Source organism: Nicotiana tomentosiformis, chromosome 2, assembly GCF_000390325.3.
Source record: "Nicotiana tomentosiformis chromosome 2, ASM39032v3, whole genome shotgun sequence".
NCBI classification, from domain to species: Eukaryota; Viridiplantae; Streptophyta; class Magnoliopsida; order Solanales; family Solanaceae; genus Nicotiana; species Nicotiana tomentosiformis.
In genome coordinates, this window is record NC_090813.1 from 97,551,550 (window position 1) to 97,623,229 (window position 71,680).

Consider the following 71,680-nt stretch of genomic DNA (forward strand, 5'->3'; position numbering starts at 1 on the left):
TAGTTTCTCGAACCTACAATAATCTGAGAAAGAGGTTTGGTGTGGGAGCTGGACGACCGTAGACAGAAGATTGAGGCCGTACAGCAGCTACATTGCCCTGAACCATTGGGTTCTTTTTGTACCCTAGAATGTCTGCCTTTTCCTGTTATTCCATAATTTAGGCCATTTGCTCATGTACCCGGGTCGACCAGATATATAGATTAATTGACATTTTTACGGAGGTAATGGTATTTATTTGCAACCTGCTAGTCATACTTTTTCTTGACTACGTAATGCTTAGAGAATGTATAAACACCAAGCTGTGGGATGTGGGACGTGGTCTGTGTAGTGCCAATGTCTTAGGAATTAGTTTCTTTTATTATACGTCTAATTTCACATAAGATTCGTAAATAAGTACTACAAGAGTATTTATATTAAGAGGATAAATGGTTTTTGTTCTTAATTGATTTGCAGAACTGTTAATCTCATTGACATCTATCAAAAGTTACTTCTTAAAATGATTACATTAAATTCAATTAACTTTTCTCCAAGTCCTTAAAGGTTCATGTTGCAACATAAAATCTATTTCTATGTACGTTCCCAATAAAAGGATAAATTAAAGAGAAGTTTCAAATGTTCGAGTTCCTGTACAGAAGTCTGAGTTGCAAAGTCTAAATCTGCAAAAATTACTATGCTTGGATTTAAGCGGTATTCTTCACTGTTTTTCCCCTTTTGTTTCTAACTATCCCGAAACTTCATTCTTGTGCTCACTAAATAGAGATTTGTTAATGTGACATTTTCTTTTCCCTTTAAAAGAGAATACACGACTCTTAAATTCAAATACCAAATATCGTGTTTCTTTTGTCAATTTAGTTGCTTGTTAGTATATTACTAAGGGAAGCGTATAATCGAGCTTATATGTTGATCGGGAGATTTTTACAGGATTATCCGGGTAGGATAAAAAAATTATACGCCTCTACCCATTTACAAATTCGTCTATTAAAAAATTACACAACATAGTTTTGTACGTTATATATAATAATGTGAATTGTTTACTCCGAAAGACGAATATATAATAGTTGAATAGTTGATTCTTACTGTTAAATATTGGTGATGCATACAACATATGAATGGGAAAGTATACAACGTACATACCTAAATATATATGAATTGTTGTAACCTTTTCAAATAAGTATTTTTGGGTAATTATCTTTTGCCACATGAGTATTCCCATTACTTTTCCTTTTGAGAAGTTAGAAGAAAAATAGGAAGAATTAACCCAAATAGTCGCTCACCCAATCACTTAAATTAAATATAGCCGATGAAAATATAATATATGCATAATTTATCTATTATATATGTATAATTATGTATATTCAATATATAATCTATGTTTATAGTTAGAAAAAGTAAACAATTAATATAACCGGCTATTTGTGTAAAGATCCCAAGAAATAGGGATTTAATATTGGGCCTCTTACACTTAAGTTTTGTTCCTGATTTAAAACTCACAAGCCCAAATTACTGCTAGTCTTTCAGGTGAAATATAAGGGATTGGCCCATGATATTCCAGAAACTTCTCATCCCGCCAGTCTTGAGTGTCATCCCAGAAGTTGCGCCTCCTTCATCTTCCTCTCCGGCGGCGAAAGTTGCTCTTCTTCATCGGCGGAATCTTCTTGTACGTTCCCGTCGTCTTAATCTTTCTATCTTTCCTGATTTTAATGCTTTTTGTGTAAAAAAAGCACAGCTCACTACAAGCTTCTTCACCACAGCTCTTTTGCTGTACAGTTTCGGTTTTTCCATCTAGGTCTTTTCCAATATACCTTTTCGCTGTAAGCAGGCTTTAATTATTGGTTGCGAGTTCAATCAGTTAGTCTGCTCTTTTTTTTTTTTTTTTTTCAATTTGCGTGTTCTCTATTATTTCTGAAATTAAGATTGAAATCCCAAGATGTCTCGATTTTCGGTTGAACTAAATATAGCTTCTCGACATAGACCTATTGTAGAATAGCTTCAGTTCGGGATCGGCATAATTCGGTGAAAACAGAGAACTCAATCGAACTCAAATTTTCGTTTTTTTTTTTGTTCTCGTGTTGATATTTTAATTTTTTTAAACGATCAGTTCGTTTTCAGTTTGGGGAATCAGAAATTTTGGGTTAACCGACAACTGAAATTAAGAATTTACACAATGAACCTTAGCTTTAGCACATTCATAACCCAATTAAATGTTAATCCAATTATCCTTAGCCCGTTGGTCATAGTCACTACTCAGCCTACAGAATCAAAAGTACCAAAATCCATAATAACAAGGCTAGGCTGTCTTCCACCATTTGCTGCTGAGTTGCTGACGGTCTGGATTTCGATTTTGGGCTTTTCAAATTGTGTTGCCGAGTGGAGTCTTCAGGAAAACCATAGATATTTCACTACCATGAAAATTAAAAGAACCCTTACTTGCTTTCTCTTTGATTTCTATCTATCACATTTATAAGTTACAAATCCTGAACTATATCATCCATTCACCCAATCACATTGCAGCCACAGAAGAGGTAATAATTGCTGGTCTAACAATATACATGTTTCTGTAAAAGTCTCATCTGACTCATTTTTAAAAAAAAATCTTATCTGGCTTTAGTTTCTTTTACTAGAAAGATCACAAGGGCCGTTTCTTTGTTTGGGTCATTTTACTTGTCTCCATTTTGGAACTTCATTGTCCAGCTCATTTGGGTGCTCTTAGACTTTGTTTATGTTTGCAAAATTAGCTAAAGCTTAATATCTGACTCATTTTTCTCTCTATGCATCGATGATGGTAGCCAATTTTTTGGTCAGAAAAAATGCCAAATCAAGAAGTTCAAACCCGAGAAACCGCACCAAAGTAAACTGAACCGAATTTCATAGAACCAAACTGAAATGAGTTAATTTCAGTTTGGTTTCGTTTTTAATTTTTACCAAACCGAAAAACCGGCTCAGTTCTGAACATTTCAAAACTGAGCCAAACTGACCGAATGCTCGCCCCTAGCATCAATAGATAACCTAAAAATACTTACGATGGATATTGTCTTTTTTTTAGGTACATAAATAGTTAGATATTAGTGGAGTAACATTCCTATTATTTTTTAAATCTGTTTATTTTGTTCTTCTGAGCTACAGAGTATTTGCTGAATTCTAATATTACTAGATGAATGTGGTTGTCAATCTCTTGTAGCTGTCCTTAAGGTGGTGGTGGTGGTGGTGGGGTAATCTACTAACCTGCTGGTATGCCTCTTAAATACATTGAAAATTATACTTGTAGCTTTGTCGACTAATTCCAAAATGTAGCAGAATTTTATCTGTTATTCAAACACTATTTTCCCCCTACAGTGGTGTAATTTGTCAGTAAATGGGCGAAGAAGAATTGGAGGTTGAAAAAACAAGTCCAGCATGTGAAGACGATCAGAGGGAAGATGAAGCTAAAACAGAAGTACGAAAAGTTAAAAAGAAGAAAAAGTCACTTAAAGAAGCTGTGAAGGGTGAAAAGCGTGGAGTTTGTCACGTGCGTAGAGTACCGCCTCGTATGGACCACGTGAAACTTCGTCAGGTTCTTTCTCAGTTTGGAGAAATTCAGAGGATTTATCTTGTACCTGAAGGTTGGTTGAGTTCCTTGTTTATGCTCTAATATCTTCATTATTGGTTAAATGCTTCATTATGCAGCAGTTTCCCCCTTCCCTCTGCTTAGTTGTCCGTATTAATTTACCTTGCTTCCAGCTGCTGCTTCTCAAATGAATCGGAAACGGGCAGGTGGATTCCGAGGGCAAGCATTTTCAGAAGGGTATGCTTCATATTGAGGTTTCTTTGATGAAGATATCAGCTTATCTCTTATTTTTATCCTTCATTAAAATGATGAATACTGCATCTTGCATCTGCAAGATTATGACATTTGTTACCGAAAGTCATTAAACTATCATCTATATATGTAGGTGGGTTGAATTTATGAAAAAGAGTGTTGCCAAGAGGGTTGCAAATATGTTAAATGGTCAACAAATAGGTACGATAACGCGATATCTTGATTCTTTTCTTTTGGTCCATAGGGTAACATCATGAATGTTGGAGGAAGTTTGGCATTATTTCTTTCCGAGTAGTGACTTGTTACGTGTGCTTGTTTTTTACACATTTCTGAGTGGAAACACCAATTAATCATACGTTGGGCAAAAGATTGCCTTCTATTACAATTAAGCTAATGTGGATTTGCTGCTTTTTCCATTTGTGTCTTAACAATATCCTTGTTTATGTTCTTCAGATCAGCTTTTAACTTCTGCTTTTCTTGTATTTTCAGTGGCCATAAAATGTTATTTTCTTTACCGCCAAATTTTCTGCTCCTATAGGTGGAAGGAAGAGATCAGCATTCTATTATGACATTTGGAATATCAAGTACTTGTCTAAAATCAAATGGGATGATATTACTGATGAAATTGGTATGATGTTCTTTTTAATTTATTTGGTAATGCTGCATCCTTTAATCTCTTTTCACAACTTAGCTGATGTGTTTCAAATTTTTTTGCAGCAAAAAGGCATGCAGTTCACGAGCAGAAACTAGCTTTGGAGCTTTCTGCTGCTACAAGGGAGCGTGATTTCTACCTTACACAAGTTGATAAATCCCGTGCTTTAAGTTCTATTGAAGAACGAATAAAGAAGGTCAGTGAGTCATTTTAATGAATTCATTTGGAGTGGGTTTTTGAACTCCCTTGATTGAATTTCGTATTTATCATCTCAGTCTGCCTTCCTCTTGAGTTTCATTCTTAATGTTTTCATTGTATGTTTAACTTTAAATCTATGTTGCTCGAACTCTCCGAAAATGTTGGCGGGTGTGTGTCGGATCTTCCAAAAATAGTGTTATTTTGGAGGATCCGACACCGGTGCGGCATCATTTTGGAGAGTCCGTGCAACATAGCTTTAAATAGTTGCTAGAACTTGAGGCAATCACGCTGTAGGTCCATTTTTCTAAACCTTTTTCGGTCCTTTTGTTCTGTAAGTTTTTCATCAACAGCTTATAGTGTAGATTGCTAAGATATCAATAGGTCTTTAGAAGTTTCTTTTGTCAAAACAAAAGATAATAAGGATATGTATTAGTGGGCGAAAAAGAGAGGGAATGGAGAAGCAACTGTTACCATCTTCTCCACGCTCCGAATAGTATTCAGTAATTTACTTATAGGCTTGTGCTCTGTTTTAGCATAGGGTTTTATGTACCTTATGCTATCTGTCTTTCATGGTTGAGTAATATGATCCTATACTTTCAACTGTGCATCTTTTCAGAGGCAAAAGGTCCAACAAGAATCTGGGGAAATTTCTAATCTCCCAAGTGAACAGTTTGAGCCAAAGGTGATACGGCAATTTCCACAGAAAAAACCTGTGGCAGATGAAGCTGGGAAAATCAAGCGAAGGCTGTCTAAGGACATTTTGGCCGGAGTAAGTCCCCTTCCCACCTTTCTACCCACCCCGATCACCTCTTGGTACCTTAAGCCCCCCCAAAAAACCCGAATCACCTCTTGCTGAAAACTTGCTTATCTTTTGATGGAATTTGCTCTTCACCTTTTACAGGTATTTGGTGGTCAATGATTAGAGCGTTTGCGTGCAAATAGATTCAGAAAGTTTCGCTCGTTAATTTTTTCGGGGGCACATTAATCTTCCAGGTTTTCTAAGAATGTCACCTAGGCTGTTATTAGATGTTGGAAGCATAGTTGAACCTTGAACAAGATTTTGTCTTTATGTGCGGTTAATATTTGTTGTTTATATATGTAGAACCACTCATCTAATTAAAATCAATTATTGTATTTCTCATGGATCATTTGGTGTATGAATTATTGCAGTTAGCTCTAAATAGTAACAACTGATTCGATGTGTTGTCTGAGAGAGAAGTATTTGGTTCATCTATGCTTTTCTTTTACCTGGTCAACAACTATTGTTCTTATTCATGGTATTATATAGCAGCCGTTTGGAATCTTTCAGTAGTGGTGCATGCTCATAATCAAGACGTAGTAGATTATTCACTTGGCTGAGAAATGAACAATGCTGTCAAAATTTACAAAAGTATTAGAAGATTTAACCCAAATAATCGTCCATCCAAATACTTAAACTAAAAATAGCCGGTGGAGGTATAATATATGCATAATTTATGTATTATATGTGTATAATCAATGTATAATCTATATATATGGCTAAAAAAAATAAACAATGATTATGGCTGGCTATTTGTGTAAAGATCAGCCATCATATTCTTCGTAATTCTATAGCAAAATGTTGCCCCTGGGACTTTGACTTTACCTAATTTGATGCCTTGTGTCATTCTCTTTTTTGATTGCGAAGAATGCTAAAATTTCTTTTTCTACTTATAAATCTCCTAATTTTCTCTGCATTATTGGTCCACTCATACAGTTTTATATTTTGACGTTATTCTAATTGTAAGTAATAGCAGAGTGATACATTTTTGTTTCACTTGTATATATACAATCAACTAATATTCTTGTGTTAAAGGACTCATAAGTTGGAATTACATGCAACTATAATTTATACATAAAAATTGATTTTTTTTTATGTTAGTAACTATTAAGTATCTTGTAACTACTACTTTTTTGTAGGCATATACTATGAAATCGATGATGATCTATTAGCCATCCTAATGAAGACATGTTGATATTCCTCATATTCAAATTGAAACTATATGTTTTTAAATATCAAACTGTTAAGTTGAATATTTGATTTTCCTATGTAATTTTGTATAACTCATCGCATACTTATTTTAAGATTATTATTATATAATTTTAAGAAAGTTATAGTTATAGTTATAGTTATAGCATGGAATACATGTGTGACACATGTAAAAAAACTAATATCTCATAATTAATGTGGACAATGTTAAACATAGAGTAAATTAAAAATTAACGAAAAATATAGGGAAAAGATTATTTTTTCATTATACCCCATGAATAATCAAAAATTAGTTTGGTACAACATTTTTCTAAAAGTAAACTATCGAATAGAACCTCGCCCCTAATGTTAAGTCATTTTTTAAAGCAAATATATTTCATCCAAACAATGAAATTAAAAAATAAACTACTTTACTAACCTTATTAAAATTCTCTATGCCCACGTGGAAGCCACCCATTATGACCAAAAGTGTCTAAGTTCTAGAACATCTCAATTCTCAGCAGCCAGTCTTCTCTTCTACCTATAGTTTATTTAATTTAATTAAGATCAACCGAATAGAAGCTGCCTTGTAATTCCTTCCGTAAAAGTCAAACTTTCTTTTCCTTTCAAATAATACAACTGACTTTTTTCCATCTCTCTGTTTCAATTTATATATAAACCCAAAATAATTAACTCCCTTTGGTTCATTACATCGCCTTCTCCACCCGACTAAAAAACAGAGGGAACGAAATTCTACATTGAATTGCATTATATGAGCCATGTTTAGCTTTAAAAGTCAAGATGGGCTCGTCTCTCTTCCCAATATTAGTCACCTGATCCTCCTGTTCGTATTATCATGTCCAATGATTCCAAATGCGGCGGCGCAGCCATCAGATTCTTCTTCTGGACCGGACAATCGGTTCCGGTACCCAACTGTCAGCCCAGCAATGGCCGTTATTATAGTGGTTCTCATAGCTGCCCTGTTTTTCATTGCATTTATTTCAATTTACATCCGCAATCGCAGCGCCGCTAACGGTAACACCATCCGTCAAACACTTTCCATGCGCCGCCGTAGTGCTGCTGCTGCCGCACTTGGACTCGATAATTTGGTCATAGAGACTTTCCCCACTTTTACCTACGCCGAAGTAAAGGATCATCATATTGGGAAGGGAGCTTTGGAATGTGCTGTATGTTTGAACGAGTTTGAAGATAACGAAACGCTGCGTTTGATCCCTAAGTGTGATCACGTTTTCCACCCTGAATGTATCGATGCTTGGCTCAAGTCTCATGTCACTTGCCCGGTTTGTCGAGCTGACCTTAGTACTCCTCAACCTGATGAACTGCCGGTTCAAGCCCCTGAGGTACTAAACTCTGATCAAGTCCAAGAACAACAAGGGACAGAGAATTTGCAGCAAAATAACGAGGTTTCAATACAAGTAGAGAGTGGTGAAAATTGTATGCTACAGCAAGAGGAGACCTCTACTGTAAAACCGAAAGCTAATCGAACTTTAAGTTTCAACGTGCCGAACCGGCCGCTGAGGTCTTTTTCTATAAAGAGGCCAAGGATGTTTAACGAGTTCAGGTCACATTCGACCGGCCACTCGTTAGTAGTACCGGGGGAGAATTTGGACCGGTACACTCTCAGATTACCGGAGAATGTTAGAAAAGAGGTAATGAGCCGGGCACTACTGAACCGGACAAAAAGTTGTGCAGTCACTATACCAAGATATGGTAGCAGTAGAACAGGGTACAGAGCCGGAACCGGAGAGGGAAGCAATATTGGTGCGAGGTCATTCAGGAGAATTGACCGGTTCGACCAAGAAGCAAAGTCGGACCGGTGGGTTTTCAAGATTGCACCACCGTTCTTTACTAGAGGTCCATCGATTAAGTCACCAAAAGTAAGGCTTGATATTGAAGAGGGCTCCACATCACGCAGTGTGAAAATGGCAATCAAAATGCCGTCGTTCAAATGCTTAGAGCCAAAAGGTGATGAACCCGGTTTGCTGACAGATGACTTGGCTCGGCCTCCGGCCCGGTGATGAACCCGGTTTAAATTAGATCCTAAAATCGGCACCTGTTTAATGCTTGACTTCAATAGCGAGGCGGAAAGGGCAATCTTCTTGTGCGCTGGTAAATGAGGAGAAAGAGTGGTCAATGCTAGTTTGGCACCCCAACTTGGAAACTTCTGGCATAGACTTTATTGCACAGTATAATGCCAAAAGTTGAAATTCAAGAATATTGCTTTCTAGAAATTCATTGAAATATTGATTAACTTATTATTTTATAAGCAAATAATGTTCAACTTAAGGGGTTTTTCAGGGTTAGAGGCGGCTCAAGTGTGTTTATATAGTAGGTGTTTTTAGTTATTAAGACACCTTCTTGATGTAATTATGTTTTGATTTCATTCTCCGATGCAGTTTTGAGAATAGAAAATCTGAAAGGAAATAGACTTGTTGATACTTATTTTATTTCCTTGGTCAAGATGGTGCTGATTTTGATTTTCTCATTGTCTGCAAATGGTAAGGTCAGACTAGATAGGGTGATAGTACAAGGTTAGGCAACTGGTTCCTAAAATATTTGGCAACTGGGTTCGCTATCCTTTATCTTCTAAACAGTAGCGTCACCTATCCCAAAGGTCATGTACATGTGCTTTTTAAAAATACAAAGTTTAGACATGGAAGAAGAATTCTGCAGCCTTGAAATAACACAAGGATGAAGTTAAATCCATTGCTCTTAGTTTGTACTCCCAAACCACTTTGTAGTTTCAAAAATACCCTTTTGATTTACAATAAAGAAATAAAAGAACGAAGAATGCAGCAAAAGATGCTAAGGGCATGAGTCATGACGGCAACTCAAAAGTGTTTCTTATTAGTTATTTTGAGTTTATGACTCTATTACCTTTAATTTCTTAGTTATTTACACAGTACGTTGATAATTATTACCGGACGAAAGGGGTGACGGTCCTGCCACTTTAATACCTATTTTTTAAAGGCTTGTTAGCACGAAAAAATCATTAAATAATAAATAAAATTAAATAAGTACCACTCATAATAATATCAAGTCATTAGGTCCTAATAATGTAAGTACACGCGACTTCTATCTAAAGGTACCTTGAGAAGTAAACCATTTGGTCCTGCATTTAAGCTTGTATAAAACCACATTACAACAATGACAACCCAGTATAATTCTACTAGTGGGGTATTGGGAAAGTAGTATATGCGCAGACCTTACCTCCGATAGGCCCTCGACTCCCTCCCTCCAGAACTCTCCACCTTGCTCTTGCGGTGACTCGAACTCACAACCTCTTGGTTGGAAGTAGGAGTGGCAAACGGGCGGGTCGGGTTGGATATGGTTCGGGTCGAAAACGGGTAATGAAAAACGGATAAATTATCCGACCCGACACATATATAATACGGATAAAAAACGGGTTAACCGACGGATAATATGGATAACCATACTATCCATGACTTCTTGAATATGAACACTTTTAGGAGAATTCCTAATCTCCCAAACTTGAAGAACCCCCAATTCGAGGCTTTACAAATGTAAAAGTTAAACCCATTAGTTATCCATTGGTTATCCATTTTCTAAATGGATAATATGGTTCTTATCCATATTTGACCTGTTTTTAAAAAGTTCATTATCCAACCCATTTTTTAGTGGATAATATGGGTGATTAACTGTGTTCTTTTAACTATTTTGGCACCCCTAATTGAAAGTGGAGGGTGCTCACCACTAGAGCAACCCACTCTTGTCTATAAAAACACATTGAGAATTAAAATTAAATAAGTACCGAAGCATTCATAATTCTACAGTAAAATCTGCACTAGAGTTTGTATAGTTATATTATCTTCTCTTTTCTTTTTCTCTCAACTTGATTTTGTGATTGGAAATCAACCCTTCTCAAGTTAACCAAGCTCTGCAAGACTGTAACCACCAGTTTTAAAGGCTCGGAGGAAGAGTATGTCTCCTCTCACAACTGATAAACAGCAAGATTGTTAGATCCTGTATTTGAGCTCCTGGTGTTTGGTAACATTAATTTAAGCACTACAAATAATAAATTCGTAGATGAGAACTTATTCTTAAGGAAAAGCAAATGTGAAATGGAGATTGGATCCTGGTTGGAGGGGATGACGAGATGCTCTACTCAAAACCAAAGGAGCTGAACTCAATCCATTTACTAGATAAACTTTGTATGTAACAGTATAACACAAACACCACATGTCCTGGAATTCAACACGCTCCTCAAGAACCTATTTACTCTGAATAATACGAGTAAATTGAGTCATACAGATGAGGAACTGAATTTGAGCTGTACAAGTCTTGTGATCACTTAGTTGAGTGAGGACAAAAGCAAGTTTATCAGTATCATTACAACTTAGACCTATCTTACACTAGCCGCAGCATCCACCTCTTTGAGCAACTGCTCCATCCCGTGGACCAGCTGGACCTTGGGTACGTCCATACCCAACCTTGATTCCAGATGACTGCAAGAGTACGAAGTGAGATATGTTAGACAATGCACCAATGATAAAGTTCATGCCTACCAAATCAACTCAACGACAATTTTACCCAATTTTAGCTGGCAATATCCAAGCTTGCAAAGTGCAAACAAAAGATTTTATCCTATTTTAATAGTCTTATCCTATTTTAATACTCGCACAGATTCTAAAAGAGATGCCCATGAAAGCAGTACAATCAGTAACGATGAAAATGCGTTGTCATACATTTCTGCGGGAAATTAATTACCTCGTTGGAGACATCAAAAACACCTTCTTGGATCTTTTGAAGAATCTTAGCAGCAGTCTGTATAAAGGCCTGGCAATTCATTGCATTAGTTTATAAACAAGCTTCAATGGAATTTGAGCTTGTAGATAAGAGATGACATAGGCTCTGGCTAAGATGCATTACCTCCTCAACATTCTGAGCTGTTCTAGCGGATGCCTCAAGAAACAAAAGCCCATTTTCTTTTGCAAATTGTTCTCCCTCCTCTTTACTGACAGCTCTACGGTGTGACAGATCACTCTTATTACCTACTAGCATTATGGTCATATTTGGATTTGCGTGCTGCCTAGCATCTTCAAGCCAGCTGGCTAGATGATTAAAAGTCTCTCTCCTAGACAACAGAACGACTGCTAGCTTTAACAAAATGCTAATGAAAAATCATACTAGAAATGAATATCAGAAGGAAATACTAGAACCATTGGAGACAATCATTCGGCAAGATGCGTAAATGTGATCATAAAGGAACTGATAAATTGAGTGCTCTTAATCATCACATTGACTTAACCATATTATCAATAAACCTCATTATTTGATTAGAATACATCATTTTTAATTTGATGGAAAATCTCCCTGTCCAGTTATTATAGTCCAATTTATCCAACTTGTTAATTGTACTCCAACAATCCAATATTGAGTATGAGAAATCTCAAACATACTTCTCTTATTACAATCTGCCAAATGTGCACATAATACACCAATAACACACACTTCGTGGAATTGATACACTTTTGCTATCATGGTTTTCATGTCCAAAGATAATGACTAGATTTTTCAAAGAATGTGTCGCTTACCTGGTGATGTCATAAACCAGAAGTGCGCCAGCAGCTCCTCTGTAATATGACCTGGTGATGGATCTGAAAGATTCCTGCCCAGCCTAGAGAAAGAAAGACGCATGGAGGGAAAGAGAGTTTCAGATCACTGTAACTGAAGTACCAGATTATATCCCTAAATATAATGCTCAATGATGAAGAAATGAATTTTAAATGAAAAAGACACACAGTTTTCCACAATTATCGATGTATTAATACGCAGTGCTATCAAAGGCGAAAAGCGCAAAAAAGCTCCAAGATCCGTTGGGGCTTCAAGCGCAAATAAAGCGTGGGCTTTAATGAAAAAAGGCGCAACTAGAGAAAGAGTAAAAATATGTATATGTAGTCTAAGACCAATAATTTTTTTTTTGATTTGCACCGGGTGTCCGAGTCTCTTTGAGCCAGACTAATCCCGGGGGTGCACAGGCCCTCGGCAAGGAGTTTCCCGCAAGTGCACCACGGTTAATTCAGGTTTTACCCAGTCCGATAGCCCTCAGAAATTGTTTGCACCCAGTGGGTTTCGAACTTGAGACCTTGAAAGGGAGCAAACCCCAAGGCTCAAGTCAATTGCCACCAGGCCAACCACCAATAATTATAAGCATGAATAACAAATATATGGACAAATAAATTGAAAAAAATTACGATAAAGTGAAATATCAATTATTTAGTGTCGCCTTTTCAGGATTACACTCGTTGGCAAGGAAAAGTATGCCTTAGAGCCTTGATGCAACACTGAAGCGCCCACAAAGCGAAGCGAAGCGCTCAATATGTTTTGAGCCACCGCTTCAGGGCTTAAGTGCGCCTTTATCAACACTGTTAATACGTCAAGTATAACATGTCATATGTACCTTCTGTGCATAACTTTTCTCCGTATCTTTCGTTATTCAAGAGTCAGAAGAAACAATAGGTGACCAAAAGTTTAATGTAAATATGACGGGGTTTAATTACCAAAAAAAAAAAATATGACAGCGTTTTAGAGCAGGAACACCTTATAATACTAGTTTCTTTAAATCCAAATTTTATTTCAAAAAGCAGATTAACTTATGTCCATTTAAGTCCAAAAGTTGGTCCAACTGACCATCAAAAAGTGAAATGGGACAAAAGTTAAAGTATCAATAAGGTTGTCCTTAACATAGAGATAACAAGTTAGTTTGACATCAGCCTATATCAATCAATTGTTTGAACAATGAACCCCGTAGGTTAGACACGAAAAGTGTAGCATCATACTTAAATTTGATCGTCTCTGTCACAAACACATGCAAATGCACACATATTTGACATGGTAAAACTAAATTCCCCCCCCCCAAGAAAATACTTCCAACCCAGGAGTACCAGTGTCTCTTTTCTACCTTGTCCCTGGGTAACTCAAACCTCAACCCTATATTCGCAGATGGAGTGTCCCTCCTTGATCTGATTGTGTAACATACTTAAGATCATGAATTAGTGTATGTCTTCTAAGTTGTTATCGCCTATAGAGTGTGTGGAACACTATCCACATGTCCTTATCAAAATACACTATAGACATGTCCTTATAAAAAAACACTATGGACATGTGAAATAAAAACTAAGTCACTAACAAATGAGCATCTCAAAACATGTCTTCCTACTCATAATGAAAAAGGACTAAACGACCTGAGAACTTTACCTAGCCCTTCCCCCTAAAGTTATGCAGTACGAGGATTAGATACTAAAGTTTAGACTAAATGAATGAAAAATAATTAACTCTGAGTAGGATGATCTATAACTACGTTTCATTGATGAACATAAATAAAACTTAGGAAGCTACAAACTCAACTCTAATTTTTTTAAAATGACATGCTCAACTCCAGATTAGCCATTCAGCCTTAAACTGTTCGGACCAGCATCATCTCCAGGCTAAATGATGAAGAGAGTGTCACTAGAAACGTTGTGTGCAGAGATTGCCAGTCGTGCGGCACTTATTGGACGCGAATCATGCACCATCACCTAGCACTCAGCATTCCATTTCTTCCATATCTATGATAGTTCAAACTCTTGTCTTTAATATTGTGGCATTAAAGTGTCATTGATGGTGCTGTTTTTAACAAGTTTGACTGGGAGTGAAAACGGAGTGAATTGATGTCAAAATTTTAATCAGAGTAGGGGCCAAGAGACATGGGCAGTAAGTTTGTTGACCATTCTTACTATTGTCAGTGGACTCAAAACGACTGTCACCTAGTTCAGTTTGCACAACTATATAATTTTTCCTATACACTGTTTATATACTTTGAGGCAACGGTAGAAAACTGGGAGCAATCCGCTCTGTGGTGATTGCAGAGGAGAACTATATGGAATGGAAAGATACATAATAGTTCTTTGTTGGTTGAGCGAGGGTGCACTAGGGAACTTGCCAACTTGGTTGGGTGGGTATTGGATGGTATAGTTTCGGACCATACATCCAAATGGGAAATCATTGTAATAAGTTTCTCTCATAGTGAAAGAAAGATAGCCTAAAAATTGAATATTAACTGAATTCGAACAACATCAAAAGGTTGTTTACTCAGATATTTCTTATCGGAGCAACGAGTTTGTAGAACCATGTTTTATTCTTGTGTTCGTTCGTTATGATATTCTTTCTTATTGTTTACGTATTTCATCATTTGTTTTAGTCATATGAAAACCGTAAAATTGGATTGACCTTGTTAACATTTTTCTGTAGCAGTTACAGTTTTATTTTGTTTTTGACAAATAAAGAAGCAGTTATAAGTTTCTTGTTTCATTCCTATGAATGCACTCAACTAAACACCAAGTAAATAATTTTGAGCTTAATATAATTTAAAAGGCATGGAAGGGGGTCTTTATTTAATTCCAATAGAATATTAATATAAATTAAAATCATTAACCCACTAAGACAATTAGAATCTATTTTGATCATGCATGGAAGTGAAGAAGAAGAAGAAGAAGGATCCACTTCCTTTTTATTTTTATTTTTATGATGGTGGTATCCGCGTCACCTTGCACGACCTTAACTATTCCACCACATGTACCGGGTAACTCCGTTCACCAAGACTAGGCAAATGAAAAGAAATCACATAGTGTTTTTTGCCTCTGATAGGATTTGAACCCGAGGATCCACTTTTTGTCCTCGAAACATGTAATGGAATTATAAGTTAGATATGGGACAAAGATTTCTTTTCTCTTCTTTTTTTTATAGGTAAGATATATTATTAATCAGAGCAGCACTAAGTTAGAGACTTTTGTTCTGTGTAATTGATATTCTGAGGCCACTTTGCTTAAGAGTTAATTTATTTAATGACGTATGAAATTGATGGAAAGAAGACCGTTAATTCTAAATTTCCACTATGTGATACCCGAGACCGCTTACCATATACTTATACAGAGACCAAATATTCAGAACAATTAAGGGGAAAAGTATATTACAGTGTCCCAAATTTGGAGTTTAATTGGCCGGCTGTCAATGGTGACCATACGAGCCCCAAACTCGACTCCAATAGTGAGATCATGTACTGGTTGAAACCTCTTGTCCGTGAATTGCAGCAGCAAACACGATTTCCCCACTCCTGTAAAAAAATATAGTAATCCGTACGGTAAATTAGGGTTTTAAAATTAGACCAAAAATCAGAGTAAACTAGAGAGAAAATTGAAGTGATCAAATAGACTTTAAACCTGTATCTCCGATGATTATGTACTTGAAAAGATAGTCGTAAGACATTTTCCGATGAAGATGATTATCTCCGGAACTGAGTTATCTCGCCGGAGAAATTATACAGTAGAAATATAGAGAAAGGGGAAATAGATAACACTAAAGTAATTTAAGGGGTGACGTCCAGATTTTGTTTTGAGATTTCTGGAGGAGACGTATTTAAGCAAGGCATCTGTTTTCAGAAACACCCCCCCCCCCCCCAAAACCCCACCCCACCCGCAAAAAAAAAATAAATAAAAACCAACACACACACGCATGCCGCTCTACACTTTTTTGTCCATAAGGTAAAAGGCTCGAAATTACAGTTACCTCTCTATTATACGAAACTGGTGAATATTGTGAAAAGTGCCTCTGAATTGATAACTTATCTTTTTATAAATTTAATCAAAATAAAAGAAACAAATATTTTTATTAGAGTTGAAGGTTAGATGTACAAGATTTTCCATAATCTAATTTTCGTAAGATATGAAAAGAAAAGGAATTCATATGAAAAGTAAAGGAATTCATATGAAAAGTTTTCACTTCCACGTGTGTCCGTGTAAGCGCACTTTATTAGTCTCATACATGAGGTGGACATTCGGTACTTCGGTTCAGTATTTTGTTATTCGATTTATCAATTGTGTATACTAAATACCGTACCAAAGTAATTCGGTACAGTTTGATATTTCTTATTTTAGTTTGGCACGGTTCGATTTGATACATTAACGGAATCGTGTCTTTTAAAAGAAAATCTTTTACAAACGTAAATAGATGATGTAAATGGAGAGTGGACAGTGGATACGCTGTGCTAAGCTAGCAGGCTGTATAAAGCATTTCACATATGAGTATTGTGTGTGAAATATGTGGAACCAAGCAATTGAAGAAGAAGCGACACTTTCTCCACCATAAGGCACTGCTGCATTTTCTTTTATGTAAATAAAGTTCCTTTCTCAATTCTCATCATCCATAACTTAAAAAATTCTGTCCATAATGATAATGTTATTTTGTCGCTTGAATTATTTCCTTGTATTTTTAGGAAATTCATAATCCCTATAGGTTTAGGAAAACTCATTGTCCTAATAGATTTGGGAAATGAAAACCTATAGTCCTTGTCAAATTGGGAAACCTTTCTCTTATAGGTTTGGGCCTATTTGGGATCTATATATAAGGGTTGTAGTTGGGGATTCTACAGATTGTATTGTGCTTTTCTTCTCATTCATAGTGAAAAACTCTCTCTGCTTCTGTCCCGAGATTAGGCTTAGCCGAACCTCGTTAAATCCTTATGTTGATTTTTCTTCTCTATTTACTTTGTGTGTGATTGTGTGCTAGTTAACCCATGATCTTCCGCAACAATTGGTATCAGAGCAAGGTTCGAGTTTCTAAATACGGAAAAGGGTCAAAATTATCCTCGAACTATCGAAAATAACTCAAATATACCCTCCGTTTGTTTTTGGTACCAAATTTATCCTCGCCGTCTAAAAATTGGACCATTATTGCCCTAAAAACTAACGGCTGCCACATCAGCTCTTGGACATACTTAAATATTACGGAAAAAGGGTCAAAATTGCCCTCGAACTATCGAAAATAGCTCAATTATATCCTCCGTTTGTGTTTGGTACCAAATATATCCTTGCCCTAAAATCTAACGGCTGCTACATCAGCTTTTGGACCTATTTAAATATTATAATCATGTTGACATGGCAGTACAACATGACCAAAAAAAAAACCTTCTCCACCCGCAAGAACCCATTTTTTGCGAGGGTTTGCTGCATTTCCCGTGAAGGCGCAGTAAAGCACTTCAGGTGGCCTGCTAGCTAGGCCAGTGAGGAGGGGAAAGATTAGGTGGTGTCTAAAAAGTGTATCTTTTTATGAGGTTTTGGGTCTAGGTCTTATTTGCAGTCGGTCTTCTTTTCTTTTCTGTTGATGAAGGCTGGAAGTGGAAGGGTATAGTATTTTAGAGGATGGTCTCATTTGAATGGTTTTCGAGTTTTTTATGAGAGTTATTTTTAAAAGGATATATCTCTGCAACTAATTTGTGACCTTTTTAAGCTATGAGCTTGGATAGCTAGCCATGAGAGTACTGCAATATGCAGCTTTTGTTGTTCCTTATTATTTTTGTGATAAGATTTCTGATTTTAAGTGATAAAAGTTGGTATTTTATTTCTTGTATAGTATATTGAAACTTTTTACAGATTTGTGAATCTTAAGAATAGCCCAACTAAATTTCTCATAATAAGATTGGTGTAGCTTTAATTATTTGGAAGGAGCAACACTTAGATGAGTCAACGAATGAAAATGGAGAAAGAAATTTTATTTGTTGGGGCTTTTGTCAAGATGGAGGACCGTCTGTTAGAGATAGACTTTTGTTGTTCACATGAGCTCATGTGACGACCGTTAGTTTTTAGGGCAGTAATGGTCCAATTTTTAGACGTCAAGGACATATTTGGTACCAAACACAAACAGAGGATATAGTTGAGCTATTTTCGATAATTCGAGGGCAATCTTGACCCTTTTTTCGTAATATATAAATATGTCCAAAAGCTGATGTGGCAGCCGTTAGTTTTTAAGACAATAATGGTCCAATTTTTAGACGGCGAGGACAAATTTGGTACCAAAAACAAACAGAGGGTATATTTGAGCTATTTTCGATAGCTCGAGGACAATTTTGACCCTTTTTCCATTCTAAATATAATTTAGGGTTAAGATGCCTTCATCATCTTCAACAAAGTACGCAGTAGAGAAATTTGACGGGGGTTCTAGTTTCAGTCTATGGAAGAATAGGATGAAATCGTCCCTGGTGTTACAAGGGTTATGGAAGGCAATTGATAAGGATTTTCCTGAAGAGATGACAAAGACAAAGAAGGAAGACCTGAAGGAGAGGGCTTTGAGTGCGATCTTCATGAGCGTTACAGACAGCATTCTTCGGAAAATTGCTGAAGAAACTTCTGCAGCAACATCATGGAAGAAGCTGGAAGATCTGTATTCTAAGAAATCGCTAACAAATCGCCTCTACTTGAAAAAGAGGTTATACAATCTCCGTATGAACAAAGGTACACCTATTAAAACTCACCTTGATGAGTTTAATTTAATTATAATGGACCTGAAGAACGTAGATATCAAAATTGAGAGTGAGGATCAGGCCTTGATTGTGTTATGTTCTTTACTACCGTCTTATGATACTTTTGCTGATACGCTGCTATATGAAAAAGACAACATTTTACTAAAAGATGTTAGTAATGCACTAAAATCTAAAGAGATGAAAAGAACTTTCCAGGCAGCAAAATTAAGGGCGAGGGTCTTGTGATTAGAGGAAGAACATAACAAAAGGACTTTAACAGGAAAAAGTCAACCGCCAAATTAAAGTCTAGAGCAAGGAATCAAAACTGTTATGAGTGCGGGGAGCAAGGTCACTACAAGAGAGATTGTCCTAAGCTGAAGGAGAAAAGAGGGAAGCAGAAAATAGATAATTCGGCAAATATTGTTGACACTGGCAATAATTTTTATGATAGTGACTATGTAGGGGAGGTCTGTGCTGTGAGTTCTAGTCATGGGCAGAATTCTTGGGTTCCTGATTCTGGTGCTACTTTCCACACGTGTCCACACAAGAATTGGTTTGTAACTTACAAGCAAATGAGTGGAACTGTTTACACGGGAGATGATAATCCACTACCAGTAGAGGGGATTGGTAACATCAAATTGAGAATGTTCGTTATCAATTGATAATCCACTACCAGTGGAAAAGGTGATCTGAATCAGTCTCAATTATGACACTTGCGACTTGGTCATATGAGTGATAAGGAATTTTCTTTGTTAAGTAAGCAGAATTTGTTGAATAGGTACAAAAATCAAGTTTTGAATTTTTGTGAGCATTGTGTATTTGGTAAACAGACAAGGGTAAAGTTCAGCAAGAAGGCCGAGCACAAGACCAGAAACAAGTTAGATTATATACATTCAGACTTGTGGGGTCCAAACAGAGTTCCCTCCAAGAGTGGTGCTAGGTATTTTATGACTTTGATTGATGATTACTCAAGGATGGTGTGGGTGTATTTTCTGAAAACAAAAGATGAGGCATTTCTAAAATTTGTTAAATGGAAAATGATGGTTGAGAGGAAGACGGAAAGAAAATTTAAGCGTTTTCGAACTGACAATGGGTTGGAATTTTGCAATTCTGAGTTCGATAATTTCTGCAGCAGAGAGGGCATAGTAAGACACCGCACTTGTGTCGGAACACCACAATAAAATGGTATTGCAGAACGTATGAACAGAACGCTTTGTGATAGGACACAGAGCATGCTTTCACACTCATGTGTTAGTAAGGATTTTTGGGCTGGAGCAATTAATACAACTTGTTATTTGGTCAACAAATCTCCATCCACAACTATTGAGTTCAAAACACCTTTTGAGGTATAGTCCGGTTTGCCTGCTGATTATTCAAATTTAAGAATATTTGGTTGCACAATCCACCGCATCTATCATACCATCATATGGAATGTAAGAGGATATCATAATCAACTCTGAGTCACCAGCAGAACACATACCCGATCAGACAGAAACCTTCTGTTTGATCCCATCTTGGAGAAAATCATAATACGCAACCTACTCCTCACGACGGTAGGAAATATACACCTCGAACCATGGTATAAACCATTAAGAACTCTTTGGAATCCATTGACACATAACCAAGATATCAGAACCGAATCCCTCTAACTCAACTAAGTCACGCAGGTCGTCAAAACCCAAGAGAATTTCCACGAAACACCTATAGAGACTCACCACATCGTAAGAACCTAAAGAAGGAAACCTGAGCCGAAGGCAAAGAAGTACATATTTCTAGGGTATGCAACTGGAGTGAAAGGTTATACGTTATGGTGCACAGATCAAAAGGCTCAAGGGCTAATTATTTGTAGGGATGTAACATTCAATGAATCTGCCTCACTGGACAGCCAGAGGAAGAAGGCAATAGGAGAAACAAATCGTGATGTCAGTGACCGCATAGAGCTAGAAATTGATTCTCCACTAGGCACTAGCTCAGCGCAGTAGTTCTAAAGGAGATGAAGTAGAGGAGGTGCAAAATATTGATCAAGATGATAATATTAATGCACCTACGCAATAACCATATAGCAGTGCAACAGGCAGAGAGAAGATAGTGATCAATCGACCGCAAAGGTTTGCAAACGTAGTTGATGGGAATCTTCTTGGATATACGAATCCTGTGCGATTTGCTTTGGCAGTTGCAGAGACCGTTGATGCGTTTGAATGTTATAACTATTCAGAAGCTATTTCGGGTACAGAACCAAATCGATGGAGGCCAAAATTTTTGATAAGGAAACATGAGCAATCAGTACAATTGCAATTGCAAGTTTGCAACAACAGGCCAACAACAGAATTCATTAAAAGGAAATCATTTTAAATTTCTAACGAGCAGCAGGCCAGCATCTAACGAGCAGCAGAATTCAAGTTTACACGGGGAATTAGGGGGCTTGGGATATTGGGCTTAGATTTATTGGGCTGGAAAATAGAAATAGAGATGAGCTTGGACTTAAAATATTTCGGTATTTCAGTATTTCGGTATACCAAAATATCAAAAACTCAATACCGAATACCGTACCGAAATATCGAAAAAACCAATACCGAAATACCAAATATTCGGTTCAATTCGGAATTCATTTTTTCGGATTTTATCCCCACCCCTACTCATACATGCCTATCGTATCTGATTTTCTTTGATTTTTTTCCATTAGACAGTAAAATTTAGATTTTCTTAAATTTCTTCATTTCAAATCAAAAGAACATGATTAAGATGAGAGGAAATTAAAAATAAATAGCAAAAAAAAAAAAAAAAAACAACAAAAGAAGAATAAGTGGCATTGCAAATCGTGGTATTAGCCAATTGAAATGTATTTTAGATATCTATTTATTTTCCTAGTCCTTTTCCTTTTTTAACTTTCTCCTTTTAAAAATTTATTTTATTATCCTTCTTTTTTCTCCTGCTCTTTTATTCATAGCCTTCTGCAATGATATAAAATCACTTTTAGTTATAATTTCCAAGTAGTTATATCTAAATACACTTATCACTTATCAGTACTATAATTTGTCTAACTTTATAAAAATCTAAATGTTTTTGATATGTTAATCTTGATCTTAGAGATCAGTAATATTTACCAGAGAAAGTTTGCTCTTATTTCTTTTTTTATTTTTTAACAGAAGAATATTGCGAACTTATCATGAAGCGGAAAAATCTTTCCTCGATTTGTCTTCAGGAGGAGCAGTTTGAATTTGTTTCTATATATCCTTGTGTTTTTTTGAAGTAGCTAATAAAAAATGAATGCTGTGCAATACAAAGTCGGCAAAAACTTGGAGAAAAAATGATTCTAATATTTCCTATATTCAAAATGTTGTAGCTCAACTTGGTAATCATCAACATCTGTTTTCATTTGAAACTTGACAAACAATCATCTAATAATCTTATTCAATCTCTTTGTCCTTGTTATTCGTCACCTTAAAGAAATATTATCCTTAAAATTCACTTGTTTCTGCTTCCAAAGTCATTGGCAATCCTCTCGGGAATTCCATATATGGATACAACATTGGATGATCATCTTCTTTCGCTGTCCACCTACATAATTGATGAATAATTTGTCAGATAAAATAGGATTAGAACATAAGAACATATTAAATTTACTATGACTATATTTTGTATATTGTGCACTTACAAAACATATAGTAATCCTAGAGGACTAGTAGTAGCAGATGTGGCAACATTAATTTATTTTTAGTAATTCGTTCAAGTTTAAACTAATTTTTTTTTTACTGTTTTGATCTAACCGATCGAACTCGAATGACCTATCAAAATATTTGGCTAAACAAGTCAAAATAGTGCGACCGTACGGGCCAATACGCAAACCAAACCCAAACATACAAAATCAAATTTAGAGATTGGGAACTACGTAAATTTAGAAAAAGCTTAAACTAATAATTCGAGAGAAATACATTAAATTCCACATTATTTATCCAAAATGAAGCAAAAAAAAGAGAGGATGTAGCGTTATAACTACTTATTCTGGAGTCTGGACAAGTTGATTATGTTGCGGAAGCCAAATGTATATAGTGTGAATGAGTCACAACTACTATACCAAAAATTATGACAACCACTAAATAATAAACAAGACAATAAGACAACAATAAAAGAACACCAGAATTTACGAGGTTCGACCAATTTTGCCTACTTCCTCGGACACAATCAATATTTTATTCCACTCCAAAATTACAAGTAAAATAATACTAAAGAGAGAAGATACAAATGCCTTAAGAAGATAAAAGGCAAATGAGAGGTGTGTTTAAATCCTAAACATTAGGCCTCCTTTTATAGGGTGAAATTCCCATTCAAAATTGTCATCCACCGATGTGGTACTTTTGCCAATTTCAACAAATCTCCACCTTGGCAAAATTCCACATCTTCAATTTTCTCTCAATAACAAATTTTGGTTGTGTCTTCATCTTCAATCTTTAGTGTTCAACAATGTTGATCAAATCCAAACAATGTTGAAACTTGACCGCAGTCACCACTTTTGTCAGCATATCAGCAGGGTTCTCCGTAGTATGAATTTTCTTCACCGTGACTCCACCTTCTTCTATGATTTCTCGTACGAAATGATACCGAACATCAATGTGCTTCGTCCTTGCATGATAAACTTGGTTCTTCGCTAATTGAATAGCACTTTGACTATCACAAAAAATTGTAATATTTTTTTGTTCAATACCAAGCTCCTTTAGCAACCCCTGAAGCCAAATTGCCTCCTTCACAGCCTCCGTAATAGCCATGTACTCTGCCTCTGTTGTAGACAAAGCAACTGTTGACTGCAAAGTAGACTTCCAACTAACTGGTGCCTTTGCAAAAGTAAACACATAACCAGTAGTTGACCTTCGTTTGTCCAGATCACCCGCAAAATCTGAGTCACAATATCCAACTACAGACCAATTGCCTTCCTGCTCAAAAACTAACCCAACATCTACAGTACTATGAATATACCGTAGAATCCATTTCACAGCTTGCCAATGCTCCTTTCCTGGATTATGCATATATCTGCTAATAACTCCAACGGCTTGTGAAATATCAGGTCTCGTACAAACCATTGCATACATCAAGCTACCAACAGCATTTGCGTATGGTACCCTTGACATATACTCCTGTTCAGTTTCATCCTTTGGCGACATAGTAGTACTTAGCTTAAAATGGGGAGCAAGTGACGTACTAATTGGCTTAGTCTTCTTATCTATGCCAAAACGCTGTAGTACTCTCTTCAAATATTCTTTCTGAGATAAACAGAGTTTCTTTGAACGTCTATCTCTTATTATCTCCATGCCAAGAATTTTCTTTGCCTCACCCAGATCCTTCATCTCGAACTCCTCCTTCAGTTGAATCTTCAACTTATCAATTTCTTCCGAATTCTTGGAAGTTATCAACATATCATCAACATATAGGAGAAGATATACAAAGGAACCATCATTAAGTTTGCGCAAATACACACAATGATCGTATTTGCTTCTCTTGTACCCTTGCCGCAACATAAACTTGTCAAATCGCTTGTACCATTGTCTAGAAGATTGTTTCAATCCGTACAACGATTTTTCAAGTTTGCATACCATATTTTCTTTTCCAGCAACTTTGAATCCTTCTGGCTGAGTCATGTAGATTTCCTCCTCCAAGTTTCCATGTAAAAACGCAGTTTTTACATCCATCTGAACTAGTTCCAAATCCAACTGTGCTACCAAAGCCAACATAATTCTAATGGAGGAATGTTTTACAACTGGAGAAAATACTTCATTGTAATCAATTCCCTCCTTTTGAGCATATCCTTTGGCCACCAATCTTGCTTTGTAGCGAACATCTTCTTGGTTAGGAAATCCTTCTTTCTTTGCAAATACCCATTTGCACCCAATTGCTTTCTTTCCCTTCGGGAGATTGGCCAATTTCCATGTATGATTCTGATGAAGGGATTGCATTTCTTCATTCATGGCAATCCTCCACTTATCTTCTTCTGAACTTTGGATTGCGTCTTTATAAGTGGTAGGAACACCATCAGCTACAATTGAGGTTGCACAAGCAACCGTCTCTATGAGACGAACAGGTTTCGTTATTGTCCTTTTTGGCCTGCTGGTTGCTATTGATTCAAGTTGTTGTCGAGGTTCATGAGTTGGAATCTCCCTTTCTACTGGCTCTTCTTCCAGAGGGTAATCTTCATGAGTTTCCTCCTCTGCTTCTTGTGTAGGAAAAATAAATTTTCCCTCAAACTCCACCTGCTTTGATGCACCACCAGTTTGTTTGACATCTTCAACTGTCACCTTATCTGTTATGGCAGATTCATCAAAGGTAACATCTCTGCTGAATATAATATTCCTTGTCTCTGGACACCATAAGCGGTATCCTTTGACTCCAGAAGTAATCCCCATAAATATAGCCTTCTTTGCTCTCGGATCCAATTTTGACTCTTTCACATGATAGTATGCAATTGAGCCAAACACGTGCAAAGAGTCATAATCTACAGCAGGTTTTCCATACCATTTTTCAAATGGTGTCTTGCCATCAATAGCAGCAGATGGTAGACGATTAATGAGGTGGCATGCATATGTAATTGCCTCAGCCCAAAATTCTTTGCCCAAGCCAGCATTGGACAACATACACCGTACCTTCTCCAGTAAAGTCCGGTTCATACGTTCTGCCACTCCATTCTGTTGTGGTGTATTTCTGACAGTGAAGTGTCGGACGATGCCATCATTTTCACAGACCTTATTGAAATGATCATTTTTGTATTCACCTCCATTGTCTGTGCGAATACACTTGATCCTCCTGCCTGTTTGATTCTCCACCATCGTTTTCCATTTGAGAAAAATTCCCAACACTTCATCTTTCCTCTTCATTGTATACACCCACACTCTTCGGGAAAAATCATCAACAAAGGTTACAAAATAGTGCTTCCCACCCAATGAAGGTGTTTTGGAAGCACCCCAAACATCAGAGTGTACATAATCCAAAATGCCTTTAGTATTATGGATCGCTATACCAAATTTAACCCTTGTCTGTTTCCCTTTGACACAATGCTCGCAAAACTCCAAGTTGCAAGTCTTTACGCCTTTTAACAATCCTTGATTAGATAAAGCTTTCAAGGATTTTCCTCCAGCATGTCCCAAGCGCATGTGCCATAGCCTGGTTGCTTCTGCCTCTTTGTCATCACTGGATGTCACTGTTGCTGTCCCAATAACTGTGCTACCACGATAGCAGTACATGTTATTGTTCTTCCGATTGGCCTTCATTACCACTAGTGCACCGGAGCATATTCTCATCACTCCATTTTCTGCAATGATTTTGAACCCTTTTGATTCTAGGGCTCCCACAGAGATGAGATTCTTCTTCAAACCCGGTACATATCGAACATCTGTTAATGTTCTGATCATTCCATCATGGCTCCTTAATCTTATTGAACCAATGCCATATGAGGTAAGAGGGCTGTTATCCGCTGTGTGGATGACTCCATATTCTCCTTCTTGAAAATTCACGAACCAGTCCTTGTTGGGACACATATGGTAGCTACAAGCCGAGTCCATCAACCATATGTCTGATGATGTTGATAACTCTGTTGTAACTAATGAGAAGTCTGAATCATCACAATCAGCTACATTTGAATCCATAATGGCCTTTCCATTGTTATGTCTGGCCTTATTCTTCAACTTCGGACAGTCTTTCTTCCAGTGCCCCTTTTCTCGACAAAAGGCACATTCATCTTTGCTGGGTCTAGATCTCGACTTGGATCTTCCCTTCTTAGTCCTCGTTTGATTTTGAGGACGACCCCTCACAATTAGTGCTTCTCCTTCTCCGCCCTTCTGTTTTTCTCCCTTTCTTTGTTCATAGCTGTACAAAGCCGAACAAACTTCTCTGAGAGAAATTTCGTCATTTTCATGGAGTAGAGTAGTTTCAAGGTGCTCGTACTCATTAGGAAGTGACCCCAACAACATCAAGGCCAAGTCACCATCATCAAAAGTTGCATCCATATTTTGTAAATCTGTGACCAACTTATTGAAACTGGTGATATGTTCATTCATTGTGGTGCGAGGAACATAGGTGAAGCGAAACAGTCTCTTCTTCATGTACAATTTATTTTGACTGTTTTTCTTCAAAAATTTATCCTCCAGTGCTTTCCATAATTTACTTGCAGAAGTTTCCTTTGTGTATGGATATTTTTGCTCTCTAGCAAGGTAGGATCGAATGGTACCGCAAGTAACACGATTGATAATTTTTCAATCTTCTTCTCCAATAACATCTGGCTTCTTTTCTTCAATGGCAAGATCTAGCCCTTGTTGAAAAAGAACATCTAGAACCTCGCCTTGCCACATCCCAAAATATCTTGACCCGTCAAAAATTTCTACCGCAAATTTCGCATTTGACATAATTCTTGTCATAAGCGAAGATGCCAACGATGACGTATTATTGACACTTGATGTAGATTCTTCTTGTTTACTGTCTCCCATTTTGACACAAATATTATTTAGTAGCTGACGACACAAATCAAGATTATTTCCTTTCTGGTGTGGAAGATCAGACTAAGCTGCAACCACAGAGCATACTCAGACAGAACCTTGACTCAGTTACCAAGATAGATCTTTTCTGATGTGGAAGATCAAACTATGCTGCAACCACAGAGCATACTTAGACAGTACCTTGACTCTGATACCAGTTGTTGCGGAAGCCAAATGTATATAGTGTGAATGAGTCACAACTACTATACCAAAAATTATGACAACCACTAAATAATAAACAAGACAATAAGACAACAATAAAAGAACACCAGAATTTACGAGGTTCGACCAATTTTGCCTACTTCCTCGGACACAATCAATATTTTATTCCACTCTAAAATTACAAGTAAAATAATACTAAAGAGAGAAGATACAAATGCCTTAAGAAGATAAAAGGCAAATGAGAGGTGTGTTTAAATCCTAAACATTAGGCCTCCTTTTATAGGGTGAAATTTCCATTCAAAATTGTCATCCACCGATGTGGGACTTTTGCCAATTTCAACAGATTATGGCATGTTATTTCATTTATTGGACTCAACTTTTAAATTTTATCCTAAGCGAAATTTGAACAAATTGAATCATTAATTGCCATCTCTGATTATAATACCTGTAATTGATAACAAGATGGTGTAGGAATAAAGCTGCTTCCAATTTAGCGAGTTCCCACCCTGGACATAGCCGTAATCCACCTCCGAATGGAATCACCTTCTTGCTTGTTGTTGGATCCTGGAAATGGATTTTAATCTATTGTTTATAGAAAAGTGTTACTTGGAAAGAAAAAAGAAATACTTACGATCCATCTCCAAGGGTTGAATTCCGATGGATTTTGATGCAGCGACGAATCAAGATGTACAACAGACAACATAGGAAGGACTTTCCATCCCGCTGGTATATAATATCCTGCACTTCCATTACATCGATAAAATTGGAATTAAATTCACTTAAAGAAAAGAACATTTATGTCAGAAATCTTGTATTTCTTCTAGTGGATATATTCAGATATAATTTCGAAATGATTATATGTATGTATGAATAATGTGAATGATTTAAATTAAAGTAGTAAACCAGTGTTGGAAGCAATAATTAAGAAATCTTATATGACTTCTTGTTAACAAACCTTTGAATTCTACATCCTTGATAGCTTTCCTGTGAACAAACTTCACCAAGTTGCCACAACGTAGAGTCTCATTAATGACCTGAATTATAATAAGATTTTAGGTGCATTGATAGTATAAAAAATATTTAAAAAATAATTGTAGGTCAATAATCTTGATAAATAAGTAATTGGTAACCCCATAAAAATAATAACTAACATGTTATCATTATCATAATCTTAAACTATATTAGCAGTCTAAAAAATTCCTAAAAATTACAATAATCATTTCTTATACTTACTATAAAGTGCCAGAGACAAAGGGTCAAATCTCAGCTAGATTGGTCAGTTTTACTTGAAAGACTAGATTCGGGAATATTTACCATACTGGTGAATTTCATTTGCTTATAATCTTCCCAGTTTAGGGGTTCCCCTTCCTTTTTCTTTCTCCTCACTGCTCGATGTTCCTCCTGATAATATGATGCATATATGTGTTAGTATAGGTAATTAAACTATCTAAAAGAATTATTAAGGGTCTTTTTACTTTAAACGGACTAAAAACAAAGGACATAAGTTCACATTGAATTGGGAAGTATTAATATATTTTTTTATCTTCAAATAATGCGTCTCATTATAGTTTGACTTTAAACCACCAATTTTATTGAGTTTAAAGATCGAGTTAAAGACGAGTTGATATTTAATTTACTTTCTTATACCTTCAAGTACTGGAGAGCTCGTGGTGAGTGGGCAAGAAAATAGACGAGTAGGGACAGAAGTCCTGAGGTTGTTTCATAACCAGCCAACAGAAGGTCCTGCAAAATGCTTACTTTCTCCACATCACTTAAGTGTCCTTTCGAAAAATTCTCATTAAAAATGTCTTCTTTGGCTAGCCCATTAATCCCCAGTTCTTCTCTCTTTTTTCTTTCTTTCAGTACTTGCTTCAAGGTGGACGAGATCCTCGTACGAGCCTGCGCGAAGAGACTGAATCAATCGTCGAATGCACTAATGAACTTGCTAGAAGAAGAGACTGTAGTTGAATCAGGAGTGTTTGGTAAAACAGAAGTTATGTTTAAAAAAACTGAATTAGGAGTGTTTGGTAAAACAGAAGCTAGTGGCTCTCCAGGTTCCATGTTCAGTACATTCATCAACATCAAATTAAAGCTAAACTGCAAATACAAACTGAATTTGTTCAAAAATATTTATCGTTATCGAAAAATAACAAGTAAATTGAAGTCAGATAATATTGACGGAAGGTAGTATGTTACTATTTTCTTCCCAAACCTATTTAGCTTCTTTTGAGAAGAGAACCAATTGATTTCCTCTCCACGACTCCATTAACGAGCTACATAACTTATCAACACAAGCGAGAAAATCGGGTTTGCACTTGAATTTATTGATGAGGCCAACTTCAATGCTTCAGAATTTTTTTGTGAAGATCACCAGATACAAGAATCAAAGAGTGTTTGCCAAGAATGTCTCTAACTGGTTTAGGATAGCTGCTTTGGAACAGCCTGCCTTCATTCTGAAGGACAAATGTGTTGAACTCTAAGTCACATGAAACAATAGTTGGAGAGCCGAAAAGATAGGATTTGAATACTTTTCCATATCTGAAATAAGCCAAAAAAATAAAAACATATCTTGAGCACAGTTAGAGGTGACAAAATTAATCTATTTTTTTAGTAACCCGCTCAACCCGTACAAGTTTTAAAGGATTGGATTATGACACATTTTTAGACTTGACTCGTTTGAACCCAAAACGACTCTCAAATTATTGGGTCCAAATACAACCTAAATCCAAATATACAAAATTATATTTAGAATTTGACGATTATGTAATTTTTTTGAAGAACTTAGCTAAAATATAAGGAAAATACAATAGCTTTCACATTCTTTTCAAAAAGCAAAAAAGAAAAGAAAAGGAGAGATTGTATCATGTTAGGAGGGTTCATTCGGTTACGATCCCGTTATTTAATCTATCTTGACCCAAAGCGAACTTCAAACGAGTTGGATGATCATGACCATATATTAATTCAACTTGTTTTGATATATTCTAAGTTGATTCAACACACTCATTTGCCACATTGCCAAGCATAAAGAGAAGCAGAAAAATTTGCATAAAATTAAATATGAAGTACCTAGAGCGACGTTGTTGCAAGAAGTTGCCAATGGAGAATGATTTATGAGGTGTAAAGAAGCCAAATGTTTCTCCAACAAAGGGTAAGCCCATGCTCCCACTAGGTAAGCCCTTAGGCTCATGTTTGACAAAGAAGAATTGGTGAAAGATTAAGACAAAAATTATAGTACCAAATAAGAAAGCTAATGTCATCATTTGAAGAAGCACAATCATCATATATTAGCCAAGAATAATTTTAGTACTAAAAATTTGGTTTGCAGTATGGTGTATCCCCTCCTGTGATTCATTTACTACTATATATATATAAGCCCATGTGTGTCCAATAATGGTATTTAGATAAAAGCAAGAATGAGAGATTTAATTAGTAGACATTGCATTGATTGTGAACCACATTAAGAAATTTATTCACACAAAATTAAATGAATTACCTTTTACTACGATTTTAGTTGTTCTTATCCACGTAAATCTCCTCGAAATAATCAAGATTTAACAATTTCCCTTAATTTGTAGCTATGGAACATTCGAGATTCATTTATGCTAATAACTTCCTGCTCACATTTCAGGAAAACGCTTTAACATGTATTCCATTTATTCTTCGTCTATAGTCCTTTTTGATACTCTCTCCGTTCACTTTTACTTGTCCAAAGTAGACAACTTTGAATTAAGTGTAAACAAAAAAAAAGAAGATAAAGACGTACAAAAGGTTTAGCTTTTCCCTCTTCTTAATTAACTAACTAAAAATGGTTGATGCACCGTGGACGTAAACCTGATTTTTTTGCGGACATTTAAAGAATGGAATAAACACACTATATGTACATAAATTTATAGTGCATAGTGTATATGTTTACCCTTAAAATCGGATAACAATTGAATTTGTAAGTGATTTTAAGGATACACGGATTAATTTGATACAAAGTGATTAATTAAGTTGCAATTGAAATAAACAATGATAAAGTAAATTCAAACCACAAGAATTGGACAGTTTCAATCTCGGAAGGTTAGCCACCCTCGAGCCAGATGCACTTTGATCGGTTTCACGATACAGAAGAACAAGAGCTTAAAGAGAATAATAATAATGTATTGCTTTGAAATGCGTGTTACAATATGCTAAATGAATCATCAGACCCCCTTTATATAGTAGATGAGTCATACTTTAGGTACAATTCTATAAAAGGTAAAAAATCTCTTGATTTGTCGATTGTCAGTTCCTCATTGATACATGCCGAGATTCCCGCCGCAATATCCGACCGGTCACGGATATTTTAGTCTTCTGTTATGCTAACAATGTTTCTTCGAGCTCGTTCGGGACTAGGATCGATTCCGGGATCACGACCTTGATATTCTCGAAGGCGGGAGTTCCAACCCCGGGTTCTAGCCTAGTGGGACTTGGGGTCGATCTTCAGTCCTTTATTACCATGTTCCAAACCTGACCTACCATGTTGTAGGCGAGCTTGATTTCAACCGTATACAGATAGTCCCCTCGTTTTTCGGAGAGTAGACGACGAAAAACGACATGAGCTCCCAGTTCTTACTTCGATACCCCGCGACAGAAACGAGAAAATAAACGAAACATCTCATCAATCAAGTCTTAATGGCATTAAATGCATGTCAGCCGCCGGTCGGCCATTATTGGATGTGAACCGCCACTAAAATACTATAAATACCTCTTCCTTTGTTCATTCCAATTTTACATTCAAATCTTCTACCCTCGTACCTTTGAAATTTCAATACTTTCTAGCAGTTATACTTTGGTTATTTGAGATCCTTTGCAAGAAACCTTGTTTCTTCCCCGTCACACTGAGGCCTTCATCCGGTAGCGAGAACTTCCCCGTCGAGTTTCCTGCTCCGATACAGGGTGATGAGAAGAAAAGCAAAAGGGCTCCGGGTTCTCCGAGATCGGAGAAGAAGCAACCAAGAAGAAGGTTGGTGCGCAAATCCAAAGAAAGCACAAGCGCTCGAGCACCGAGCACCATCTTCGGATTCACTCTATCAGTTGAGGGACGAATCCGAAAAAGAAGGAGAAACCTTCGATCTGATGGCCCGAGTGTCATCAAAACTAGAGGGGCAAGGGGCCTCCGAACCAGAGAGAGACGATGCCGATTTGCCTCAAGTTAGGGAGGCCGACAAGGAGGCCGTGGCCGAAGCTTCCCGGGATGTGGGCAATGCCTCAAAGGAAGCACATGGTGTGATAGAAATCACCGAGTCGCCCTCGTTCACCGAGTCCATGTATAACGAGGCTCATACGGTGAAAGAACGTCCCATCGAGGGGGGCCACGGAGCCAACGACCCCTTCCGCAACTTTTTTTATGGCATGGATTCTACCACCACGGAGGACGTCACCGGGTTGGGTGACTTGGAGGTGCCGAAGAAAAGTCCATCTTCGGGAACAAGAGGGCCTTCCTCAAGCCCGAAACTGATCAACCGGTTCCCAGCTCCGAGTATGGATCCTGACCGGAAGCGATCGATCGTCATCCCCGTTTTGGAGGATGCCCGGGTCCTCTTGGTAAAGGGGATTTTGACTACTTATTAGCGCCTTTTATCTTTCATTTTAGTCCAAAAGTGTTTAACTGTCTTCCCAAAAACTGATGATATGTGCTTAATTACAGGAATATTAGAAGATGAACTCGCGAGATAAAATCCAACTCAAGAAGGAATAATCTGAACTCAAGGAAAAAAAGGCACAAAAGCTCAATTGTGCAGACCGCAGAATATCATCTGCGGCCACTGGTTATGAAGGAATTTCCATCAGAGACTGGTGCAAAGTGCGGTCCGCACATGAATTATGCGCCCGCAAAATCTGAGCCAGAAGCATAGTTTAGAGAAGATGCATTCCAAGCCTCCCAGAAGTGCGGACCGCACAACAATTGTGCGGCCATAGAAAAAGAACTATGCGGTCGCAGATACAATTGTGCGGACCACAGAAGAGCAAGGTGCGGCCGCAATTTTAGTTTTGTGGACCGCAGAAAGAGTGCATTGTGGCCGCGGTTCATAATTATGCAGCCGCAGATGTCCAATCCTGTCTAGTTAAAGAAAAATGTGGACCGCACATGGAATTGTGCGGCCACAGAACCTCTAAAAGGGTATTTTTGTCCAAAATTTCCAGCCTTGTATAAATAGATAAGTTTCACATTTTTAGGTCAACTTTTGACATCAGCTGCTACAGTAGCCGTTTCCTTTTACTCTTTTTAGTATTTTTTCATATTTTGAGCTATTTGAATATAGATTTTATCATTTTAATTAGCAATATGAGTTTAATTATTATTTCTTCTTCTTTTTCTTTCATTTCAAGTATGAGTAGCTAGATTTTCACTAGGGTTGTGACCCAACTCTAGTGTGTAAACTTAATGGGTGTTTAATTTAATGCTTGTTTATGGTTTGATGTTTATTATTTAGCCTTGTTCTTGCTTTTATTTGTGGAATTAATGGTTGCAAATATTAGTTCATGCCTATTTGACTTGGTCTCTACTTGAGAAAAAAAGATTTAGTCTAGGAAAACTTGTCTAACAAGAAATTGGGTCAATCGAGAGATTGACAATCCCAATTAAAGGGTTGAACCTAGAGATAGTAACAATCCGACTTGAGCTTTTTATCAACCGTTGTGTTCAAATACCCATTTGGACTTGAGAAAGCCAAATTGAGCAAAATCACTCTCTAACCGAGAGGTATTGAGTGGGTAATTGAGTGTTGATAGCTATAATACACTCGATCAATAAAACAAACTTTAAAGTTTATATCCCATTAGGAAAACACCTAGGTGAAGGTCATAGCCCTAGACTTTTTACAACATTTGAAAAATAACAAAAAATAATTTCCTAGTTTTATTTCTTAAATTGCAATTGTAGTTTAATTTAGACTTTAAAATAACCCAATTTTGTGGAAGTGAAAATTAAGATATACAAACTCACGTGCTACGATATATACTACTAACTCCCATACATATAGCTCGCTGCGGAATTCTACCCCAACTCTTGTTGGGTATTATTATTGCATCGATTGTTTTCATAACCTCGAATTGAGGTGTGAACTTGGACGAGATTAATTTTTGGCGTCGTTGCCGGGGAGCTAAAAAATGGTGTTAGCTATATATTTAGGTGTGTTTTTGGGATATCTCCTTTTCCTTCCTTGTTACTAACGTATTGAGAAATTATAGGTGCAATCATGGCAAACAATGAGCTCGGAAACTTACCTTTGGGGGATGTGGACGTTGAGGATGATCAAATGGATGAGGTCTCTCTTGAACCTCAAGCCAATAGATGAGGCCGACCACATCATGACAATGTACACGTTCCACCCCCACCTCCACCACGAGCGGCTCCACACCGGGTGTTGCCGAATGAAGGGTATGCAAGTGCTATTGTCCCTCCCCTTTATTAGGACGGGAAACTTCCAAATAACCAACATGATGTTCACTTTGCTCGAGCAACAAGGGTTCTTCACCGGTGCACCGGGTCAAAATGCATATAAACACTTGAAGGGGTTCGTAGATACGTGTTGGGGGAGTAAAAAAAAATGTCTCCGAGGATGCTTTGAGGCTAAGGCTTTTTCCCTTCTCTCTACGGGGGAAAGCTTTAGATTGGTTGGAATATTTGCTAAATCATTCCATTCATACTTGGGATGCACTAGAGGAGAAATTTATTTCTAAGTACTTCTCTCCCAGGCACATGGCTATTCTTCGGGATGAAATTTTAGCATTCAAGCAAGAGCCCAATGAACCACTACACGAGATATGGGAAAGGTATAAAACAATGGTGAAAGAATGCCCCAACAATGATATGGCGGAGAACATGATTCAACAAATTTTCTATCGGGGGATCAATACAAACAACCAATGTGTAGTGAATCAACTTGCGGGTGGGAACTTCATGACTATGCCTTATGCGGAGGCGTGTGATATCTTGGATGAGATGGCGGATACTTCTTCGGTGTGGCAATCTCCGGCTAATATTCCATAAGGTGACCCTAATGTGATTCACCTTCACAAAGAGTTGCATGATCATGGACAAGCCATAGCTGAGTTGACTACCACCATGAACCAATTGGCAAAGGCTCAACTTCAACAAGTGCAAAACCCGAGGCAAGTCAATGCAATGGAGGGAGTAAATATGATGGCAAAAAAGCGAAGAACAAGAAGTCCACAAGTGGACAATTTTATGTAAGATGATAGTGGATTTGATCAAGATGAATCTTACAATGACCAAGAAGAGGAGGTCCAATATGTGAACAACTTTCAAGGGCAAAGAAACAACTACCAAGGCCCTAGCCAACAACAATGGAGACCTCAAAATAATCTAGGCAAATGGAATTCTCACAATCAAGGTAATTGGAGTGGTGGAAACAATCAAAGCAATTGGAATAACAACAACAATCAAGGCAATTGGAGTGGAATCAATAATCAAGGAAATTGGCATAACAACAATAACCAAGGTAATGGGGGAGGCAACAATCAAGGCAGGTGGAATAACAATCAAGGAAATCGGGGGTCGGGTTTTCAGAGGCCCCCGATGTATCAACAACCGAGCAACCCATCTAGTTATACTTCCCATGGTCCTAGTTTTTCCAATAATGAAATGGGGGCCGTATTGATAACATGTTCAAGCAAATGGTGGAGAAGAATGCCGATTCCGATGCCCAACTTGCTTTACACAACACATCGATCCGCAATCTAGAGGTTCAAATGGGTCAAATCTCTCAAACTTTAAATTCTCATCCTAAGGGGGAACTACCAAGTGACACGGTGGTGAACCCGAAGGGTGGGAACAATACGGGGCATTTCCATGGTCGTTACTACAAGAAGTGGAAGTGGTGGGAATGCACCCACCTCAAGTCAAAGGCAACTTGTGGATGGTGAGCAAGTGGTAGAAGAAGAGGAGATCCCGACCAATATAGTGCAAGCAAATTACGAAGTGCGGATTGATATTGATGGCACTGTGGAAGAGACTCAAGAGGAAGTGAACCCGTCTAGGGAGTATGTGATTGACATACCGGAACCGATAGTGCAAAAGGCTAAGGCACCATTTCCTAATCCACCTCCTTCATATCCTCAAAGTCTCGCCAAGAAAAATGGCGAGAATCAATTCAAAAAGTTCATTGCTATGATGAAGAGTCTCTCGATAAATGTGCCATTAGTTTAAACCTTGGAAAAAATGCCTGGATACGCAAAGTTTATGAAGGACTTGGTGACAAAGAAGCGGTCGATGAATTTTGAAACTATCAAAGTCACTCACCAAGTGAGTGCAATTGTGCATTCGATGGCTCCTAAGTTGAAAGATCCCGGTGCTTTCACAATCCCTTGCACCATTGGAAGTGCCGAGTTTGACAAAGCTCTTTGTGATCTTGGGGTGAGTATCAATTTGATGCCCTATTCGTTTTTCAAGACCTTGGGAATTGGGCAACCAAGACCCACATCTATGAGATTACAAATGGTCGATCGTACAATGAAAAGACCGTTGGGAGTGATTGAAGATGTATTGGTTCGTGTGGATAAGTTCATTCTCCCGACGGATTTTGTTATTCTTGATTGTGAAGTAGACTATAAGGTGCCATTTATTCTTGGAAGACCTTTCCTTGCTACGGGGAAGGCTCTTGTTGATGTGGATGCCCGAGAACTCACTTTCCGGGCGGGTGATGAAAAGGTGGTGTTCCACGTGTGCAAATCTATGAGGAAACCGAATAGCAATGAAGTGTATTCATTCGTGGACTTGGTGACCGAAGTGAGTATTGATGATACAAGTGCCACGATTAATGTGGGTGATTTGTTAGTGGCCGTCTTGCTCAATTTTGATGATGACAAAATGGATGGCTTCATGGAATATGTTAATTCTTTGCAAGGAATGGGGTCTTACAACTACGCACCCCGAAAACTTTCCTTGGATCTTGAGAATAGGAAAAATCCTCCTACAAAGCCTTCAATTGAAGAGCCTCCTATATTGGAGTTGAAGCCATTGCCTCCACATCTCAGGTATGAGTTACTTGGCCCTTATTCTACTTTATCGATTATTCTTTCCTCTTGTTTGACTAATGTGCAGGTTGACTCTACATTGGCGGTGCTCCTCAAGAGGAAGAAAGCTATTGGGTGAACTTTGGAAGATATTCGGGGAATAAGCACCGCATTTTGCATGCATAAGATTAACTTGGATGGAGATTCCAAACCCTCTATTGAACATCAAAGGAGACTTAATGAAGCCATGCAAGACGTGGTCAAAAAGGAGATTATCAAATGGTTAGATGCCGGGGTGGTCTACCCTATTTCCGATAGTTCATGGAGTTCTCCGGTGTAATGTGTCCCTAAGAAGGGGGCATAACTGTGGTCACCAATGATAAGAACGAGTTGATTCCCACAAGAACGGTGACAGGGTGGAGATTGGAAGCTGAACAAAGTCACAAGAAAAGACCATTTTTCACTCCCCTTCCTTGACCAAATACTTGATAGGTTGGCCGACCGTGCTTTCTATTGCTTTCTAGATAGATATTCAGGCTACAACCAAATCCTTATTGCCCTGGAAGATGAAGAGAAAACAACTTTCACTTGTCTCTATGGCACTTTCGCTTTCAAGCGGATGCCATTTGGCTTATGCAATACACCAGTAACTTTTTAACGGTGTATGATGACGATCTTTACGGATATGGTAGAGGACTACCTTGAAGTCTTCATGGATGACTTTTCGATAGTCGGGGATTCCTTTGATGATTGCTTGGAAAATTTGGATAAAGTATTGGCAAGGTGTGAAGAAACGAACTTGGTGCTAAATTGGGAGAAATGCCATTTCATGGTTGAGGAAGGCATTGTCCATGGCCATAAAATTTCAAAGAATGGCATAGAGGTCGACAAGGCAAAAATAGAGGTGATTTCTAAACTTCCACCTCCAACTTCAGTGAAAGGCGTGAGAAGTTTCTTGGGTCACACGGGGTTCTACCGGCGCTTCATAAAGGATTTTTCTAAAGTGGTGAACCCATTGTGCAAGCTCTTAGAGAAAGATGCTAAGTTTCACTTCAATGATGATTGCATGGAGCTTTTGAATTGCTAAAGTTCAGGTTGACAACAACTCCCATTATCACCGCTCAAAATTGGAGTATTCCTTTTGAGCTCATGTGCAATGCTAGTGATGTAGCGGTTAAGGCAGTTTTGGGGAAACATATCAACAAGATTTTTCATCCGGTCTACTATGCTAGTAAGACCATGAATGATGCCCAAGTTAATTACACCATTACTGAAAAAGAGCTCATTGTCATTGTGTTTGCAATTAAGAAATTCCGCCTATACTTGATGGGTGCAAAGGTTATTGTTCATACGGATCATGCGACACTTCGCTATCTTATGAGCAATAAAGATTCAAAATCTAGGTTGACGATATGGGTGCTATTATTGCAAGAGTTTGATATTGACATCCAAGATCGAAAAGGGAGTGAAAATCAAGTGGCGGACCACTTGTCTCGTTTGGAGGAGGAGGGGAGGCTGCACGATGGCCTTGAAATCAATGACTCTTTCCCCGACGAGAAACTCTTGGCTATTTTAATGAAGAAGGTGCCATGGTTCGCGGATCTAGCAAACTTCCTTGTGTGTGGAATCATCCCGGATGAGATCTCTTCAAATCAAAGGAAGAAGCTCAAACGGGATTGTCAAAATTATTATTGGGATGAGCCATACCTTTTCTGAATTTGCATGGATGGGGTAATTAGAATATATGTACCGGAGGAAGAGCAAAATGTTATTCTTGAGTCTTTCCATTCTTCGCCTTATGGTGGTCACCATGGCAGAGCAAGAACGGCAGCTAAAGTGCTAAGTTGCGGTTTCTATTGACCCACTCTCTACAAAGATACAAGTGATATGGTGAAAAGATGTGAGGAATGCCAACGGGCTGGTGGAATCTCGAAGAAGAATGAAATGTCTCTCACTACCATTTTGGAGATTGATATTTTTGATGGGTGGGGTATTGACTTCATGGGTCCTTTTGTGAGTTCTTGTGGAAATACCTACATCTTGGTCGCATTTGATTATGTGTCTAAATGGGTGGAGGCCATTGCTCTACCCAACAATGAAGCGAGAAGTTTGGTGGCGTTCTTGAAATAGAATATTTTCACAAGATTTGGTACTCCGCGGGCTATCATAAGCGATGGGGGGTCACATTTTTGCAACAGGGCTTTTGACACTTTGCTTAGCAAGTATGGTGTCACTCATAAAGTTACGACTCCCTATCATCCACAAGATAGCGGTCAAGTGGAAGTCTCCAACCAGGAGATAAAGAGTATCTTGTCCAAAACAATGAATGTTAACCGGGCGGATTGGTCAAAGAAACTTGATGATGCACTATAGGCTTATCGGATTGCATTCAAATCTCCTATCGGGATGTCTCCATACCGGTTGGTGTTTGTCAAAGCTTGTCATCTTCCGGTGGAACTTGAGCACAAAGCCATGTGGGCTTTAAAGAAATTGAATCTTGATTGGGATGCAACCGCTAATTTATGGGTTGCACATTTAAATGAATTGGATGAGTTCCGGTACCATGCATATGAAAGTTCGTCCTTGTACAAAGAGAAAATGAAGTACCTTCATGACAAATACATATGAAACAAGGAGTTCAAGGTGGGCGATCTTGTGTTGTTGTTCAACTCACGATTGAAGATGTTTCCCGAAAAGCTGAAATCTAAATGGAGTGGTCCCTTTAAAATTGTGGGTGTGACACCTTTTGGTGTATTGGACTTGAAGAACAAAAATGATGAGGTATTCCGAGTCAATGGTTACTGGGTGAAGCATTATTTGGGACAAGCTAATGATGGCCACGTGGTGGTAGTTATTCATTTGAAGTGATGGTAATCTGCGTCGTGCAACGACGTTAAATAAGGCACTTCTTGAGAGGCAACCCATGTTTCTTTTTCTTTTTCTTTTCTTCTTTTGTAGATAAGTGTTGTTTTTGCGCTAACTAGATTTGAAGTGTGTTGCAGGAATGAGTGTGCTTTACAGGAACTATGCTCAGAAAAGTTGGCTAAGTGTGAAAAAAGTGCGGACCGCACAATTGTGGGTGTTACAGCAGAAGGGGACTGCAGCCGCACAATTACAGTGCGGATCGCACAAATTGAGATGGGAAATTGCAAACTCTCTGAAGTTTGGTCTGTCAAAGAAATATCCAAAGTGCGGCCGCACAGCAAAATATGCGGTCCGCACCAAAAATCTTCGGCCGCACCACAAATTCTGCGGACCGCAGATCAGCAAGGGCATTTGTGCCCCAAGTAACAGAGTGCAGACCGTAGAAGGAAATCTGCGTCCGCACTCCTCCCTTGTCCCTCAAGTCTGACCGTCCAAGTATAAATAGTAACCTTAGGGCTACTGTACATTTTTTCCCCTCTCTGAGTACTCTAAACTCTAAAACTTTGAAATTGTTTGTTCAATCTACTACCACACTAAATCCAGATATGTGATTACTCATCTGCATTACTTCATATCTGGTATGCTTCAATTACTCATAGAATTTTTCAATTTGTAGTTTAATTTACAATTTTTAGGTAGTTTTAGGCCATTTGTCAATAGATTTCAATTTTACTACCATGTGGGGTTTAAACTGTGTTGGGTTAACTGATAATTGCTCTATGGGGAATGGGTGATTTGTTTTTCATGATTACGTGTTCATGCCATGTCGAATTTGTGCAAAATTTTGTAAACCCTAGGAGTTTGATCGATTTTGGTTTGAAATCTGTGGCCGCACGAGAAATTATGCGGTACGCAGAAGTTAAGACTAGGGTACTCAAAATGTGCGGACCGCAATGATAAAAGTGCGGACCGCTCTTCAATTATGCGATCACACTCAAAATTATGTGGACCGCAGATTCATTGCTACAGTTGCAAGTTTAAATTGTGTGGTCCGCACAGCCCAGCCTATGGCCACACTTGTAATTGTGCGTACCGCACTTCCCTACCCTGCCAGCATGTTCTAAACTGTGTGTTTATTGTCTTTTTGCAATTGAACTACAACTGACTACTGTCGTTGCTTGTTACAGAAAATGATGAGATCTCGAGGCCGTGTAGATACGTCAAAGGGGAGGGGTGAACCTTCCAGAGGCCAAGGCAAAATTACTTTACCCCTCACCCTCCAAAAGATAATCGCAAAGAAGTCTACAGTCAGCCGGGGAAGAAATCCAGAGCCCTTTGAATCTAGTTCATATGCCCCATCTCGGGAAGCATCGGAGGGCGACTCATTTCAAGAGCAATCGGATGTCCAATCACAGCCACCAGGAAGGTATTAACTTTGGGACGAGCCTTCCTCCTCACAAAGCACCTCCGAGGGTTCTGAGAGTGCCAGTCAGGCTTCGGAGCCCTCTTCTACACCTGTCCCTGAGGCACCGGCAGCTACTATCGATGATATTCTAGATGATGGCCGAGGGGTGATACTACATTTGCCGACTTTGAGAGGTCGAAGAAGAAAGAGGTCTGGGAGGACCATTTCGTCAGTCTAGCTGCCTTCACCAGCTTTCGTTGGTAGTGGCCGGTGAGATCGCTCACTCTTGAGTGACAGTTCCAACTTAAAGATCTTGATAAGTATAATCCAGCAGTATTGAGACAGTTCTGAGAGCGGAAGTGGCGGATGTGGTTCACCCAGAGTGTAGTTGACGCCAAGGAGCACCTGGTCCGGGAGTTCTACACCAATGTGGCACACATAAAGAAAGGGACCAAAGTGACAAAAGTGAGGAATCTAAAGGTGAAATTTGACCAACACACACTGAACTACTATTTGGGGTTTGAGGACGTTGAGCCGACACAACACTTGGAGAAGCTGGCGATGGGTGATGCAGCTCGCCTATGGCTAGCTGAGATTCTTGCAGCCCCGGGGTCACCTCCACCATAGATCACAGCCAGGGTTCCTATTCAATGGAACACCCTAAGCTTCGAGGCGAAGGGGTGGCAGACTTTCGTATCCAGCAGACTAGACCCGTGCCAGAATTAAATAAACCTACCTATTCCACGGGCAGTTCTAGTCGCCTCCATTATGGCCGGGTACCCGATCAATGTGGGTGCCGTGATGTCGGCCAACATGTCTGTGGTCACAAGGCAAGCTGATACCTCCTACCTGTATCCCAACACCATCACTGAGTACCTTACGGATGCACGGGTGGAGCCACGAGATTTTGATATGAAGGTTCGGGCTAAGAAGCCTTTCTCTTGGTATTCTCTAATGGATGCACATAATTCGAAGAGAAAGGGTCAGCCAACTACTACCGCAGGCCAGTCCGATGAGCCATCGGTTGTAGCTACAGAGTCAACAGATATGCCTTCCACTTCAGCAGAGCCTTCATCCAGTGCATCTGCCATGCCTCCACCTTCAGCCTCAGTGCCTTCTACCTCAGCTTTGAAGCCGATACCGATGCCCACTGCTCTACTGACTGTGCTGCGAGTCTCCCAGACACTAGCGAGCCTCAACAAATAGATGCAGACAACTACTGCAAAGCTGTCTGACATATCCAGTCATGTTGCAATATAGTCGTCCATTCCAGCACCCCAGATTCCTCCCACAATTGAAGAAATTTTGAAGAAGCTTCTGAAAAATCAAAACTCTATTATGGCCACTCTGGTACAACATGGGTCCATGATAGAGGAGCTGGCCAAGGAAGTGAAGAATATGTAGAAGTCCCATGCCTCCAAGAAGTCAGTGGACAAGCTTCGGCGTCAGGTTACCAATATTGCACCAGCCGGAGACATTCCATTTGATATGCTGATAGATCCGCACCACCTAGGCCCAGATCCTACAACACCTAAAATATCAGTTGGCCAATCTGAGGAGCCAGACATTGCTGAGGCAGTCCGTCAGATGTTCACCAACCCAGCCACTCCCGGACTTGAGGATGATAAGATCCAATTGGATGAGGCTGAGGTCGGTGCCACTACTAGGGACACAGAGATGGCCACAGAGCCATATGGAGTTTTCTTCACTCTCACCCTTCTTTTACTCTTATGTTGTTAAGCATTGGGGACAATAATTATTTTTATTCGGGGGTGGGGGGTGGGTGGGTGGTGGTGGTGGAGTTTTTGACACATTTTGATTACTATGTATTTTGATAACTATGAGACATTTGGCCTGTAATTAACTTATTACTATTTTCTTCTTCATTCTCATTATGTATATATTCTCTCTTATCTCTCATTATGTATATATTCATTACTCCTTCAACAATTTTTCTTTTGCTTTGTAGCTTCTTTATCTTTATGTTTGTTTTCTTTTTGAATTAGTAGCTTCTTGTTGACTTAATAGCTTCTTTCTATGTTTTAGTGGATAATAAGCCTTTGGTTTTCTTAATGCCATGATTCTTTCCAAAGGTGGGTGATTCTTCCTAACGATGGATGGCGTGACAACCTTCTTAAGGGATTGAGTCCGTTTTTGGTGTTTAGGTAATAATAGTAGTAGTAATGAATAAAAACACCTACTTGAGTCATGCTCGAAGAGTCAAACATACTTCACTTGGTACCAACACATTTAACTACGTGCTTATAGTTTAAAACAAGGTTTTTGGAAAGAAATAGCTCTAGTTAGTGACCTTGTGACTCTTGTGTTGACTTAGACAATCATCGAGTGGTTCAATTGAACCATAGTGATTTTCAATCTTGAATATGGTTGTTGTAGGCCCTCGACTCTATCCTCTTTAACAATCTAGTTGCGTGAGAGGTGAAATGTTGTTGTTGCAAGTACAAGTACCCGTGCTAATGGTCTAGAACTTGTCCCGAATGTGTTTCTAGGCGAAATTTTAAGTTTTGCTTGGCTTGAGAAGTGATTGAGGCTCTCCTTGACCCGCTTGAAGTTTTCCATTGCCCACCAATGTTATTATCCCTAGTCAACCCATTTGATCCTAAAACCTTTCTCATTTGATAACCATATTACAAGCCTTTACCCGTTTTATCATGACCCTCTCTTGGCACCCGAACTTTTCTTAATACTCTTGTGAAATAATTGGCTAAAAACATAAGTTTGGGGGAGAGACGAGGAACTTGAAACAAGTATCAAGGTACAAAAAGAGAAAAGAAATGATGAGAAGGAAATGCAAGAAAAAGGAAGAACAAAAAGAAAAATGCAAAAAGAAAGTGAATTAGGTGAAGAGTTGAAGGGATTCAAAGAAAAGTAATGAGGAAAAGCATGGAGAAATTAAAGAAGGAGAAAATGAATATTATGATTAATAAAGAGTGATGTTAAGTCTCTCTAGTTCCCCCAAGAAAAAGAAAATGCCTCAAAGAGATGGCAAAGCATGAGCCAAGAAAAGAAAATGGAGTTCTTAAGGAACGATGAACCCGTTCTATCATAGCATATCGAACCTTAGTACAAAAGCCTTCATTGCATTCCGAAAAATACTTATGTGATTTCAAGTAATTTAAAGTCGTACTTGCGACATTCTTTTGAGAGAGATGAGTGAACCTTTCGCAAATCTTTGGATTGAGTTGCTAAATGCTTAAGTGAGATAGGCAAACGGAGAGTAGAGGAGGAGGAGTTTGGGATCCAAAATGACCTACATAAAAGAAAGAGCTTCCTTGATGAATAAAGTCAATTCTTGATGCTCAAGTGTCATATTAGAACTATTTGTGCTTAAAAGTTTAACTTTTTGCTTTGTTGATAATTCATAAGTGGTGTGGGTAATTGTTGGTCCCAATTGATGTGTAAATGACTCACTTTGATTTGCTGGAATGGCTCTTAACTTATGGAGGTGGGAACCACTTTATTTGCTTGAGGACAAGCAAAAGCTTAAGTTTGGGGGAGTTGATAAGTAGGGATTTTGACTACTTATTAGCGCCTTTTAGCTTTCATTTTAGTCCAAAAGCATTTAATTGTCTTCCTAAAAACTGATGAAATGTGCTTAGTTGTGGGAATATTGGAACATGAACTACGAGATGAAATTTAACTCAAGAAGGAGTAATCTGAACTCAAGGACAAAAAAGGCACAAAAGCTCAATTGTGCGTACCGCATAATATCATTTGCGGCCGTAGGTTATGAAGGAATTTCCATCAAAGACTGGTGCAATGTGCTGTCGCAAAAGATGAGCCAAAAGCATAGTTCAGAGAAGATGCATTCCAAGCCTCCTAGAAGTGCGGACCACACAACAATTGTGCGCCCGCAGATACAATTGTGCGAACCGCAGAAGAGCAAGGTGCGACCACAGTTACAATTCTGCGGACCACAGAAAGAGTGCATTGCGGCCGCAGTTCAGAATTATGCGGCCGCAGACTTCCAATCCTGTCTAGCTGAAGAAAAGTGCGGACCGCACATGGAATTGTGCGGCCGCAGAACCTACGAAAGGGCATTTTTGTCCGAAATTTCCAGCATTGTATAAATAGACAAGTTTCACATTTTTAGGTCAACTTTTGACATCAGTTACTACAGTAGCCGTTTCCTTGTACTCTTTTTAGTAGTTTTTCATATTTTGAGCTATTTGAACATAGATTTTATCATTTTAATTAGCAATATGAGTTTAATTATTATTTCTTCTTCTTTTTCTTCCATTTCAAGTATGAGCAGCTAGATTTTCACTAGGGTTGTGACCCAACCATAATGTGTAAACTTAATGGGTGTTTACTTTAATGCTTGTTTATGGTTGGGTGTTTATTATTAAGCCTTGTTCTTGCTTTTATTTGTGAAATTAATGGTTGCAAACATTAGTTTATGCCTATTTGACTTGGTCTCTACTTGAGAAAGAGAGACTTAGTCTAGGAAAACTTGGCTAACAAGAAATTGGGTCAATCGAGAGATTGACAATCCCAATTAAAGAGTTGAACCTAAAGATAGTAACAACCCGACTTGAGCTTTTAATCAACCGTTGTGTTCAAATACCCATTTCGACTTGAGAAAGCCAAATCGGGCAAAATCACTCTCTAACCGAGAGGTATTGAGTGGGTAATTGAGTATTGATAGCTATAATATACCCGATCAATAAAATAAGCTTTAAAGTTTATATCTCATTAGGCAAACACCTAGGTGAAGGTCATAGCCCTAGGTTTTTTTACAACATTTGAAAAACAACAAAAAACAAAATACTAGTTTTATTTCTTAAATTGCAATCGTAGTTTAATTTTGACTTTAAAACAACCCAATTTTGTGAAAGTGCAAATTTAGATATACAAACTCACGCGCTACGGTATATACTACTAACTCCTATACATATAGCTCCCTGCGGAATTCGACCCCGACTCTTGTTGGGTATTATTATTGCATCGACCGTTTTCATAACCTTGAATTGAGGTGTGAACTTGGACGAGATTTTCTCTCTGCCCCCGTAGGTGTGGCCATCTACCTTCGGTGTCTGGTGACCGAGGAAGACCAAACTAAGATGAACGGTTTAGATGTTCATTGCCTGTTTAATGAAGCACAACAGGTGCTAAACCGGGTAACTTCAAATATCTCTTGCTGAATGTAATTTGTACTTAGACTAATTTTTAGATGGTCCTAATGTTTTTCTTTGTGTATGCAGGCCTTTGTGCTTCATCACGAAGATTTTATTCGATATCAGGATGATCTGAACCAAGTTGAAGCCGAGGTCCGAGGGCTCACTGAGAAGAGAGATACTTACAAACTTCTCAGCGAGCAGCGTGAAGGGGAGGCTAAGACCCTCCGAGCTGAGCTGAAGGTGGCTCGGAAGGAGCACGCTGACATGGTCGAGCAGGTAAAAATATTTGAGGTTAGTGACGATTAGATAGACTCGGTGACTAATAGTCTGAATCAATAGGTCCAACCAAAAATCTATCGGATCGACCAACTTCGAGCTCAGATGGATGTTGTCAAGGCCGAGACCGACGAATGGAGAGGCAGGATAGATCGTCTGGCCTCGGAGAAGGAGACTGATTGGGAGCAACTAACTTCGGGTGAGACCCAGCTTCGAGCAGCAAAGGAAAAAGGCTGAGGTGCAGGCCAAAAAGGTTGAGGAGCTCCAATCTCATCTAAGTGCGGCCATCTCTGATCAAGAAAATCTTGTCAAGGAGCTTGAAATGGCCAAGTCGGTGGTCTTGGTGGTTAAGGTCAATGCCGACGAGATGGTGGCCCAATATAAGGCCGATGTCGAGGCGGCCCAGGATCGAACGAAGGATATCTTCGAGCATGCGAAGCGACAATCTCGAAGGGAGGCCCTCGAGGAGATTCATGCTCGAGGTTTTGACTTGTTGGCCGAAATCGAGAGTGCTAAGGGGATCGAAGCCGATGCCAAAAAGTTGGCTTATCCCGAGGATGAAGAAGGCTCTGAGGGTTCGAGCAAATCTGAGGGTGGAGGAGACTTCGAAGACCCTGGCGACGAGGCGGGCTCTGGTGAAGACCATACCGTTTAAGTGCCTTGTACATTTTTATTTGTTTTTTGTACTTTTGTACTTTTTTTGTCAAGGCCATTTGGCCTTTATAAAGAATATATGTATATATAATACAAGGCTTCCTTTTCCCTACGACACTTTCTGATTTTTGTTTTTCTTTGCTTTATTCTTTATGTTTGTAAAGATCAAAATGCCTTAGCATGAAAAAGTTAGGTCATGTTCAGAGGTTCGAACAGGCCTTGCCTTCGACATTATTTTGTTTAAGGCATCGTGGGATTTTGGTATGACTAGACTTTTCACAAAACTACTTATAATTTTTTAGATTATAATTTGCCGAGGGTAGCCTTTAGAACCGGTTAAGAAACTTTTTAAGGCCTTGTTTTTTGTTACGGGTTTTAGATATCTTCGAGCCCTTTTAATATGGCCGTAACCTTTTAGTTCGGGTATAACTCAGTTGGCTTGTTACCTCGAGTTATCCGGACTTTCCTAAGATATCAGTCACCGAATGGGGATGACCGTTGCCTTTATGGTTCGGGCACTGCCTAATAGGTCTTGTGCCCCCGGGCTCTGATAGCCCGGGCCGTCCGAGTTTGTTTCTAGACGGCAGTCCCCGAGTGGGAGTGATTGTTCGAACCCGAATAATGGAGGCTCTTGGGCTCGATACCTTTAGGGGATCGAATGTAGGAAATTCAGAAAGAAAAGAAATATTTTAAAGGACAAGATGTTTATCAGCAAGGTAGAGACTTCCTTTTATTTCTGTGCGTAACATATATGATTACATATGCGGGCACTGTTCATTCAACCGTTTGGCCCTTACAGTAAATCCTATCGATTGAGTCGAGACCATTCAATCGGAAGGTTTCTTTCCTTGCTAAAGTCGTTATCCAAGAGTAATGACCCCCCAGTGTTCGGGGCCGATCGTAGAGAGACCTTAAATACTGTTGTCGTGATCTTCGATACCGGTTCGTAACCGGCCTTTGATTCTAAGTTAGCACGATTTACTATTGCCTCGTTAAAAACCTTGCCGGAAAATCCAATTGGGACAAAACAGGTTCAAGGAAAAAAGAGTGCAACGCGTGCTTTCAAGCCTAAAACTTGTATCGTTCTTTGATGGTTGCTTGGAAGTGTTAGTTCGAAATGTAAATAAGTAAAATGAATGAATGGGGTCGTACCTTAGCAGTAGTATCTCTTCAAGTGAGTTATGTTCCAATTGTTCGGTAGTCGCTCACCGTTCATTGCTCCGAGTTTGTATGATCCCTTTCTGGTGATCTAGATAATTTGATATGGCCCTTCCCATTTTGGCCCAAGCTTCCCTTCGTTCGGGTTTCGGGTGCTTAATGTGACCTTCCTTAACACTAAGTCCCCGATATTGAAGTGTCGAAGGTTGGCCCTTCAATTATAATAACTCTTGATCCACTATTTTTGGGCCGCTAATCGGACAATGGCGGCTTCGCGCCTTTCATCTAATATCTCTAGGTTCGTGTTCATAGCCTCGTCGTTTGATTCCTTGGTTGAATAGGAATCTGAGACTTGGTTCTCCGACTTTGATCGGTATTAATGCTTCGACGCCGTAAACCAGCGAGAACGGGGTGGCCCCAGTACTGGACTTCGAGGTCATCCGGTATGCCCATAGGACTTCGGGCAGGATTTCCTTCCATTTTCCTTTGGCGTCAGTTAACCTCTTTTTGAGGTTTTGGAGTATGGTTTTGTTGGTCGATTATGCTTGTTCGTTCCCACTAGGGTGGCAGGGTATTGATAGGATCCTTTTGATCTTATGGTCTTCGAGAAAGTTGCTTACTTTGCTGTCGATGAATTGTTTCCCATTGTCTCACACGATCTCGGCTGACATCGACCGCCGATCCTAGGTTTGCAAGGATATAACCTCACTATTTTGATCCCGAGGTACGTGTTATAGAGTCTATTCCTTGAATCGACATAATGTTACCTGCAACTTATTCAAGTACCTTTGCATTCGTTCCTCTCTGACCTCGAACGTCCCATTAACTTGGTTCACACAAGGAGGGAGTCGCACTTAGCTTCGATTACCTCTGTCCCCAAGCTTTTGGCTAGTTCGAGACCTGCAATCATGGCCTCATATTCGGCCTTGTTGTTAGTCAATTTTACAGTCTTAATAGATTGTCTAACTACATTTCCTGGTGGTGGCTTCAATACAATGCCAAGTCCGGACCCTTTTGCGTTCGAGGCACCATCCGTAAAGAGGGTCTAGATCCCGGAAGAAGTCCCCGAGTTCACCAACAACTTTCTTTCGACCTCGGGTATTAGGACCGGCGTAAAGTTGGACACGAAGTCTGCCAAAATTTGAGATTTAATGGCGGTCTGGGGTCGATATTCAATATCGTACCCGCTAATTTCTATGGCCCATTTGGCCAATTGTACCGAGATCTCGGGTTTATGCATTATATTTCGCAATGGGTAAGTAGTCACGACACATATAGGATGACATTGAAAATATGGTTTCAGCTTCCTAGAGGTGCTTAACAAAGCAAGCGCCAGTTTTTCTAGGTGAGGGTACCTAGTTTCGGCCTCACATAGAGTCCTGCTAACATAGTAAATAGGAAATTGCGTACCTTGCTCTTCCCGGACCAGGACTCCACTTACCGCTATCTCTGATACAGCCAAGTACAAGTATAGTTGTTCGTCTGTCTTCGATGTGTGAAGCAGCGGCAGGCTCGATAGATACCGCTTGAGTTCCTCCAAAGCCCGATGGCACTCCGGGGTCCATGAGAAGTTATTCTTCTTCTTCAATAGTGAGAAGAATCGGTGGCTCTTATCGGAGGACCTCTAGATGAATCGCCCCAGGGAGGCTATGCGTCCGGTTAATCTTTGCACGACCTTCATGTTGTTCACAACCATGATATCTTCGATGGCTTTGATCTTGTTGGGGTTGATCTCGATTTCCTGGTTGGATACCATGAATCCGAGGAATTTACCTGATCCAACTCCGAACACACACTTCTCTGGGTTTAGCTTCATATTGTATTTCTTCAGTATGCTGAAGGTTTCCTGCAAATGTTTTAAATGCTCCTCTGCTCGCAGGGACTTAACCAACATATCGTCAATGTAAACCTCTATTGATTTTCCTATTTGTTCCATGAACATCCGGTTTACTAGGCGTTGGTAAGTGGAACCCACATTTTTTAATCCGAACGACATCACGTTATAGCAGTATGTGCCGTACTTAGTGATGAAGGAGGTTTTTTTCTGATCACCCGGGTTCATCCGTATGTGGTTGTACCCGGAGTAGGCATCGAGAAAACTGAGGATCTCATGGCCGACTGTGGCATCAATCATGTGATCGATGTTGGGAAAAGGGAAGGAGTCCTTGGGACATGCCTTATTCAAATCCTTATAGTCCACACACATTCTTAATTTATCCCCTTTTTTAGGGACTACCACTACGTTTGGTAACTAATCCGGGTATTTAACCTCCCGAATAGATCCTATTTTAAGGAGTTTAGATACCTCGTTCTTGATGAAAGCATGTTTGACCTCGGACAGAGCTCTCCTCTTCTGCTTGACCGGGTGGAACTTCGGGTCTAGGCTTAGATTGTGAGTGGTTATCTCCGGCGGGATCCTTCTCATATCAAGGTGAGACCAAGCGAAACAATTTTTGTTAGCTATAAGAAATTGAATAAGTTTTTTCCTGAGTTCGGGGCTTAATCCCGTGCCCAAGTATACCTTTCAATTGGGCAAGTGTTCGGTTAGTACAACTTGTTTCAGTTCCTCGACAGTTAATTTTGTGGTGTCAGAATCGTCGGGAACTATGAAAGATCTGGGGACTCCGTAGTCGTCGTCCTCGTCTACCCTCATTCCTCCGATCCGATCAAGGCTGGTGTCAGTGATTTCTATTTGGCACCATCTTTGACCATCCGATTCGGATCCTCCGATATTGAGTGTGGATGCCTGGATCACCTCATCGACTGCGAACATTTCCTTGGCGGCCGGTTGTTCCCCATAAACTATTTTGACTCCTCTGGGTGTTGGGAATTTCAGCATCTGGTGCAGTGTCGAGGGTATTGCCCTCATGTTGTGAATCCATGATCTCCCGAACAGGGCATTGTATCTCATATCCCCTTCGATTACATAGAACTTGGCTTCCTGTATGGTTCCGGCGACGTTCACCGATAATGTTATCTCCCCTTAAGTGGTCTCGCATGCCATGTTGAACCCGTTCACGACTCGGACTGCAGGTACGATCTGATCTTGTAGGCCGAGTTATTCCACGACCCTTGATATGATGATGTTGGTTGAGCTACCTGGATCAATTAACACATGCTTAATTCGAGATTTATTAACGAGTACCGATATTACCGTGAGCACCTAATTTTTGACTGTGCTTGAATTTTTCCACTCATCTCACCAATATCTCACTTCTCACTCCATCTTCCCACGCATGTCCCCACTCTACTTTCCCTTGCCACCCACTATTTGTCTCCACTCCACTTTCCCTTGTCCCCCACTCCTTGTCCCCCATGCTTGTCCCCACTCACAACCCCCCACATCTCCCCAATTCCCTAAAAATAAACGGATCCCTCTCCCCAAAAGAGAAGACAACCGCTGCCCCCATTCCCTCTATCAACTCTAACAGACCACACCTTTATCTTCCTTCTCAAAAAACCTCCATCAAGATCAGCCTTGTTTCCACACCAAAACCCCGCTGTAAAGACCACCTAAAACCATCACTGTCCAGCCCTCAAACCCAGCAAAGAATAGCCCAAAAATAAGCTCCAATCCCTCACCAAACGCAACAAAGAAGTCCAAGAAACTAGCTTCTAACATCACTAAAAGAGCTGCAACTTCAGCTCCATTTTCAGCCCATGAACTCCAAGTTTTAACCACTAAAAACGAGCAGAAATAACCCCAAAGTCCAGTCCTAAAACACCCCCAAGAATACCCCAAAACTCAACCCAAAACGTCACCCAAACCAGCCCTAAAAATCGTCCGCAAGATAGCTCCAAAGAGCAGCCGAACCAGTTGCAAAATTGCTAAAACAACAGTCCGAAAAACCCAAAATATCAGTCCCAAAATCAGCACCAAAAATCTGATGAAACACCGTCCAAAACCAGCCACAAACATCCATCGAAACGACCCATTTTACACCGGAACTAGTTGTCCAAAGCTAGTCGAGTCGGTATAATTTTCGTCTAGATCTTGGTTTGAGGTCGCCATCGAGGTTATGGTCGATTGGCTCTGTTTCCTTTGAAGGTCCCTGTTTTGCTCTTGCTTCGGTCAAATTGTAGTTGCCAATTTCCTTGTATTTTGACATCGGTAGAGGTTCTTCAATGTAAAGGAAGTTTCAAGCAATAAGGTCCATTCTTTACACTTATATTATCTCAATTTGGTCTTGCTAGCATAATGAAAGATTCTGGCTATTTGTTTCTCTTCTGTGTTGTTTTGTCTTTAGTAGTAGTCTTAATTAGCTAGTCTTTTGTCTTATGCCATGACTTGATCTGTGAGATTCATGCTTAGCTCATTATTTATAATTTAATATTTCTTGTATGTTGATTTGCTATCTCCCCTCATTATAGTTAATACATTAGCATCATGTTGGATTAAAGAAGCTTTGTTTGAATTCATTAGAAGTTTAGGACAGTTAATCATGTTGGGCTTAGTAAATTCATGGGTTTATGGTAATTGATGTAATTTTGGGCTTTAGTTTATTCTTACATTTTAATATTCGGGACATTAACACTTGGTTTGAGATAAGTGATTTGGCTTATTTTACATAACAAATAATTGCTTAAATAGCTCCAATAATAACTCTCGAACCTCACAACAATCTCAAAGGTAGGAAAACAACAAATTATGAATACAATTAATTTGCTTTAGGCGCGTTATTAATTAAATCAATCATCGTGATTATGTATACGTTCACATGACATGACCATGATTCCCAAACTAAAACTGAAGTATGTGTTCGCGCAACTTTGAGCGAAACAATCTTAATAAATAATAAGGTGTTATTAATCGTACAAGTACACGTGACATGATTTTAACACACTAAATAAAACGGATTCACACACACGTGGTTCGTTTCAAGATAATTTTCATAAATCTAATCAAACAATAAAAACGTACATAGGTAAAACATGAGAATCAATAAATCACAGTTTGTCCAAAATTAATTCAAGTCAAGTTGTAGTCAATAAAGCAACCGTGATAGAACCACGAGACTCGGAGAATGCCTTACACCTTCTCCCCGGTCAACGGAATTTCTTACTTGGACTTTATTTTCGCAGACCAATACTAAAAGAGTCAAATCTTCCTTTGATTAGGGATTCAAATAAAATGTGACTTGGAACACCCAAAAATCAATTCCAAGTGGCGACTCTGAACAATAAGATAATCCCTATTTCAAATTGTCACTTTAATTGAAAAAACTCTTTAACCTACAACAATCCAATAACATATTATCTTTTGTGGGGGTAAAATGAGGTGTGATAGCTATGGCGACTCTGCTGGGGACTAACCAGAATTCGAGCTTGTACATATTGACTTTTATTTGGCTTTATTAATTTTGTATATATTGTGATTTATTGGTTCTTAATGTGCTATTTTTCGCTTTTTACCGCTTTAATATTGTTGAACTGTACATATAAATTATTTTCTCACGCACCCCCTCTCAGTTTTCTTGATAATAAAAATTGGGCATTTGCTTGACATAGCCCGCTTTCGTTGAGATAGCCAAGGTGCTTGTCACCCGATGAAGGATTTTTAGTCACACATGTTTTAGGCGGGTAGCACCACCAGCTAAGCCGGAAAAAAATGCTACCGGTACGCTGACCCTCCTCGACTCGAGTTGTCCGCCCGAGTAAGCCAGTCTAGATACCTTCTCCACTAGGATTTAAATCTAAAAGAACAAACCTCATGCCGGATATCCCTAGTAGGTTTGGTTTATTTGCATCACGTGCATTTGACTTAGCGAAACTCGGCACAAGGGCCGGGTCCGTATAAGACAAGTATCCTTCTTGAGACCATCTTGATGCATCTTACGTGCTACTTGTGTATTTCTTTGTTCGGTTTGCATGTTGACTAGCTTCTAGAATAGGAAAAGAAAATCAAGAAAAATAGGAGAGAGAAAATTGACCCGGTTCCTGAAAATTCCGGTATTTGAAAAAAAAAAGAAGAAAAAAAGATCCTGAAACTCTGCCGAATTTTTAGCAGGTTGTCACAAATGAGGCCGAATTTTCAAAAAATGACATTTTCCCCCGGTCCTGAAAAACTGACCGAACTACGCGTGTCTAAATCTCACCGGATGTGAGACACGTAGGCAAACCTCATCAGTTCCGGCCCCTAATTTTCAAAAATCCAAAAAATATTTTTCCTTAATTCCTTCTTTAGAAGTCTTTCTTTGAGACATCAAATCCAAAATTCCAAAAATATTTTCTTCCTTTTCTAAAAAAAAAAAAGGTCTTTCTCCCAAAATTCAAAAAAAAAAAAATCAAATTCCAAAAAAATATTTTTTGTCTTTTTAAATTTACAAAAAAAATAAAAATTCAAAATATCTTTCTTTTTTTTTTTAAAAAAAAAGTCTTTCTTTCGAATATTCCAAAAAAAATAAAATTCTTTCTTTAGAAATTTTCTTTCAACAAAAAATATAATTCTAAAAAAAATATATCCAAAATATTTTCCTTGTTAGGAGTTTTTATGGGATTATTTGTATATGAGTAAAAAAAAAGAGTTAGTTTATTTACTTTATTTCTGATTTTACCGAACTATGCGGGTCTGATTCTCACCGGATGTGAGTTACGTAGGCAAACCTCATCGGTTCCAGTCCCAATTTTCAAAAAATAATTCAAAAATATTTTCTCTTTCCTTAATTCTTTTTAAAAAAAAAATTAAATCCAAAAATATTTTTTTTATTTTCCGAAGTCTTTCATTTGAAAAAACAAAAGAAAAATATTTCAAATCAAAATTCAAAATATTTTCTTTCTTCTTTAGAATTCTTTCTTTTTTTAAAAAAAATTCAAAATTCCATAAAAATCAAAAAAATAAAAATAAAAAAAATATATATATTTAAAAGTCTTTATATAAAAAAAAGAAAACAAAAAAAGAAAAATGGGTCAGTCTATTCCCAAACTATGCAAAATCTGATTCATGCGACGTTATGATACGTAGGCAATCTCCATCGGATTCGATCATATCCATTAAATAAACTGAGTGAAAAAACAAAATGAGTGAAAAAAGAAAGAAAGAAAGAAAGAAAGAAAGGAGTGACTAAAATAATAAAGAAAAATAAAGAGCGAAAAACAAAAAAAGAAAAGAAAAGGAAAGCAAGAGTGAAAACAAAATCCAAAAAGAGAAGTGTTGGTCCAATTTGAAAAAAGAAAATCGCGGAAAGTTTCCGTGAATATGCTGCCTCCAATGGACGGAATAGAAATGGTTACAGTCTTCCTATAGGCCTAAGAGGCGGACTACTTCCAGAAAATGATGTCCGCTATGGATAGACCATTCGCTAAGGCTATCAAAATTAGGGAGATGGTCGAAAATAGTTTAAAAACGAGCCGAATCTTGAGTCATGCAGGGAGCCCCTCAGAAGGAATCAGTTCACCCCTTTAGTGAATCATATTCAAGTTTGTTTCAAAAGGTAATCGGGCTAGGTCCGCTGCAGCCAGTGGCACCGAACTGGCTAAACCCCGAGTCCCCCTCGCACCAAGCTGATGCTAGATGTGAATACCATTCTGGAGCGGTGGGACACGATACTGAGGATTTTTTGGACCCTCAAGAGGGCAATTAAAGACTTGATTGAAGACAAAAGAATCGTTCTTCGGGTCGAAGAGGCTCTTGATGTGATGAACAATCCATTGCCTGTTCACAACACTCGGCTAGTCATTGTAATGATCTGTGATGATGAGGAATTTGATCTGGCACTGAAGGCCATGGTAACCATTACCGAGACAGAAGAAAAGCCAAAAAAAAAAAGCGAAAAAAAAAAGTTCGCCAAACCTGAAATGTTCTCTGTCGGATGGGAGTCTCGGTAGCCGGTCTTACTGTCTTTTCTGCTTCCGGATTATTTCAGGGTGTAATCGAGATGTTTTACTTTATTGTCTTACTTTCTCATGTAAAACCTTCTATCTTTAAAAAATTAGAAAGAAAATCAAATGAAATTAATATTTCATTGTCAAGGAATGTCTCTTTTCTTAATCTTGTCACCTTTCTTATTCTTTTTTCATCTCTGTTAATGCAGATTTTAATAACATGACGTGCTTACGGACTTCATGCCCAGATCCTAAGATGCTGTCAGACCTCTAAATAATGAATTAAGAAGCAGAATATTTTGAAGACAAGGCTTGTAAGAAAATAAATAAAAAATTAGAATGAAGTTGAGATTCCCTCTCTTCGGATCATTGTTGAAGCCGAGATTGAGGATAATGAATCGGTCAAGACCCGGTTGGAACAGTTGACTATGATTGATGAAAAATGGATGGCCGCAGTTTGCCAGGAGCAGTTGTACCAACAAAGAATGGCTCGTGTCTACAACAAGAAAGTGCGGCCCAGGGAATTTGGAATAGGACAACTCATTCTGAGACGTATCCTCCCACCTCATGAAGAAGCTAAGGAAAAATTGGCTCCAAATTAGAAAGGTCCATACATTGTAACGAGAGTAATGCAAAAGAGAGCGTTGTACTTGGGAAGCATCGAAGGAAATGTCCCTGAAACAACCATCAACGCGGATATAGTCAAAAGGTACTTTGTTTGACCCTTTATGTAGCATTAATGTTCTCTGATTGGGATGATGAGGGCTTTCATTCTCGCTATCCAAACACCATCAACCCTTTGCTAACCCTTTTGAGCCGGTTACCTTTCTTTGATTACCCTCTTTGGAACCTGAAGATGTTATTAAAAAAAAGAAGAAGAAACAAAAAAGAAAAAAGAAAAAAAAAACAAAACAAAGGAAAAAAAAGAAGAAGAAAAAAAAGAAAAAAAAAGAAAGAAGAAGAAAAAGAAAACAAAACAAAAATCCATACAAGTTCATGCATTGAACTACGTTTGACTTGATTCCGAAAGAATACGTAGGTAGCCTCTCTCTGGGGTTCAGTCACACCAAAAAACAAAAATTCACATCTCCCAAATGTTGAAACCGGGGCAAATGTTACAATGGTTTGGTGATGGTCTCGCCTGAGAGGTTCCAAAGTTGTAATTCAATCCATACCCTTTTTACCCAATTCCTTTTCAAGTCCTTCCGATCAATCAACGAGAATGTTCAAAATTGGAGGATACTGTCACTTGGATCTGGTGCAACCAAAATGAGAGAAATAAAATGAGAGAGTCTTATTGGTGAAAACCCTCAGGGGCACCGTAAGGCAATGGTGAGTAAAGAAACTAAAATGAGAGAGTCTTTTTAGTGAAAACTCGCAAGGAGCACTATAAGGCAATGGTGAGAAGACAGAAGTCAACTGGTGAAAACCCACAAAGGGTGCCATTGATCGAAAAGAGGATCCTCACATCCATTGGCATCGACACAGTCCTGGGTAAGGTTTCTCGATTTTGAGACAAAAGTTTTAATGAATTTCTGAGAGTCGGACAGTTGACACAGATCATGCATCCAGTCCAAAAGGTATGTCATGTTCATTGAAGTCTGTATGTACTCCAGATAAGTCCTTCTTTCCTTTCCTCGAAAGGGATACCTCTAGTCTAAATTCATTCTCCATTCTACTGTTTGTTTTTCCTTGAATCCCTTTTGGTATAACTCTGTTTTGAAACTAAGGCAAAGAAGGGATAACAAGACTGATTTATAGGACTCTGGTTTGATACAAACTAATATGCAAAAAAGGCACCCAGACTCGGCAAGGGCATCAAGTTGACCCTGACTGGCCATGGCGGCCGATGCTTCAAAATCAAAAAGCTCTTGTAAGGATGAAATCAAATTGAAAGTGCCTACAAGGGAAAAATGAAGTTGAAAAGGTTAAGTCCTAAGTGACTAACCATTTTGGCAAAGTTTGAAAAGCCAAAGGTTCCCCAATGCTCTAAAATTGAAAGTGTTGAGGAAAGAAGTCGCAAGTGAAATGCCACAAAGTCAAAATAAAGTTGAAAAGGTTAAGTCCCACGCAGCCAACCGTGGTATTCAGGAAATTATCATAAAAAAAGATGGGCACAAAGCCAAGCTGCCAAAGACATCAAGGCGACAAACGGACCACCATTTTTTAAAAGTCACAATTTTTCTTTGTTTGCAGCAGGAACAAAGCAGTGCAGAATGGCGATTCATAAAGGACGAATGTCACCAAAGGTAAGTTTCCTCAAAATACCCACTTTTATTTTCAGCATGCATCACTACTGTCCATACCTTTCATTTTCGTAACTTAACCCAGGTAGAACCTTTTCGCCTAGGAGGAACCAGCTCATAGTTCCGGGTAGAAGTACTCTTCACCCAAGCTTGTTTTTCGTAGCTTAATCCAGGTAGAACCTTTTCGCCTAGGGGGATCCAGCTCATATTTTCGGGTAGAAGTACTCTTCGCCTAGGTTGTTTTTACGTAGATTAACACAGGTAGAACCTTTTCGCCTAGGGGGATCCAGCTCACAGTTCCGGGTAGAAGTACTCTTCGCCCAGGTTATTTTTCATAGCTTAACCCAGGTAGAACCTTTTCACCTAGGGGGATCCAGCTCATAGTTCCGAGTAGAAGTAATCTCCACTCAGGTAGTTTTACAATAGCTTAACTCAGGTAGAACTCTTCGCCTAAGGGGATCCAGCTCATAGTTCCGGGTAGAAGTACTCACCACTCAGGTTGTTTTACATAGCTTAACTCCTGTAGAACCTTTTCGCCTAGGGGGATCCAGTTTATAGTTTTCGGGTAGAAGTACTCTTCACTTAGGATGTTTTACGTAGCTTAACCCAAGTAGAATCTTTTCGCTTAGGGGGATCCAGCTCATATTTCCGGGTAAAGGTACTCTTAGCCTAGGTTATTTTTATGTAGCTTAACCCAGGTAGAACCTTTTCGCCTAGGGGGATCCAGCTCACAATTCCGGGTAGAGGTACTCTTCGCCCAGGTTGTTTTTCATAGCTTAACCCAGGTAGAACCTTTTCGCCTAGGGGGATCCAGCTCATAGTTCCGGTTAGAAGTACTCTTCGCCCATGCTTATTTTACAGTAACTTAACTCAGGTATAACCTTTTCGCCTAGGGGATCTATCTCATAGTTCCGGGTAGAAGTACTCTCCACTCAAGTTGTTTTACATAGCTTAACCCAGGTAGAACCTTTTCGCCTAGGGGGATCTAGCTCACAGTTTCGGGTAGAAGTACTCTTCACTCAAGTTGTTTTACGTAGCTTAACCCAGATAGAACCTTTTCGCCTAGGGGGATCCAGCTCATATTTTCGAGTAGAAGTACTCTTCGCCTAGGTTGTTTTTACGTAGCTTAACCCAGGTAGAACCTTTTCGCCTAGGGGGATCCAGCTCACAGTTCCGGGTAGAAGTACTCTTTGCCCATGTTGTTTTTCGTAGCTTAACCGAGGTAGAACCTTTTCGCCAAGGGGGATCCAGCTCATAGTTCCGGGTAGAAGTAATCTTCACCCAGGCTTGTTTTTCGTAGCTTAACGTAGGTACTAGGGGGATCCAGCTTATATTTTTGCGTAGAAGTACTCTTCGCTCGGGTTATTTTATGTAGCTTAACCGAGGTAGATCCTTTTTTCCTAGGGTGATCCAACTCATATTTCTAGGTAGAAGTACTCTCCGCCTAATTTGTTTTTATGTAGCTTAACCCAGGTAGAACTTTTTCCTCTAGGGTGATCCAGCTCACAGTTCCGGGTAGATGTACTCTTCACCCATGTTGTTTTTCGTAGCTTAACCCAGGTAGAACCTTTTCGCCTAGGGTGATCCAGCTCATACTTTCCGGGTAGAAGTACTCTTCGCTCTGGCTATTTTACGTAGCTTAACCCAGGTAGAATCTTTTCGCCTAGGGGGATCCAGCTCATATTTCTGGGCAGAAGTACTCTTCGCTCAGGTTGTTTTACGTAGCTTTACCCAGGTAGAACTGTTTCGCCTAGGGGGATCCAGCTCATAGTTCCGGGTAGAAGTACTCTTCGACCAGGCTGTTTTTCATAGCTTAACCTAGGTAGAACCTTTTCTCCTAGAGGGATCCAACTCATAAATTGCTAGTAGAAGTACTCTTCGCTCAGGCTTATTTTACGTAGCTTAAACCAGGTAGAACCTTTTCTCTTAGGGGGATCCAGCTCATAGTTCTGGGTAGAAGTACTCTTTGCTCAGGATGTTTTACGTAGCTTAACCCAGGTAGAACCTTTTCGCCTATGGGGGTCTAGCTCATAGTTTCGGGTAGAAGTACTCTTCGCCCAGGTTGTTTTATAGTAGCTTATCTCAGGTAGAACCTTTTCACCTAGGGGGATTCAGCTCATAGTTTCGGGTAGAAGTACTCTTCGCCTAGGTTGTTTTTACATAGCTTAACCCAGGTAGACCCTTTTCTCCTAGGGGGATCCAGCTCACAGTTCCGGGTAGAAGTACTCTTCGCCTAGGTTATTTTTCGTAGCTTAACCCAGGGAGAACCTTTTCGCCTAGGGGGATCCAGCTCATAGTTTCCGGGTAGAAGTATTCTTCGCTCAGGCTGTTTTACGTAGCTTAACCTAGGTAGATCCTTTTCGCCTAGGGGGATCCTGCTCATATTTTCGGGTAGAAGTACTCCCCGCCTAATTTGTTTTTACGTAGCTTAACCCAGGTAGAACCTTTTCGTCTAGGGGGATCCAGCTCACAGTTCTGGGTAGATCTACTCTTCGCCCATGATATATTTTGTAGCTTAACCCAGGTAGAACCTTTTCGCCTAGGGTGATCCAGCTCATACTTTCCGGGTAGAAGTACTCTTCGCTCAGGTTATTTTACGTAGCTTAACCCAGGTAGAACCTTTTCGCCTAGGGGGATCCAGCTCATATTTTCGCGCAGAAGTACTCTTCGCTCAGGTTGTTTTACGTAGCTTAACCCAGGTAGAACCTTTTCGCCTAGGGGGATCCAGCTCACAGTTCCTGGTAGAAGTACTCTTCGACCAGGCTGTTTTTAGTAGCTTGACCCAGGTAGAAACTTTTCTCCTAGGGGGATCCAACTCATAAGTTCCGAGTAGAAGTACTCTTCGCTCAAGCTTGTTTTACGTAGCTTAACCCAGGTAGAAACTTTTCGCCTAGGGGGATCCAGCTCATAGTTCCGGGTAGAAATACTCTTCGCTCAGGATGTTTATACATAGCTTAACTCAGGTAGAACCATTTCGCCTAGGGATATCCCGCTCATATTTTCGGGTAGAAGTACTCATCGCTCAGGTTTTTATACATAGCTTAACTCAGGTAGAACTATTTCGCTTAGGGCGATCCAGCTCATATTTTTGGGTAGAAGTACTCTTCACTCAGGTTTTTATACATAGCTTAACTCGGGTAGAACCATTTCGCCTAGGGGGATCCAGCTCATATTTCTGGGTAGAAGTACTTTTCGCCCAGGCTTGCTTTTCGTCGCTTAACCCAATTAGAACATTTTCACCTGGGGGATCCAGCTCATATTTCCGAGTAGAAGTACTTTTCGCCCAGATTTGATTTTTGTAGCTTAATCCGGGTAGAAGTACTCTTTGTCCAGGCTTGCTTTTCATAGTTTAACCCTGGTAGAACCTTTTCTCCGAGGGGATTCAACATTTGTTTTCAGTAATACAGGGCGCCAATCACTGGTTACATTTCCTTTTCAGTAATACAGGGCGCCAACCCCTGGTAACATTTCCTTTTCATTAATATAGGGCGCTAACCCCTGGTTATATTTCTTTTCTAGTAATACAGGGCGCCAACCCTTGGTTACATTTCCTTTTCATTAATACAGGGCGCCAACCCCTGGTTACATTTCCTTTCCAGTAATACAGGGCGCCAACCCCTGGTTACATTTTCTTTTCATTAATACAGGGCGCCAACCCCTGGTTACATTTTCTTTCCAGTAATACAGGGTGCCAACCCCTAGTTACATTTCCTTTTTAGTAATATAGGGCGCCAACCCCTGGTTACATTTCCTTTCCAGTAATACAGGGCACCAACCCTTGGTTACATTTCCTTTTCAGTAATACAGGGCGCCAACCCCTGGTTACATTTTCTTTCCAGTAATACAGGGCGCCAACCCCTGTTTACATTTCCTTTCCAGTAATACAGGGCGTCAACCCCTGGTTATATTTCCTTTTCAGTAATACGGGGCGCCAACCCCTGGTTACATTTCTTTTTCAGTAATACAAGGCGCCAACCCCTGGTTACATTTCTTTTTCAGTAATACAGGGCGCCAACCCCTGGTTATATTTTCCTTTTCAGTAATACAGGGCGCCAACCACTGGTTACATTTCTTTTTCAGTAATACAGGACGCCAACTCCTGGTTACATTTCTTTTTCAGTAATACAGGGCGCCATCCCCTGATTATATTTTCTTACCAGTATAGGGTACACCAATTTCTAGTTGTGTTCTCTAATATAGGGTACACCACAGCCTAGTTGATTTGATTTTAAATGTAGGATACACCACTCCTTGATATCATTGCCAATATAGGGTATCCCATTCCCTGGCCACATTTTCCCAACATAAGGTACACTAATCCTTAGTTGAGACATTCTTTTGGGACAATAAAAAAAAATATAAAAAAAAATCGTCATGACCTTTTTAGGGTACACCATTCCCATTTTTTTATTGCTTTCAATAAAGAAATAGTTTAGAATTTTGTTACAATAACTCACGAAAATATTCTAGTGAAAACCAGGGTAGAAAATTTTCGTTTGTTTGTTTGTTGTGATGTCTGAGCAGATTTTACCTCGAGGCACAGGTTTCGAGATGAATAAAAGAAGAAGTCTCAATCCAGAATAAAGAAAAGAAAAGGAAAAGAAGTGAATACAAATGCAGAAGCAGATGAAACGGATATGGACTGCTCAAGACATGACTGAAGTTACGAGCTTCATATTTCCCGTTTTGCTCAGAAGAAGCCGTAGAAGAATGAACTAGCACCTACATCTAGCAAGCATCAAGGTTCATATCAGAGTCTGCATGAACAACTAGTCAAGACTCAAGATCAAGCTTCAAAGATTTATAAATAGGAATCTTGTAACTCATAGCTGATAGGCTTGTTTAGTTTCTTTTGATTTCGATGTAATAATAGAACTAAAGACCGGAGCCTTGACGGAACCTCACTCGACTCCCCAAGTCATCATTCCATCATTTTTCTTGAACTACACGCGACTTGATTCCCTTATACTCGGGATATGTAGGCTGCCCAAACCAAGACTCGGTTGCACTCTTTTCTCTTATCTCTTCCCTTTTGAATAATGATATGGCCAAAAATTAGTCATATCGCTCATCTTTTCTTTGCCTGAAAACTCTTCATGTTTCCAAGCAAAGAGGGGCATGCCGTGAGCACCTAATTTTTGACTGTGCTTGAATTTTTTCCATTCATCTCACCAATATCTCACTTCTCACTCTATCTTCCCCGCTCCCATCTTCCCACGCGTGTCCCCGCTCTACTTTCCCTTACCCCCCACTCTTTGTCCCCACTCCATTTTTTCTTGTCCTCCACTCCTTGTCCCCCATGCTTGTCCCCACTCACAACCTCCCACATCTCCCTAATACACTAAAAACAAACGGATCCCTCTCCCCAAAAGAGAAGACAGTCGCTGCCCTCATTCCCTCTATCAACTCCAACAGACCACACCTTCATCTTGTTTCCACACCAAAACCTCCATCAAGATCAGCCTTGTTTCCACACCAAAACCCCATTGTAAAGACCACCTAAAACCATCACTGTCCAGCCCTCAAACCCAACAAAGAGCTGTAACTTCAGCTCCATTTTCAGCCCATGAACTCCAAGTTTTAACCACTAAAAACGAGCAGAAATAACCCCAAAGTCCAGCTCTAAAACACCCCCAAGAATACCCTAAAACTCAACCCAAAACGTCACCCAAACCAGCCCTAAAAACCGTCCGCAAGATAGCTCCAAAGAGGAGCCAAACCAGCTGCAAAATTGCTAAAAAAACCAGTCCGAATAACCCAGAAAATCCGTCCCAAAATCAGCACCAAAAACCCGACGAAACACCATCCAAAACCAGCCACAAACATCCATCGAAATGACCCATTTTACACCGGAACTAGTTGTCCAAAGCTAGTCGAGTCGGTATAATTTTCGTCTAGATCTTGGTTTGAGGTCGTCGTCGAGGTTATGGTCGATTGGCTCTGTTGCGTTTGAAGCTCCCTGTTTTGCTCTTGCTTCGGTCAAATTGTAGTTGCCAATTTCCTTGTATTTTGGCATCGGTAGAGGTTCTTCAATGTAAAGGAAGTTTTAAGCAATAAGGTCCATTCTTTACACTTATGTCATCTCAATTTGGTCTTGCTAGCATAGTGAAAGATTCTGGTTATTTGTTGCTATTCTGTGTTGTTTTATCTTTAGTAATAGTTTTAATTAGCTAGTCTTTTGTCTTATACCATGACTTGATCTGTAAGATTCATGCTTAGCTCATTATTTATAATTTAATATTTGTTGTATGTTAATTTTCTATCTCCCCTCATTATAGTTAATACATTAGCATCATGTTGGATTAAAGAAGCTTTGTTTGAATTCATTGGAAGTTTAGGACAGTTAATCATGTTGGGCTTTGTAAATTCACGGGTTTATGGTAATTGATGTAATTTTGGGCTTTAATTTATTCTTACATTTTAATATTCGGAACATTAACACTTGGTTTGAGATAAGTGATTTGGCTTATTTTACATAACAAACAATTGTTTAAATAGCTCCAATAATAACTCTCGAGCCTCACAACAATCTCAAAGGTAGGAAAACAACAAATTATGAATACAATTAATATGCTTTAGGCGCTTTATTAATTAAATCAATCACTATGATTATGTATACGTTCGTGTGACATGACCATGATTCCCAAACTAAAACTGAAGTATGCGTTCGCGCAACTTTGAGCGAAACAATCTTAATAAATAATAAGGTGTTATTAATCGTACAAGTACGCGTGACATGATTTTAATACACTAAATAAAACGGATTCACACACACGTGGTTCGTTTCAAGATAAATTTCATAAATCTAATCAAGCAATAAAAGCGCACATATGTAAAACATAAGAATCAATAAATCACAATTTGCCCAAAATTAATTCAAGCCAAGTTGTAGTCAATAAAGCGATCGTGCTAGAACCACGGGACTCGGAAAATACTTTAAACCTTCTCCCCGATCAACGGAATTCCTTACTTGGACTTTATTTTCGCAGACCAATACTAAAGGAGTCAAATCTTCCTTTGATTAGGGATTCAAATAAAAGGTGACTTGCAACACCCAAAAATCAATTCCAAGTGGCGACTCTGAACAATAAGATAATCCCTATTTCAAATTGTCACTTTAATTGAAAAAACTCTTTAACCCACAACAATCCAATAACATATTATCTTCTTCGTTTAAAGACAAGGTTCCTTCCGGTATGTAATCCCGAGTCCATTTTTCCATTGTGATGGATGCTTTGGTACGCTTCAACATCGGACCCTGGGAATGTCGACTCCATCGATGATCATGTTAATGACGTGCTGAGGCTCTTCCTGCTCGGTCTGCTTATTAGAATCCCTGTTCCTGAAGTGGTTCTTGGCCCGATCACTCAGGAATTCTCGGAGATGCCCGTTGTTGAACAATCGGCCCACCTCTTCCCTTAATTGTCGGTAGTCTTCTATTTTGTGGCCATGAGTGCCGTGATATTTCAACATTAGGTTGGGATCCCTTTGGGCTGGATCAGACTGTAAAGGTCTAGGCCACTTGGTATCTTTGATACATCCGATGGCAGATACTATAGCGGCGACATCGACGTTAAAGTTGTACTCCGATAATCTTGGCGCTTCTTTAGGCCCGACGAGCCCGTCGAAGCTTTTTTTGCTCATGAGTCCTCGGTTGCTCTTACTTCGATCACTTCTCCTTTTGTTTCTCATAAAGTTCCATCCAGACCTACTGCTTCTTCGGTCCCCATTGTACGACTGATACCGATCCCTGTTTGATCTCGGTTCATGATCGATGTCTCTCTTAACTCTGTCGATGGTTCTGACAGGATATACGGACCCGGAAGGGGCCCCAAGCTGATCATCTTCGACTCTGATTTTTGATTGATACCGGTTATTTACATCGGCCCAAGTGACAGCCGGATATTCCACTAAGTTTTGTTTCAACTATTGTGAAGCCAACAAGCTCCGAATGTTGAGTCCTTGGGTGATAGCCTGAACGGTCCAATCATCAGGGACCAGTGGCAGGTCCATCCGTTCCATTTGAAACCGGGACACAAACTCTCTGAGCATCTCATTATCCTTCTATTTTACTTAAAAAAGGTCCAACTTCCTGGTCTCGACCTTGATAGCCCCGGCGTGTGCCTTTACGAAAGAATTTGCAAGCATAGCAAATGAGTCGATAGAATTAGGAGGTAAGTTGTGATACCATATCATAGCTCCTTTTGATAGGGTCTCTCCGAACTTTTTCAACAAGACAGACTCGATCTCATCATCCTCCAAGTCGTTCTCTTTGATGGCACATGTGTAGGAGGTAACATGCTCGTTTGGGTCGGTCGTTCCGTTGTACTTAGGAATCACGGGCATGCAGAACTTCTTAGGGATTGACTTTGGAGCCGCGCTCAGAGGAAAAGGTTTTTGCACGAACTTCTTGGAATCCAGGCCTTTCAATAGCAGCGGTGCGCCTGGGATTTGGTCGACCCTGGAATTGTAGGTTTCTACCTTTTTATCATTAGCTTCGATTTTCTTCTCCCCTGATTCTACCCGTTTTTTTAGTTCCTCGAGCATCTTTATGATCTCGGGGTTAGTCCCCGATTTATTTTCATTCGACCTCTTTGCGACCGGTTCATCCTCGTGGGTGACTTCCCGGGATGGATCGGGTTCAATTCTCCTCGGTGTGCTGTTTTGGTTTTGTAACTGAGCTATCGCCGCCTGTTAAGCATGTAACATTTCGAAGATCATCCATAAATTGATCCTGTCTCCTCCAATATTTTGTGTATTTTGAGCCGCCGATCGGGCTCCACCACGGACACTATTCTCGGAATCGGTAGGCAGGTTTGTGTTGATAGCCACATGCGAATTAACGTCAATCGGGTCCGCGACCAGAGTTCCGATGGGATCAGCGGGCGGTACCTCGTCATTGGGCACTATGTTGCTATTTTCACCGTGATGGCCGGACTCATTGTCAACATGTAGGGGTGCTGATTGAGAGTTTGATATTTTTTTGAGCTTTAACCTGAAATTAGAGACACTTCAAAAAACAAGTGTAAAGTAATGTGTGTTATGGAAATTTGTATCAAATAACCACTATTATCCTTAGCCCCAAAGTGTGCGCCAAACTGTTTTTCCTCAAAATCGGATAGCAATTGAATTTGTAAGTGGTTTTAAGGATACGCGGATTAACTTGATACAAAGTGATAAATTAAGTTGCAATTGAAATAAACAATGATAAAGTAAATTCAAACCACACGAATTGGACAGTTTCAATCTCGGAAAGTTAGCCACCCTCGAGCCAGATGCACTTTGATCGGTATCACGATACAGAAGGACAAGAGCTTAAAGAGAAAAATAATAATGTATTGCTTCGGAATGCGTGTTACAATATGCTAAATAAATTATCAGACCCTCTTTACATAGTAGATGAGTCATACTTTAAGTACAATTCTATAAAAGGTAAAAAATCTCTTGATTTGCTGATTGCCAGTTCCTCATTGATACGTGCCGAGATTTCCGCCGCAATATCCGACCGGTCACAGATATTTCGGTCTTCTGTTATGCTAACAATGTTTCTTCGAGCTCGTTCGGGGTTATGATCGATTCCGAGATCACGACCTCGATATTCTCGAAGGCGAGCGTTCCAACCCCGGGTTCTAGCCCGGTGGAACTTGGGGTCGATCTTCAGTCTTATTGCCATGTTCCGAACCTGACCTACCATGTCGTAGGCGAGCTCGATTTCGACCGTATACAGTATACATATAAATTAGAGAGTGGGTACATATTATATATATATGCATGGCGACTATGTTGATATGCATTGAGATTCATATAGATATTGAAAGTCTTCCTTTTTCTGGCAATTTATGTTATAGTGGGAAACCAGAATATATAACAAAACCATAAATCTATTCCAATGTCGAAATAATATATATCTCTAAAGGCTTACCTACACTTACTTCTAATGCCTTATACGTACCCTGTTCATTCAAACACGAACTTACTACGTCACATAAAAACAAAGAAATATGTCCCCTGAGGCCTAAAGAGCACCCATCTGAGGAGCAACTTTGTTGGACAATTGCCTAATTCAATATCAGTAAATACATGGAACAAAAGTGTTGATGGTTTTGTTAGCAGCTTCCTTGCCTTTTTTTCTTTTTTCTTTCTAAATATTGAATGTTGAGGTGCGACTGAAAATCCATCCAAAATGGTAGGTAAATGTGGTAAAATGGTTAAAAGTAAATAGTTATCCACCTATATTATTCATTAGAAAATGGGTTGGATAATGAACTTCTTAAAAACGGGTTGAATATGAATAAGAACCATATTATTCACTTAAAAAATGGATAACCAATGGATAACTAATGGATTTAACTTTTATATTTGTAAAGCCTCAAATTGAGGATTCCTCAAATTTGGGAGATTAGGAATTCTCCCAAAAGTGATCATATTTAAGAAGCCATGGATAATATGGATATTCATATTATCCGCCGGGTAACCCGTTTTTTATCCGTATTAAATATGGTTCGGGTCGGCTAATTTTTCCGTTTTTTAAATTATCCGTCTTTGACTCGCTTATATCCGACCCGATCCACCTGTTTGCCCCTAATTGTAGGCATAGTTATTAAAGATGAAAAATATTTAGTTAATATTCTTCCAACTTGTCCACGTTGCATTTGTTCCTCATCAGTTGTACAATAATTTTCGAAGTAATTTATAACGATCTATTGGACTATTCCATTCTTTGCCCTTAAAAATTTTCAAATTGAATGCTCAAACTCTTTCACAATCCACCAATCTTCTTGAACTGAAACATTTTTAATAGACGTTGTTCTTGTATGGGGAAATTGGATTATAATAAATGGATAAATGGTAGTGTGACATGTAGAATCAAAGATAGGCAAAAGGTAAGTCAAATAACTAGTATAGGATATAACAATTACAAACGACATCAGGTAAATTCCGAAGGGAGCGTAGTTAGAGAGAGCAGATCAAGTACTTGCCATCGAATAGTATTTAATGAGAGAATGTTCTCTAACATTAAATGAGTGACCGTTACAGAGAATATTTTCATTCATGATTTGCCGTTACATATTCATCAATGACATTTTTATTACCATTTAAGAACAGCTTGATCCTAGGATCTTTCTTCCCTAGATAAAGTTATAAATAATAGGCCCAAGAGCCATGGTAAGGGACAAAATTCTTTGCAAACATATGTTGTATGTTACTTTTGCTCTCAATTAAACAACCTTACTTGTTCTTTATAATTGTTTTCACTTTTGTTCTTAGAGACATTGCGTTCGAAGTTAGGCTTGTCATTTTCTTCAGTTTCAATTACTAAATCTCATTTTTAATCTTATTTTTTTATTATTTTTGGATCAAATCAGTACAAAATAACAAATTTAACTATATCGTTCTATGGATAGATAGTTATTTTCTGTTGTTGTTATTACATGTGATTCTTTTTTTCATTTTTTAGTGTTAAAGGTGAATGTTGAGTACTCCTATTAAAGTGGAGTTGGGTGCAGAAAATGATGACGAGGGACAATTTTTGTTGTCATTGAAGTGGCATGCTGCACGTGCATTTGGGCTTTGGGACCCAAAGGTTACCACTTAACCACTGACAATTGACGAATAATATTTATTTTGATCGTAAATGAAATGTCTACCAAAACGACGATGAAAAAGTATATGTAGAAGGAGAATTTTACATAGTCGTAAAAGTAATTGCCATAAGCTCAACCTTGGTAAATCTGCAGCATATTTTTGTTATTTAAAATTTGTCAAACAATTACTTCTATTAATCTTATTCTATCACTTTGTCCTGTCGTCCTTCACCTTAAAGAAATAATATCCTCAAAATTTGTTTGTTTCTGCTTCCAAAGTCATTAGTAATTCTTTCGGGAATTCCAAATATGGATACAACATTGGATGATCATCTTCTTTCGCTGTCCACCTACACAGTTGATGAATATTTTATTAGATAAAATAGGATTAGAACTTAATTAAGAACATACCAAAATTTAAATTAGCATTATGACTCAACTGTGTGTATGTATATATATATATAGTATATATTATTCTATGTGTTTATATTGTATAATAAATATGTGCACATATGGGCATGTATTCTATTTAACTTTTCACACGAACACACGTGCATTTGCAAACATATACTAAAGCTGAAGATAGTGAATAAGGTCGCTGGACTACTACTTAGAGAAATACTAAAGTACTATTAGCAGAGGCGGCAAAGTTAATCCATTTTTAATAATTCGTTCAAGTTCAATCGATTGAGTTGTAAACCCTTTACCGACTTGATCTAACAGATCAAACTCGAATGAGCTATCAAAATATTTGTCTAAACAAGTCAAAATAGTGCCACCAGACGGGCCAATATGCAAACCAGACCCAAACATACAAAATCAAATCTACAGATGGGGAACTACGTAAATTTAGAAAAAGCTTAAACTAATAATTCAAGAAACATTAAGTTCCACATTATTTATTCA

General features: G+C 39.0%; 5 protein-coding genes and 1 pseudogene across 10 annotated transcripts in view; 3 read left to right on the forward strand and 3 right to left on the reverse strand.

Moving 5' to 3' along the window:
• Window positions 1-252, forward strand: part of LOC104120995 (pentatricopeptide repeat-containing protein At4g35850, mitochondrial) — a 6,256-nt gene extending 6,004 nt beyond the window's left edge. The window contains exon 13 of the mRNA XM_009632881.4: window positions 1-252. This exon is cut by the window's left edge and continues 37 nt beyond it. Within this exon, the coding sequence (XP_009631176.1) occupies window positions 1-62 (62 nt within the window). The 3' untranslated portion in view covers window positions 63-252.
• A 1,268-nt stretch (window positions 253-1,520) lies between these two features.
• On the forward strand, window positions 1,521-5,791 carry LOC104120993 (pre-rRNA-processing protein ESF2-like). Of its 5 annotated transcripts, none has more exons than XM_009632876.4 (9): window positions 1,553-1,657; window positions 3,179-3,228; window positions 3,334-3,599; window positions 3,718-3,781; window positions 3,930-3,997; window positions 4,335-4,424; window positions 4,514-4,644; window positions 5,263-5,415; window positions 5,548-5,791. In XM_009632876.4, exons 3-9 carry the CDS (start codon window positions 3,353-3,355, stop codon window positions 5,563-5,565), a joined length of 771 nt encoding a protein of 256 aa, XP_009631171.1. In that variant the 5' UTR covers window positions 1,553-1,657; window positions 3,179-3,228; window positions 3,334-3,352; the 3' UTR covers window positions 5,566-5,791. The 5 variants fall into 5 exon arrangements, with proteins under 5 accessions (XP_009631174.1, XP_009631171.1, XP_033508648.1 ...); XM_009632878.4 differs by having other exon boundaries at window positions 1,580-1,657; window positions 3,152-3,228; XM_033652756.2 differs by having other exon boundaries at window positions 1,581-1,657; window positions 3,124-3,228.
• Window positions 5,792-7,281: 1,490 nt separating this feature from the next.
• LOC104120992 (E3 ubiquitin-protein ligase ATL31-like) lies at window positions 7,282-9,101 on the forward strand. 2 transcript variants are annotated; one of them, XM_070195875.1, is made up of 2 exons: window positions 7,282-8,364; window positions 8,401-9,101. In XM_070195875.1, exons 1-2 carry the CDS (start codon window positions 7,413-7,415, stop codon window positions 8,670-8,672), a joined length of 1,224 nt encoding a protein of 407 aa, XP_070051976.1. In that variant the 5' UTR covers window positions 7,282-7,412; the 3' UTR covers window positions 8,673-9,101. The 2 variants fall into 2 exon arrangements, with proteins under 2 accessions (XP_070051976.1, XP_009631170.1); XM_009632875.4 differs by having other exon boundaries at window positions 7,285-9,101.
• A 1,691-nt stretch (window positions 9,102-10,792) lies between these two features.
• On the reverse strand, window positions 10,793-16,101 carry LOC104120991 (ras-related protein RABB1b). Its single transcript, XM_009632874.4, has 6 exons — window positions 15,873-16,101; window positions 15,627-15,766; window positions 12,210-12,292; window positions 11,545-11,749; window positions 11,383-11,451; window positions 10,793-11,120 (listed from the first exon to the last, which is right to left on the reverse strand). The coding sequence occupies exons 1-6, from the start codon at window positions 15,916-15,918 to the stop codon at window positions 11,028-11,030; spliced, it is 636 nt and encodes a 211-aa protein (XP_009631169.1). The 5' UTR covers window positions 15,919-16,101; the 3' UTR covers window positions 10,793-11,027.
• Window positions 16,102-22,299: 6,198 nt separating this feature from the next.
• On the reverse strand, window positions 22,300-30,779 carry LOC104100964 (cytochrome P450 724B1-like; annotated as a pseudogene).
• Window positions 30,780-70,830: 40,051 nt separating this feature from the next.
• LOC104100965 (cytochrome P450 724B1-like) overlaps window positions 70,831-71,680 on the reverse strand; it is a 22,774-nt gene continuing 21,924 nt past the window's right edge. The window contains exon 11 of the mRNA XM_009608345.4: window positions 70,831-71,124. Coding sequence (XP_009606640.3) covers window positions 71,025-71,124 — 100 coding nt within the window. The 3' untranslated portion in view covers window positions 70,831-71,024. The remainder of the gene's footprint in view (window positions 71,125-71,680) is intronic.

Excerpts from the sequence above, each read along its gene's own strand:
- LOC104120992 (XM_009632875.4), top strand. The coding sequence starts at position 7,413 with ATGTTTAGCTTTAAAAGTCAAGATGGGCTCGTCTCTCTTCCCAATATT.
- LOC104120991 (XM_009632874.4), bottom strand. The coding sequence starts at position 15,918 with ATGTCTTACGACTATCTTTTCAAGTACATAATCATCGGAGATACAG. Across the intron at positions 12,293-15,626 it reads AACTCCAAATTTGGGACACT|GCTGGGCAGGAATCTTTCAG; the intron begins GTAATATACTTT and ends TTCTTTCTCTAG. Across the intron at positions 11,452-11,544 it reads CAGCTCAGAATGTTGAGGAG|GCCTTTATACAGACTGCTGC; the intron begins GTAATGCATCTT and ends ATGAATTGCCAG.
- LOC104120993 (XM_009632879.4), top strand. The coding sequence starts at position 3,353 with ATGGGCGAAGAAGAATTGGAGGTTGAAAAAACAAGTCCAGCATGTGAA. Across the intron at positions 3,782-3,929 it reads GGGCAAGCATTTTCAGAAGG|GTGGGTTGAATTTATGAAAA; the intron begins GTATGCTTCATA and ends CTATATATGTAG. Across the intron at positions 4,425-4,513 it reads TGATATTACTGATGAAATTG|CAAAAAGGCATGCAGTTCAC; the intron begins GTATGATGTTCT and ends ATTTTTTTGCAG.